The sequence below is a fragment of the Nothobranchius furzeri genome, chromosome 19 (assembly GCF_043380555.1).
Source record: "Nothobranchius furzeri strain GRZ-AD chromosome 19, NfurGRZ-RIMD1, whole genome shotgun sequence".
Taxonomy (NCBI): Eukaryota; Metazoa; Chordata; class Actinopteri; order Cyprinodontiformes; family Nothobranchiidae; genus Nothobranchius; species Nothobranchius furzeri.
The window spans coordinates 24,887,858-24,958,204 of NC_091759.1; the positions used below are offsets into that span (position 1 = coordinate 24,887,858).

Here is a 70,347-nt window from a genome sequence, read left to right on the forward strand (position 1 = left end):
TTGCTATCCACTTTAGTGTGGCTGCACATCGCTTCCTATCGCAGTGCCTCAAGCAGGCAAGTTGCCATCATCTATCTACGTCAGCGAACATCTCACGTACCTATTTGATGCAGCAATAAACGCATGGGGTCGCGAGCCCAACATGTCCTTGTTGCATAACTCAACGCACTTCAAAGTAAACAGCGTTAAACAGAATCTGTCAAAACCTTCCTGTCAGCAACTGCAAAAGGAGTGTGTGCCTGTGCCAACGGCTGGCCGCTTTAACGCAGCACTGGTTAGTTTGAGGTAAATCTAGCAGGCTATGGTCCAGCGACTCTCAGTTCCAGTCCTCATGCCGGGGCAAGAAACGTCTTTCGTGCGAGAATGGCAAATACTCCACAAACATGAAACACACTGTCAACCGATTGATAGTAAAAGGGTGCTATTAAATCAGGTACTTACTCTCCCTCTGCGTGGCGTCCTGAGTCCGGTAAGCGAGAGCCGTAGGCGGAAGATCGCCTGCGGAGCTAAACAGCTGGTTGGTGACATGGTGAGTGTTAATAACAAATCCTCAAAAACCCTGGAAAATCTACTTCTAACAGGAAAATAATAAATTGTTTAATGTGAGGGGCAATCGCGTGCTAGGACCAGTTGTGGACCTGTTTTAGGTGCTTTTGGTTTATCTTTATTCTGACTGCTAGAACGGGTGTTAGATATAAATTTCCCATTGTGCCCAAGTTATTTTGTTTACTGATCTAGTAAAGCAAGCTGGCAGAGCGTTGATAATGTCCAATTCAGCTGGCCGGCTCTCCGGAGGCAATCTCCCACCGAAAGGCTCTGCTGTGCCCGCATTCTCTACCAATATGTTAGGTAATTTAATTTATACTATTGTTCTTATATTACCTTAAAGGAAGTCAGAACACACACACACAGAGAGGGATTAGATTCTTAATTTTAACTTGTAACAAACCATAACATACGTTACAAAGCTTACTTTGTAACGGGTGAGGGGAGGCACAGAGACACACTGGAGTCAGAAGCCATTTTCCTCTCACAAAGGAGCCGAAGCTCGTGGAGCCAATTTATTGAATACATAAACCACACCCACAATTTATGAACCACCCTTCTTTGCCTTAGGAAGTATACAAAAAGCACAAGAGAAGTTTCTAGAGTTGAGTTAATTCCCTACCTGTCCATTTTGCTTTAACTAATGGGAAAACACCTTGGTCTTAGAATGCACAGGACAAAGGAATTCTTCAGATACTAGATCTACAAGTTTCTTGGTCTGGCAGAAACTCCCTGGTTTGGCTGGTTTGGACTTGTCCTAATGGATCAAAATGCCTAAAGCAGAAAACAGTTTCTGAGAACATACAGACGTAAACAAGTAACTATAGGTCAGGGTTTTTCCTAACACCATTTCACAAAGGAAAAGATTTCACAACAATAATGAACAATTAAAAATACCTAACACACTTATCTTGCGTGTGAGCTCGTCAAAGGGTTCAAGCAGTGAAATCAGATTTTCAATCAATTTCCACTGGCTGGGGATGAACATGCAAGGCAGGTCATAGTTGGCTGCATAACTGCAAAGGGCACGTTTCTGTTCCACTAAACCTTTTAGCATAGCAACAGTACTGTTCCACCGGGTGGGGACATCCTGTTGTAGCCGTTTGAGCTGCTGGGGTTGGCTTTCTTTCTGAATGTCGTATAGCCTGGAGTAAGCAAGCGGAGAATGCTTAAAATGACCAACCATGCGTCGCCCAGTTGCGATGACGTCAGTTACTCCACGCTGTGCCAAAACACCCTCATTCACAACAAGCTGGAGTGTGTGTGCCATACACGGCAGGCTTGGTAAACCAGCATCCTTCATAGCCTTCGCCATGTTACTCGCATTATCCCGTAGGATAACGTGTACTTTTTCCTTTGGGATCCCCCATGTTTGGAACATGTCTGTGAAAGCTTTAGCGATGGCAGCCGCCGTGTGTGATCCAGGAAACTCTTGTGAGTGAAGCACAACTCTCCTCAGCTCGAACTTTTCATCAATAAACTGTGCAGTTAGACTCAGCATCGACATGGTACTCACACTAGAACTCCAAATGTCACTCGTAAAGCCGACGGACACAATATTGTCATCCTGGATAAGGCTTTGGATTTGACTGTATACACTATGATATAGCTCCGGCAGGCATTCCTCTGTGAAATATTTACAACTAGGCAGTGTGTAGAGTGGATCCAAGCAGTTAACGAGGCGTTTAAATCCGATGTCTTCGACAACAGAAAGCGGCTGATGGTTAAGGCATATGAATTCCATTACCTTATGATTTAGTTCTTTCTTTTTGTTGCTGTCGCTGCTGTAAGGTTGCTGTCATTTGTGTCTCAGTTACACTCAGCTGAGTTAGCGGTGTCGCGTTGCTTTTCTCTCTCCGACTTAGGCCTAGTCCACACGTAGCCGGGGTTTTTTGAAAACGAATATCCGCCCCTCCAAAAACTTGCATCCACACCACCGCGTTTTAAAAACAAACTCTGTCCACACGTACCCAGATAAATACGTTGTTATGGACATGCCAGACCTGTAGGCGGCAGTACTTCCCCCGTTCTTAACCTCGTCCTTCGTCTGTGGTCTTCCACAAGCAGCAGTAATTCCGCTTGCAAAAACAAACAAGCAGAAAGCGCTTGGACGATTGATGGATCGGGTAGTGACAGAGCGCAGCTCTGAAAGCTTCCGTGATGCCGGCTAGTGTAAACACAGGTCGCACACGTGATGTCAGCATTTTTTTTGTCGCGGAAAGTGACGTTGTGGACCTTAAAACTCCGGTTTTGTCTGTCCACACGCAGACACCCAAAACGGAGAAAACGCAGATCTTCACTTTGGCCGGAGTTTTTAAAAAGATCCGTTTTCGTGTGAAAAAACTCCGTTTTCGTGTGAAAAAACTCCGTTTTCGTGTGGATGACAGGCCAAAACGTAGTAAAATATCTACGTTTTGGCAGATCCCCGGCTACGTGTGGACAGGGCCTTAGCAGCAGCCAAAGTTGAAAACTCGTTGTACTCCTTGGTGTGAGAAACTTTCAAATGTCTTATCAGGTTTGTTGTGTTGACATTCTTTTGTAGCATTCCTCCTCTGGGTATCTCCTTTGCGCACACATTGCAAACTGCTAATTTGTTGTCCTTTTCAGGCACATTGTAAAACTTCCATACCGGTGACGCCATTTTCATTGTAGATGCTTTGAAGAGACCCCGCCCAAATAGGAGACCTGGATCTGAGAAGCGGGAAAGCTTGCCCTGGCGGCGGTTTGTTGTAAACGTCACCTGATCGGTCTGCTTTGATCTATTTTGAAAACTCCGATCAAAACCGATAGGGGTGTTATCGGCCGATTGGGATCAAATGTCAATCCATCGGTGTAACCCTATGTAGCGTTAGGGAGTTTATAATGGTCTGCCCTTAACAGCTGCCCCTTCACACAGTAACATCGCCAAGGTCGGACGCTTGGTTCAGTATGTTTACATTCCAGAAGAGACAGAAGAACAGAAGAAGAACGCTTTTCATTAATTAATCAAAGTACTTTATGTGTGATAAGCTAATCAAAGCATTTGTTGATCATTAATAATCAGGTGAATGATCTGTGAAATAAAGATGTCATGAATTATGTGTTTAAATGAATAAACAGGACTACGCCAGACAGACTGATATACATTGCCATGGAAACGCATGACACATTGTTTTCAACCAATCAGAACTTTCGTCTGTCGTAGAGAGAATCTGGGATGTTTACTTAAGCCCTTTTCAGACAGACATTCTGGAACATTTGCGGACAATTCAATCCGGTTTTTAACCAGAACTGTGTTTTCAGACACACCACTTTTGTACCGGAACTTGTCCTTTCGGCTGCGTTCACACAGCAGGGAAAAGTTCCAGATGTCTGACGGCGGCGGGGGGGTGGTGGGGGGAGAGAGAATCGGACTCATGTTAAGAAGAAGAAGAAGAAGAAAATATCATCTCTATAGCGCCTCTCAAGATAAAAATCACGAGGCGCTTAAGCATAATTCTGCGCACACAAAGATGCATAAGAGACCTGGATGGTGAAGCTCAATGGTTAAAGGAATCACTGAAGCGGTGTGAAGCGCTCCGTCGCGCGTCTAGGCGGTACCGTAGGAGGCGAGCTGCCGTGGTTTGCCGCATGCTACAGCAGTGAGCTATCTAGGTGCGCACAGCGTCCCCCGGTCCCCTCCTCCTCCCCCTTCCTCTTGTCCGGAACTTTACCTCACCAGTCTGAAGCAGCCAGCCTGTCCGTAACAAGTCCGGACCTGTTACTAGGGGCTTCGTCCGGATAAATTCCGGAACACGTTATCCGGATGTTTGTATTCAGACAGAAAGGTCTTACGGACAGATTCCGGAACATTTCCGTTTTTCATGGCCTGTCTGAAGGGGGCTTTAATGTGTCCAATCCGGTTTACTAAGATTGGTAAACAATTAGGAGATATAAAAGAAGGCAACGCCATTTTATGTCAGTTCCACGTTAAGTTCCACGTTGACATCAGCTCTGTTCGATCCGAGCTCCAAGGAGTTACATCCTACTCTCAACATTGCTTTCAACCAGCTCTCAATCCATCACCGCAAAGAGGAATACAGGCTGGCCATCTGTATTTCCTGTTTTAAGCTGAGAACTGTTCAAGATGGAGATTTCCGTCATTTGTACCAACGAGACTACGTTCTTTCAAAATAAGAGTGAACTTGCTGACGCCTGCCGACTACTACCGGAGTCATCCTCAGACGGGCTTTGTAGTGCTGCGACCGCTGTTTCACCAGCTCCAGTATGTAAGGTTATGAAGTTCATTATTTTCAGCTCCACACAGCTGTCCCCTGTGCACAGTTACACCCGTGTATGAAAACGCCAAGGTCGGGTGTTCCTCAGACTGTTTACATTCCAGGAGAAGAGTCCGAAGGAGGAGAAGAAGCTTTACTTAATCAAAGTACTTAATTTGTGATTAAAATTATTAAGCAAAACAAATGTTGATCAACAATAATCAAGTGAATGATCTGTGAAATAAATATGTCATGATTTATGTTTAATGAAAACAGGACTATTACACAGACAGACTGATTCTCATCTCCATAGAAACGCATGACACATTGTTCCAACCAATCAGAGCTTTCGGCTGCCGCAAGATAATCTGGTGTTGACTTAAAGTGTCCTATCCCGTTTACTGAAACTTAAAACAATTCAGAGATATAAAATAAGGCAACGCCATTTTAAAGTCAGTTCCATTTTGACTTCAGTTCTAGTCACCGTCATCCTAAAGAGAAGCACAGCCTGGTCAGATGTGTTTTCGTCTTTAAACTAAGAACTGTGAAGTTGGAGATTTTCGTCGTTTAACAACCAGACGACATCCTTTCAAAATAAGAGCACCTGCTGACGCTGCCGAAAGGTACCGGGGTCGACCCTCCAGACGGGCTTTGAAACGTTGTGACCGCTGCACCGACAGCTCCAGCGTACATCCGAGGTTCTTGGACCTGGCATTTCCTGATCTACCTGGGAGGCCCCCCACTGGGTACGTACACGGCAAAATAGCGGCTCATGTCATCACTTTATAAGCCTCGTGATATCTAGTCATAACAAAGACTACCAGATTCAATGACGTCATCCTAAAGAGCCTGAAACAACCACACACACACACACGCACCAACACAACATCCAAATCCATTTTCATCCATCACAGAGTTAGTCCTGGTAGATTGTTTAGAATTTATAATTACGAAATTAAAGATTCTTAAAGAGCAAGTCACCCCCAAATCACATTTTTTTTGCTGATAAACTATATAAAGGAGTGTCTAATCGTGCTACAGACACGTGTAGTCAATAATTTGGCACTTCAGTGCATCTTGGTTAAAATTCAAATATTCTGCCTAAAACTGGCAGCGTTGCGCCGTCGTCAGGGAAAAATTCTGCACTGTATTTGAATTTAAATCTGCCACCGCTATTGGCTAAGAGGTATGCTATGATGTCATCTGGTACGTTATGATGTCACAATGCCATTGTGAGCCTGTGTTTGTGTGTATTTGTTAGCGTCTCCGCCCTCTCGGTCTGCCAAGCAACAGCATTTTTTGCATTTTTCAAACATGAAGTGGGAGTGAAGTAAGTTTCTTGTAGGGGGTGACTTGCTCTTTAAACGATCCCATCTCTCTCTCTTTTCTTGTCTCAAAGTCAATACAGAGTGTTTAATTAAACTCCCTGATGATAAAAACAGCCTATTCTTCTGTTTATAAAAAGTGATCTACTTACCGTGTATTAAAATACAACTCTAGATAGTTTCATCACTTCTATTCCGTTACAAGTACAACCGAGGGTCCCAGGACCCGGCATTTCCTGATCTACACGGGAGACTCCATATACGGTAACGTGATCACGGCAATATGGCGGCTCATGTCATCAGCTTCTGAAGCCTCGTGGTAGCCTAGTCATAACAAACCAGATTTGCTACGTCAGCCTAGAGATTCTGAAGAAAACACACACACACACACACACACCAACACAAAACATCTAAATCCATATGCATTCATCATTGAGATAGTCCTGGTAGATTGTAAGAATTTATCGTCGTCGTCGTCGTCTTCCTCCGCTTATCCGGGTCCGGGTCGCGGGGGCAGCATCCCAACTAGGGAGCTCCAGACCGTCCTCTCCCCGGCCACCTCCACCAGCTCCTCCGGCAGGACCCCAAGGCGTTCCCGGACCAGATTGGAGATGTAACCTCTCCAACGTGTCCTGGGTCGATCCGGGGGCCTTCTGCCGGCAGGACATGCCCGAAACACCTCCCCGGGGAGGCGTCCAGGAGGCATCCTGACCAGATGCCCAAACCACCTCAACTGGCTCCTTTCGATCCGGAGGAGCAGCGGTTCTACTCTGAGTCCCTCCCGAATGGCCGAGCTCCTCACCCTATCTCTAAGGCTGATCCCGGCCACCCTACGGAGGAAACTCATTTCGGCCGCTTGTATCCGCGATCTCGTTCTTTCGGTCATTACCCAAAGCTCATGACCATAGGTGAGGATTGGGACGTAGATCGACCGGTAAATCGAGAGCCTGGCTTTCTGGCTCAGCTCCCTCTTCACCACGACAGATCGGCTCAGCGTCCACATCACTGCAGACGCCGAACCAATCCGCCTGTCGATCTCCCGATCCCTCCTACCCTCACTCGTGAACAAGACCCCGAGATACTTAAACTCCTCCACTTGAGGTAGGACCTCTCCCCCGACCCGGAGGTGGCAAGCCACCCTTTTCCGGTCGAGAACCATGGTCTCAGATTTGGAGGTGCTGATCCTCATCCCAGCCGCTCACATTCGGCTGCGAACCTACCCAGCAAGAGCTGAAGGTCAGAGCTGGATGAAGCTAGGAGGACCACATCATCCGCAAAAAGCAGAGACGAGATTCTCCTGCCACCAAACTCGACACACTCCACACCACGGCTGCGTCTAGAAATTCTGTCCATAAAAGTGATGAACAGAACCGGTGACAAAGGGCAGCCCTGGCGGAGTCCAACCCTCACTGGGAACAGGTCCGACTTACTACCGGCTATGCGGACCAAACTCACGCTCCTCTGGTAAAGGGACTGAATGGCCCTTAACAGAAAGCCACCCACCCCATACTCCTGGAGCGTCCCCCACAGGGTGCCCCTGGGGACACGGTCATAAGCCTTCTCCAAATCCACAAAGCACATGTGGATTGGTTGGGCAAACTCCCATGCCCCCTCCATTACCCTTGCAAGGGTATAGAGCTGGTCCACAGTTCCACGGCCAGGACGAAAACCACATTGCTCCTCCTCTATCTGAGATTCAACTATCGATCGGACCCTCCTCTCCAGTACCTTGGAGTAGACCTTTCCAGGGAGGCTGAGGAGTGTGATCCCCCTATAGTTGGAACACACCCTCAGGTCACCCTTCTTAAAGATGGGGACCACCACCCCGGTCTGCCACTCCCTAGGAACTGCCCCCGATGACCACGCAATGTTGTAGAGACGTGTCAACCATGACAGCCCCACAACATCCATAGCCTTGAGATACCCAGGACGAACCTCATCCGCCCCCGGGGCTCCGCCGCTGTGTAGTTGTTTGACTACCTCAGCAACTTCTGCCCCCGAGATTGGACAGTCCATCCCCAGGCCTCCCAGCTCTGGTTCCTCCTCGGAATGCGCATTGGTGGGATTGAGGAGCTCCTCAAAGTAATCCTTCCACCGTCCGACTATAGCCTCAGTTGACGTCAGCAGCTCCCCATCCCCACTATAAACAGTGTGAGCGAGTTGCTGCCTTCCTCTCCTGAGGCGCCGGACAGTTTGCCAGAACCTCTTTGGAGCCGATCGATAGTCTTTCTCCATGGCCTCACCAAACTCCTCCCACGCCCGAGATTTTGCCTCGGCAACTGCCACTGCTGCACCCCGCTTGGCTATCCGGTACCTGTCTGCTGCCTCCGGAGACCCACAGACCAGCCACGCCCTGTAGGCCTCCTTCTTCAGCCTGATGGCTCCCCGAACCTCTGGTGTCCACCAGCGGGTACGGGGGTTGCCACCACGACTGGCACCGGCCACCTTACGACCACAGCTAGCAACAGCCGCCTCGACAATCGCAGAGTGGAACAAGGCCCACTCGGACTCAATGTCCCCCACTGCTCTCGGGACGTGGTCAAAGCTCTGCCGGAGGTGGGAGTTGAAGACCGTCTTGACAGGTTCTTCTGCCAGGCGTTCCCAGCAGACCCTCACTATGCGTTTGGGTCTGCCAGGTCTACGCGGCATGTTCCCTTGCCATCTGATCCAACTCACCACCAGGTGGTGATCAGTTGACAGCTCCGCCCCTCTCTTCACCCGGGTGTCCAAAACATACGGCCGCAGGTCAGATGATACGACTACAAAATCTATCATCGACCTGTGACCTAGGCTGCCCTGGTACCAAGTGAACCGGTGGGCATCCTTATGTTCGAACATGGTGTTCGTTATGGCCAAACTGCGGCTTGCACAGAAGTCCAATAACAAAACACCGCTCGAGTTCAGATTAGGTGGGCCGTTCCTGTGTAAGAATTTATAATTATAGAAATTAAAGATTCTTAAACGATCCCAACTCTCTCTCTTTTCTTGTCTCTCAGTCAATACAAAGTGTTTAAGTAAACTCCCTGATGATAAAAACGACCACTTCTGATGACCTAATTACAGTATATAAATATACAACTTCAAATCACTACACCTATTAATAGGAAGAAACCTCCAGAGGATCCTGGCTCAAAATAAGCAGCCATCACACACACACACACACACACACACACACACACACACACACACACACGCACACACGTTACATTGTGAGTTCTTAGTAAATATTTTATTAGGTGAGAGATAAACTTTATTGTATTTATCCTAGTGAATCTATAATTAAACGGGTAAACTAGTAGTAGCACATCCAGCATCAAAGAGTAAGATGTCATCAGGAGGGAGGATGTTTAAGTGGTTAGCAGCAGTGTTCAATATATGTAGCAACACCCAAAACAAACGTATTAATCATCAGTGATTTTATTTGTTGTTGACAGAAAATCCTCTAAACTCACCATAGAGTCCTCGCTCCTCTGTCCACGTCTCACAGCTTTGTGTTGAATACACTTCCTGTTAGAGGAGGAACAGGAGTCTTCATCTACTGTCTGGTTCCTGTTTTGATTTCCATCCAGCTGAATATTTATATTCTGTAACACTGATGTTTCTGATGATCTGTGTTTATTCCCTTGATTCAAATGTAAATTGCCATAAATGTGAGCTGATCAGAAACACAGATGTGGATGTGCTGCCCTCCTCTGGTCGCACACTGAAGTTTTACTTTCATGCTTCATGAGGAGAAAGTTTCATTTTAATGATCTCAGGTTCAAAACTTTATTAGAAACAACAAAAGTTTATTTAGTTTCAGCAAAATAAACCTTTTCTAAGTCAGAAAAAAATTACAGTTGAATGTTTTTAAATGTATAAACAAAGTTTAATGAGAGAATTTATGACTAAGATTTTTGTAATTTACTGGATTCTGCTTTTTAGCTAAAAAAAGAAAATGTGAGAAAATATAACATTTTTCTCTTCCACACATTTAAAATGAAGCTTCAGCTGTTTGTGAGATGAACTTTCTACAAACATCATCTCTGCTCCTCCTGGATCCTGCACTCAGGTTGTTCCAGAGACTGAACTGAACTTCAGCCACAAACAGATGAACTCGGTCCAGTTCCTGCTGGTTTCTCACAGATACTTTTACGAGCAAAGCGACAGACGTCATCATTCCAGGTGTTCAGATCTTCAGCTCCTCCTTTCAGAATCGTCACACAGTCCTCTCCAGATGCACTGGATGCTTTAAAGTTATCGGGCTGTCCTTTTAACCAAAACTTCATTCTGACAGATGAGTAAAAAGAACAAAATCCATTAAAACTGGAGACTCTGATCCAGAAAAGCCTTGTCAAGTTGATTTTCTGAAACTGAAATATTCACACAACCATCAGACCTGCTGTCCAGTGGAGATCCGTCCACCCAGGTCCAGATGCCTTCTACCTCTGAGTCCGTCAGTCCGATCCACAAACCTTCCCAATCACCCATCACAAAGTTTTTCACTTTCTCCACCAGGAACTCCTGAATCAAATCAGATGAAAATGACTCAGAGACGTTTCTGAGCTCAGATGAAGAAACATGATGATGAAATCTGTGAGAACATGAACCTGCAGCAGTGTTTCATACCTGCTCCTCTCTGCTGTCGATCTTCACCAGGTGTGCTCCCAGATCCTCACAGAAACCTCTGCTCTCATTCCAGGATAAGTAACGGTCACTGAAATAATAACACTTGTCTCCATGTTTCTCCCAGTTTCTGTCCGACTTCAGACAAACGTGATCTTAGAACAGATGAGAACAAAGACTAGATTCATCCAGGAGGAAGAAATCTCTGTAGATGTTTGTGTGATTAGGAGGCAGCAGGAGGCGTCTTCTGTCCTGCAGTTACCATCTAACTTCCTGTTTCTGTGGCTCCATCAATGTTTCTTTAACATCATTACAGGACAGAAAGGTCAGGAGGAGAAGACCTCTACTTACATGTCATCTACAGTGGGCTGTGCTACTCAGAATGTTTTAACTGAAAGATCATTAAAATGTGTATTTATGTTTTCTTACAGCATCAGTGGTGAATATATTAGTTAGTGGTTGGTCTAAACACTCAGGGAAAGAAAATAACACCTTGTTATTAGTTGTATATTGTAAGGAATTAGAGAAAAACATCATATCTGATCCAGAAAGTCTCAGATTAAATAATCCTGACGGGCCTGAATCAGACCTCCAGGCTGAACCTTCTGGACTCTTTCAAACCCGACATTCTCACCTGAGATGTGTTTTCTCAGAGCTTCAATGTCCTCACTTAGAACCTTATTGTCCTCCTGTAGAACCTTATTGTCCTCCTTCAGGGTTTGGAGAGTTTTGTTGGTTCTAATTTTATCAAAAGCTGATTAAAGAAAAGTCAGAAGTTAAAATCAGATGAAATCAGAATAACAGAGTTCTCCTCTTGTCCTCTAACACATGAAATAGTAAATAAATCAGTCAGAACTCACCGAGTCTGTAGATAATGATGAGAGCAGCAGCCAGCAGAGCCCAGAGAAGCAGATTTGACTTCCTGTTTGGTTTTTCATGCTGAGAGGCAGCAGCTTCACCTGAGGAGCATTTAGAGGAGAACCACATCAACATCTGGACCCACTCACAACATACAACCCACATCTGGACCCACTCGCAACATACAACCCACATCTGGACCCACTCGCAACATACAACCCACATCTGGACCCACTCGCAACATACAACCCACATCTGGACCCACTCACAACATACAACCCACATCTGGACCCACTCACAACATACAACCCACATCTGGACCCACTCACAACATACAACCCACATCTGGACCCACTCGCAACATACAACCCACATCTGGACCCACTCGCAACATACAACCCACATCTGGACCCACTCGCAACATACAACCCACATCTGGACCCACTCGCAACATACAACCCACATCTGGACCCACTCGCAACATACAACCCACATCTGGACCCACTCACAACATACAACCCACATCTGGACCCACTCACAACATACAACCCACATCTGGACCCACTCACAACATACAACCCACATCTGGACCCACTCGCAACATACAACCCACATCTGGACCCACTCACAACATACAACCCACATCTGGACCCACTCACACCATACAACCCACATCTGGACCCACTCACATCATACAACCCACATCTGGACCCACTCACAACATACAACCCACATCTGGACCCACTCACAACATACAACCCACATCTGGACCCACTCGCAACATACAACCCACATCTGGACCCACTCACAACATACACCCCACATCTGGAAAAGGAAGTGAAGGAAAGGAAGTGAAGTGTCTTGCTGAAAGGACACAATAGAACAGGAATGATCTGGGATTGAACCGACAACCTTCACATTACTGGACGACCCACTAATCCTCCCCACCATTGGTTCCAGCTTTAATTAGTTCTAAGAGGAAGTAAAGTTCTCACCTTCTGTGGAGCTCTGTGGGCGACTCATCATGGAGAGTCTAAAACACACCTGTTTAAAACTAGAAATCAGCAGCGTGTTACCTTAAGCAGGGACGGTTGTAGACACACACATGTTTATAAAATAATGTTAATTATAAGATCTTAAACTATAAAAATGATCATTAATGACTCAGTGAGTAAATTCTCTGAATTCTAACATAGAAACTGAGAATTTCTGACCTAATGAGAGTTTAATGAGATGTAAAAACAGTTTGTTTAGTTTTTAAATGAAGAAAAAAATCCTCTAAACTTACCATGAAAGTGTCGTTGCTCTTCTGTAGATTCACCAGAACAAACTTTATCTCAGCACGATTAATCTAAACCAGCTTCCTGCTGATCTCAACGGAAGAGAAGGAGGGTGAGTTACGTTTTGTCATGAAAGGTTTCATTGTAAAAAAAAAATAAAAAATACAAATATTCATAATCTTTGCTGTCAAGTCCTTTTTTTCACTCAACAAAACCACATATGTGTCAAAATATCCCTGTTGGGTAAACTGGTTCTTATGGGTTAAGCTGGTATGACCACCATCAGAAAACATCTTATCTCCATGGTAACGTTGTTTCCTGTTTCTAACCTCTTACATCGCAGACTCTTACAGATTAGCGTTGGGTCCAAAGTTATCTGTTCTGTTCAGTAACTATGTTTGTTGGGTTTCAAATATATTAAAATTTACAATGTTTGCTGATGACACAAATGTTTTTGTTCAGGCAAGATATTAAATAGGTTAATGGAAATACTATCTGCTACTATATGTTATATGCTATCTATCTATCTATCTATCTATCTATCTATCTATCTATCTATATCTATATCTATCTATCTATCTATCTATATCTATCTATCTATCTATATATATATATATCTATATCTATCTATATCTATCTATCTATATCTATCTATCTATATATATATATATATATATATCTATATCTATCTATCTATATCTATCTATCTATATATATATATATCTATATCTATCTATCTATCTATATATATATATATCTATATATATATATATATATATATATATATATATATATATATATATTGTCCAGTGGAATGCGGAGATCATTTGAAAGACAACGGTAGAACCCGCCCCAACCGAGAGCCGTCTATGGAGCGTTGCCAGACTAAATAATACATTCATTTAGTCTGGCTTGCCAGGCTAGTACATGCACACTCCTGATCAAAAACAACAGCTGAACCAGTCCCGTGGTGCTGTAATTTACAGGTTTAGACTGCTCTAAACAATTCTAGTGAATTAGAAAAACAATGTACTCTGATGTAAACACACTAGACAAGAAGCCTAAAAATGCTCCTACTATCATAAATGGAAAGCCCCTTTAAACCCTTTCCCCTTATATTAGATAAAATGATTCATTAGTATGATTAAAATGGCCCAAATTGCTTTGATGTGTAAAATACATTCCAGTGTTTCCCCTAGGATTTTTTCCAGCTGTGGCGGTGGGGCCGGGGGGGTGGGGTGGGGTGGGGGGGGGCTTGGGGAGACATTATGACATGTCTCTAAAGAAAGTAACATTTTCTAGTGCAGAGAGGAGCCAACCCATAGAAGCACTGATTTCATCTCATTTCAGAGAAAAATAGAACAGGTCAGATGCCCCTAATAAATAAAATTACTTAAATAAACTCAGGAATCTGTTTCTTTGCTTCATTGTTCTGATGCTGAGAATATCACTAAAGTGGATCAAAGGAGATACACAGATGAATGCACCTCTTATTTATTATTTGGAGACTACATTTGCTGGCAGAGGCAGAGATTGTTTCTATTGATACACGAATTTACAGAATCATTTTAAATGTTAATAGGGGAAGACTGCAGGAGGGAGCGGTAAAATACAGGGGGTCCCCAGCAAAAACAAGAAACTTTACGAGTCTGATGAAACCCGCTGGTTTTCCATCAGGCAGTCACGGGGCAGCTCCAACGACCCAGTGGCTGTGCTGGGTCAATGTTATCGAGCTCAGTCCGGCTCGGCAGAGGGTGAACGAGCCGAGGCGACGTCGTGCTCTGCTAAGAAGTGTTATTTTCCCGCTTCAGAAGAAGCGTCCAACGTGTTTTTACGCTTTCTCCGAGACATGTCACGTCGCTAAGTTGTTAGCGCTGCACGCTAACACGTCAATAGTGCAACGTAGCCTGCTGGAGGTTTTAAGGGTTCAGATGAAACACCCGACCTCTCAGGCTGCTCACACATCGATCTTAAGTTGTCGCTGTTGCGCTCACGCCGTAATACAGTATTAGATGCGGTTAAAGTCAGACATGAAAAAATTAATTTTACATGAATAAGTGATGCTTAGCCTGGTGGGGGGAGGAGAACCCTGTCAAGATCGTCAACACTCGTTTATCTTAATGCTGTTGAAACACGTAAACCCAAAAGCATTATATCCACTGCTACCGTTCTAATTTTAAACTCAGTAACTTCTGCTGTAACTTCACCCTGCCCTGCCTGCTCCTCCTTGCTGCCGCCGGCTGTGATCACAAGCGACAACATAGTAGTTCCCGCTGCTTCTTCGGGAAACAGCGCCCAAAAAAAAGAAAAAAACAACAACTTGGGATCTTGTAGGCGTGGCGGTGGGGTTTCAGCCGTGGCGGGCCGCCACGGCTACGCCTATGTAAGAGAAACCCTGAATTTAAAAAGTATAAATAAAATGACACAGCTCAGACCTCCTGCTCTCCTCATTCTCACCGAATCTCTGTCACTTCAATGTATTACCAGCATTTTTATAAACAGCCGCTTTTCTCCACGCCTTCATTGTGTTTTCTCTCCATCTAGATCGGGGTAATATCGGCACACACCGGTGCACCGAGCAACTAGGAGCGGGTTATATAACCATCCTCATGTCACTGAAGGAAATTCAGATGAGCCGCAGAGCTGCGTGTGTTAACAGGACAGTAGTTTCTACCATAGACATGTAGACAAACGCGTTAAAATAGATGTACCTTTCTTGTCAGACCAGCCGACAAAGGTTTATGATTGGTCAGTTCTGTGCACATGCACAGATTATCATTCTCTTTCCTTGTTCCTGGAATAACGGTTTGGAACACAAGTGGTTTCCTTGCTAATCTGGAGGAATATCTTCAAGAAAGTTCTACAGAAAGTAGCAAAGGGTTCTCAGAAATGTCACTAGGCGCCTTTTCTAGATAGAAGTCGCTGAGGGGGGTCAAAAAGTCGTTAGGAACAGCGACAAAATCACTGAGTTGGCAACACTGCCTCTTGCTTTGCCGCTAAGTTTCAGATAACAAACGCTACAAGCTGCATGAGCGTGAACGCGCATGACGTCATCACGCATTACGCTGCCTCTGGAAGGCACCTGGGAAGCAGGCTGTTCGACCCGAACATGCTCTTTTTCTGTGATTTTACAGGAATCCAGAGGCAATCACAGTAAAAATGCCAGGGATCGTCCTATTGGACCAGGAAGTTGCAGGAGCATGTTTGAGGAAGAAAATTTTACATTTTTATACATGTATTGGTTGTTGAACTTCCTTAAATACTTAAAAACTTCCTTTAAATAGTTATTTCTTTCTGTATTCATGTTATGTTGTTAGTTCGTTTGCCAAAAACATCACTTGTTTAGGAAGTACTTTGATTTAAAACATGTTAATATTACAAATATATCTAAAAGTAGTGTTGCTCTTCATATTTCATATTAACTTCCTCATTATCTGGATGCAATGACTGATGCAGGTTTCCATTACGAGGCAGGCCTGCAGCGCCATAGCCAGCAGGCTTACCTTTCTCTGCACAACACCTGCAGCTACTGTGGACAGCTCAGGTGCTGAAGGAATCTGTTAATCCTCGACATTCTGATGTTCCTCTCTGTCTCTGTTGCCTGGCTCTGTGCTCTAGAGTCGCTGCAGTGAACTGGGACATTAGGGGGAAACTGGGCTTAATGGAGGCTGGTGATCCGCTTTGACGACGCCTGAAGTTTCTGATGTTTTTTAGGATGAGTTTTATTAAACTGCAGAATGCATCACTACCTGGTGTCCTTGTATAAATTTTAAATATTTAAACCTCAAAAAGACAGAAGGGGATTTGAAAAATGTGTCAAAGTTAGGAAATAGGAACTCCCCTCCACAAATCAGCATGCTTCACTGCTCATATCAGAATACAGAACTAAATTATGAGGCAAGCCTAAAAGTTTAAGTAGGTTCTTCTTTTCTTTGCTTCCTGGAAGCTTCTAGAAGCAGTCAGTAGCTCCTCTCCGTCAGCAGGACTCACAGCAGTAGGATGACTGAAGCTGATGTGACCTACTCTGATGTGAGGTTTGCAAGGCCAGCGGCCAGAGGTGAGCTCGTCTGGTGGAGTTCTGGTGAAAACTTTCAATAATCTTACGGATCTCATCGGGTTTCCTGTACAGAAAATGTTTCTTCATCGGTCGAAGCCGCGTACACAGAGGTCAAGTTTTTAAAAAGAGAACTGCCAGGTGGAAACCAGACAGGTAAACAGGAAGGTGGTGTGTGTGTGTGCGTGTGTGTGTGTGTGTGTGTGTGTGTGTGTGTGTGTGTGTGTGTGTGTGTGTGTGTGTGTGTGTGTGTGTGTGTGTGTGTGTGTGTGTCCGTCCAACAAAAATCTCTTCTCTTAAATCCTACAAATGTTTCTGCAGACACAAAAAGATGATCAAAGACAATCATTTTTTAAATTTTTGTGCAAAAATAATCTCATAAAGTCAAAATTTCCCGATTCTCGTTGACCTGTAAGTTTTCCAAACTCAGGAGACACGTGTCGACTCGACACGGGGCGGGGCTACACAGAGATCTGGCTGCTGCCAGGTTAGATTCTCGTGATCTCACGTCTTTGACGTTTCCACCGAAGCTACAGAACCTCGACGTCAGACTGACATGCAGACAGATGGTTTTATCCAACAGTTTCGGCTTAAATTACAACCGAATCACAGACAGAAAACAAGATCTGTGGTGGAGAGGAAGTGACTGTTCTAAATAAAGTTCATCCTTTCGCAGCTTTTCTGTTCCTTTTTTTTCACTCCTTCACTTTTTAACTGAACTTTTATAATTAAAGGAATCAGCTGAAAAAGAAACCTGAGTCAATGTCGGCATTAAGGATGATTTATAAATGGTTTTGGGAAAATCAGATTAAATCATGTTTGCATCTGTTTGAATCGGGTCAAAATAAAAACTCATCGTCATGGTGACCCAGAACCACTGAGGATCTTTGATCAGCAGAAGAATAAGATCAGTGTTTGTTTACGTTTATGATGACATCACAATTATCTGCCTTTGTCTTTTTTTACATTTCAGTTTGTTCAAATGAGCCAAAAACTGTTGAACAAACAGCAAGAAGTGGGAGGTCAAAGGTCACCTCGGAGCGAGCGGCCCTGGTGGTTCTCAGCGTCCTGTTAGCAGCTGCTGTTGCTGCTCTCGGAGTCATCGGTGAGTTTTTTTTTAAAGCGACTCAAATCTAAAAGTCTGATTCAGTCGTTTTTCTTTGGGAGAATAAAACCAAACCGACTTGGATCATGAACACAGACGTCCAACTGAGATGTTTACATCTGCTGCCCTCTGAAACATCTGGAAGGTCAGTCATCACCATTCCACCGTATCTTGGCTCAGTCCTTCTCCACCAGTCGGGTCGACCCTCCCACTTTAACTGGTCAGTCTCCATTCCAGAGTCCAGTATGGACTGGGTCTGGTGTCTCCATGCTGGGTCCTTACTGGTATCGTCTCCGTCCTGTCCCTCAGTCCAGCCTTGTTGAGTCATTAGTGGGATTTCCAACAGTTACTTCCTCATTCTGCCGAAGATGCAAACCTTTTTTTTGTTCCATGATGGTCCGTCCTCTTCCTCGTCCAGTGACCATCTTCTGTTTGACCTCGTTTCTTTTTAAATCTCCATTTTTCTTAGCCACTAAAGCTCTGAGTGGACAGGAAACACGTATCCTTAAGGCTCAGTGGGTCTTCTGGCTGCAAACCCAAACCATCAGCCCCCCACCACCGTGCTGACAGCTGGCATCAGCTGATCGTGCTGATTGGGTTTACCCCAAACAGGCTGCTGTGCATCGTGGGTAAACATCAGAGGTGCTGAGCTCATTCAGCAGAAACATTACCAAGCTAAACTGAGTCGACGTGTTTTTAGAGCAGAACTTTTCCCCTGCTGCCTCCAGAGATCTGTAGAGTCTTACGACATTTTTGATTTTAACTTCCCGTTTTTCCTTTTATCAGTTTTTTATACGATTCAAACCAGCCAAACCCAGAAGGAGGAGAATGAAGCTCTGAGGAGAAACATCTCAGGTGAGACTGTCAGGTTTAAAAGAATCCACAAGGTTCTGTTTGAACGTCTCACTCTGGGTTTTCTGATCTGTGACTCCCTATAAACTAATATAAACTGTTAACAACCGTTTTTCTTTTCTAACAAACATTTCTTCTGTTGAGCTTCTGAAACCAGAAGTGAGGCGGCTGAAGGTTAAACTTTCATCACTTTCTGACAGAAACAAAACCCTGCAGCTCAAAGCCGTCGTCACCTCCACCTCCTACTCCAGACATCAGTGAGTTCCTGCTCTTCTCCTCCTGACCTTTCTGTCCTGTAATGATGTTAAAGAAACATTGATGGAGCCACAGAAACAGGAAGTTAGATGGTAACTGCAGGACAGAAGACGCCTCCTGCTGCCTCCTAATCACACAAACATCTACAGAGATTTCTTCCTCCTGGATGAATCCAGTCTTTGTTCTCATCTGTTCTAAGATCAACCTTCAGTGACGTGTGATGGTGACTGGGAGCTGTTCAGAGGACATTTCTACTATTTCACCACCAATTATTCCACCTGGGAAGGGAGCAGAGGTTTCTGTGAGGATCTGGGAGCAGACCTGGTGAAGATCGACAGCAGAGAGGAGCAGGTATGAAACACTGCTGCAGGTTCATGTTCTCACAGATTTCATCATCAAGTTTCTTCATCTGAGCTCAGAAACGTCTCTGTCATTTTCATCTGATTTGATTCAGGAGTTCCTGGTGGAGAAAGTGAAAGCTAAAATGGAAGTTCCTGAGGACAAGTTCTGGATCGGACTGACGGACTCGGAGAACGAAAGCAGCTGGATCTGGGTGGATGGATCTCCGCTGAACACAAAGTATAATGACTATGAAAAAATATATTTTGATAGATTTCAGAAAAAAAAAACACCAGATTTGATTCTACTTGTTCTTTCTGATCTTCATCTCATAGTTTGACTTTCTGGAGTAAAAGTGAGCCGGACAACTGGGAACAGAATAATCCACTAGGAGAAGATTGTGTGAGGATGGGGGAGAAAGGAGCTGAAGATCTGAAGTGTTGGTTTGATCAATCCTGTGATGCTCCTCAGAAAAGTATCTGTGAGAAATTACCGATAACTGATCAGAAACATAAGTGTGAAGTTCAGTTCCACAAAAGAGCCTGAGTCCAGGATCCAGGAGGAGCAGAGAGGATGTTTGTAGAAGGTTCATCTCTCTCACAGCTGAAGTTTTAGTTATAAAGGCTCTGTGGTCGGTGCATGAAGCAGAGGTTTCAGCAGCTTTACCTTCTAGAATGAGCCCTTTCAGATCTCTATCACTTTAAAGGTGCAATATTGGATGTTTTCCTGGATCATTTTGTTGCATGAAATGCTCTTAACATAAAATGCCAACCAATAAATTATGCTTTTATGACTTGTTTCATCAAAGGAATAATACTTTTTATTGCCTTTAAAATGTACAATCCTGGAAAATCCTCATCCAATCCTTGTGAATGTTCCGTTGTTAAAGATTGGATCCTGATCCATCTGTCAAACTGCCCTCTGACCGTCCCTCCCCCCTTTGCACATACTGATCTATAGACCCTTTAACTACCTACGTCATCAAAAGTTGCGCGCGCAGCCTGGCAACGAGAGTGAAGGCTTCCTCACTCACACTCGATACTAAAACAGCGTTTTAAACCCTTTGTTTTGAAGTTCTGAGCACATAAAAATGTCGGGTTGTTGCGTGTACGGATGCCAGAATCGCTTCTCTTCAAGCAGTGGACTGAAACTTTCCAGAATTCCGAAGGGAGCACATCCATTTCAACAAAATCGGAAGCGTCTGTGGCTGCAGGCCGTCAAAAGGGTTGATGAAAACTGGACTGAAAACACGATCCGACATGCTCGAGTTTGTAGCGCCCATTTTATATCAGGTAAGGTAATTATGTACTATATTACACCAGAAAGCTGGTTAACGTGTGTTCTATTAAATACAGTAAGTTGCATTTGCTGGTTTGCTTTTAAGCAGTCTATTTATTTACATTTATTTACACTGCATATTAGTATAAACTGTATTTCTCTCAAATTAACACGATTGTACTCTGAGCACGCTAAAAAAAGAAACCTATGCTATACTCACCCTGCCATGCAGGCACAGTTGGCTGTGAAGACGTAGTTCTCTGGTTTGTTTACTCTGACCCAAGCCTTGTACGTAGCAGTCTTGTGTCCTTGTCTTTGGCTAGGAAGGACTTCTGCCTTCAAGACGCAAAACTCAGAGTCTATGTGGTGATATTTTACTTTCTGTACGTGGCCACAGACAACATAGTTGTATGCATCTAACGATTTGTATGCCCGTAGCTTCTCACGTGTGTACTTACTGGGCCTCTCCGCTAAAAACGTATATATATCAGGCCACTAGATATCTGGCCACGCACCTACATCTTCCACCCATTCCGTAATGCCACAGGGATCCGGGAGTCTGTTGCCATTCGTTAAAGTGAGTTTAATAATATAACATTCAAGATTTGCCGGTGATAACCCTGCTGCGTAGCTTGATAAAGCCTGACAACGCCATTCTCTGTTGCCAAGCTGCGCGCATTCTCGCTGACGTCATATTGTTTACAAACAGTAAAAGGGTCTATAGGCGCTTACACATTAGCCGGTCAGGGTTTAGTGGGGCTGGATGGCGTGAGTTCGGTCTGGTACGGGCGGGGCAGTGTTCACATATAAATCCGGATCCTGTAACATTTAGTTGCTTGCTCCTACAGCTTTTTCAGGAACTCACATGCTAATTTTTCTTATTGTGACGCTACAATAAAGGGACTTTTTGAAATGGTTCATAGAAGCAGATGATTCCTGATGCCAAAAACTGCCAAAAACAGAATGTTTTTGGGTTTGGGTTGTTTCTAAACGCAATAGCAACCCGCATGGCAGCAGAAAGATGCAAAGGGTGAGTTTTGCGTAACATTTAGTCTAACTCATTTACTGCCACTGACGACAAGTCATTTTAAATACAACCGCTCGCTGCCATTGAGGACTAAAGTTGTCATTTGCTTTAGTTTTTTTTTACTGGTCAAGCGTCGGAACGAGCCCCCGCACCATGAGAACAAACATCCCAGCTCTAAAGCCGATCTTCATCCATGTCCGTCACATAATCAGGAAGCAGAACATCCATGTGTTAGGAGATCGTTTTGGGCCGGTGCTGTGAAAAAAAGTGAGGCGCGAACGAGAAAAGCTTCTGCCGATCACAATTCAACAACGGATTATGAAAAAAACGGATAACGCTCGAAATACACAGATTTTTCCTGATCCGCTTCTTCTCCGCTTTGTTTTGGTAGTTTTGGCGTCGACATCATCATAGAGAACAATGGTCTGCGACTCTTCAAAAACAGTAAAAACGCCCATAAAATGCTGGCAGCGAGAGGCTTTTCCGATCAGGAAACGGCCGGCAGTTAATAAGTTAATAAACCAACACATTGAACAACCAAAGGCAGCCAGCAGTGACATTTGTTTTTACACATTTTATTGCCTCTATTGATTGCACCGTTTTGATTTTATAGTTCTACCACGCTTTAGTTGGCCTTGTACTGATTTTAAAGCATTCTATAAATAAAGAATGGTATGGCATAGAAGGCTAAAAGATAAATTAAATAAAAACAACAAACCTCCACCAGGACCCAACCGATTGCAGAGCCTCTGTCCAGTACATAACTGCCCTGTTACCGATTTTAAAGCTGCAATGCTAAATTTGGAAAACATTTTTTTATGTCTCTTAACATTCTAACATTGTATAGTTATAAATATACTGTAGAGCTAAAAAAGGAAACGAAAATAGTTGATAAAGTGGTTCTCTCACATTTGTCTAAAAACCTCCATCAACAACACGTTTCAGACTAAAACCAACCATTGGACCATCTGGTTGTCGGTCTCACCGAACTGCCACACTTCCCTGGTCCTCGACTCATCACACACTCACGTATTCAGCACCAGAGCGCCATTGGTGTGAGAGGTTCTCCACTCAATAACACCAGAGAAGGAAGAAACAGCCGGCTGCTACCACTTCAGCTTTAGGACAAACTACCAGAGTCCCAAAACAACAAAAACCATTTGGATCTAGAAAACGCTGACTGGTGTTTAGCCACATCTCGTTTCCTCTGGCATTGCGGGTTTCTGGTTACAGCAGAAGCGTATCAGGGAAGTTAAGGAGCCTAAGTCTCCTCCCCTTCTGGTCGGCTCATGGGTCCCCAGAAGAACGAAAAAAATGAATGCAAGTCAACGGGGCTAAAAACGCATTTTTCTAATCCGCTTTGCCTGACGCCCTGGATTGCACATATGTTGTACTGCAATTTAAATTGAAACCAATGATGTGTGTTTCGACCACGCATGTCATGTACTTTGAGATTTATCTCCTACCCCGTAACGTAGCTGCTACTTACCACATGACCAGATTTATGGTGGTTCTTTCCTCTTGAAGGAAAGATTTCAAGTTTGCTGAACTTGCAGCCATTTTCCCTCGGTTTATAACAGCTTTAACTATAAAGTATTTCAAGAGAATTTTTACCCTTTTAGCAAAGCACCACCACACCTCCTGACCATGTAAAAAATTAAACATACTGTATCGCATTTTTTGACATTTCTAACCAAATTGGTGTCCAACAGCAGCAAGAAAACCAGATCATCTTTCCAAAAGGGCTAAATCATCACAGCCCAAACAAACAACTAAATTCTTGTTCTGCGCTCAGCAAAACACTCGCTGACACTAATAACACGGAAAAAAGGGAAGTAAGATATGAAACATTAAAAAAGCCCAGAATTTTAAAAATGAAGCTAATGTGGTGTTTGGTTGATGTCTTAATCTCACACGAGAAGGGCATATTCTACTACCAAAGAAAACGGAGGTACATGCTTTTATTGTGAAGACCAGTTGTCAAGGAGATATAGCAGTTAGGAGTTGAGTTGAGAATAACAATGCTGCCAACTCTCACGCACTGAGCGTGAGACACGCATTTGACCCTCTTCAGACGCTCTCACGCCACACCTCCAATCTCTCACGCTAAACCAGCGCCTGTGCACCCCAAACGCGCATCACGCAGCTTACAAAAAATAAAAACAGATAATGTTAATTATAGCATTAGCTACTGAACAACATGCACATAAACAACACTTACGTAATCCTTTAACTGGCATTTATTCCATGGGCGTCGCACCCGTGGGGGATGTGGGGGATTCAACGACCACACTTTTCTTATTGAGATCGTTCAACTCCCACACTTTTCCAGCCGTTTTGCTCACCTCCACACCAGTCTGGTTTCTCTACGTCGCACTCACTCTGTTTGCCTCATCTCCTTCTTCACCTCCCTCTTCTGACAGCCGATGTCGGGTTTCAAGGAGAAACAAGAGAGGGAGGGAGGGAAGAGCTCGACTGAATTCATAATTTTACATCTTGACATTAGCTGTACAAAGTCTGAGTCTGATAAAGTGAAGAACAACAATTTGCAGAGGTTTGTAACAGGCGCGGCGCCAGGTTTTCATTTTTGGGTGGGCCACGGTAATTTTGGACGGGCCTTAATAAGAAGCAGACAGGTTGCGCTAGAAAATTTCGTTTAAAAAGACATCATAAATGTGTTCCCCCGCCATTTTTATTTCTAAAATATGAAGTAAAAACTCCCAAATTAATTTTCATTCATTTTTCATTAATATTTAGTCTACACCCGTGCGTTCAGTGGACCAGCACCAGAATGCATTAGCTGCACTTCTAATATTTACCTCTCAACGTAGGACTCTTTCGTAAGGGTACATGCACACCAGTAGTTTTTACGGTTATTCATGGGGCAAAATCTCCGACATTTTTGGAAAAAAAAACATCTTCCAGTAAAAGCAAAGCATCCAGCCCACCTCTCCAAATGCGTAAAATGTGCAACGCAGCCGCTAGGCGCCCCACCCGCACCGTCAGCTACATCAGCCCAGACAAGAGCAGAGAAAATAGAATAGAGTATAATTCTGTCCGGATTTGAATGGAGATTACATTTTACAGCAGCCTGATCATCATTTAAATACGTAAACCATCACCTGTCTTCTAGTCCACGCTGTCAGCATTATTTTAATTGGTGTGTGTGTGTGTGTGTGTGTGTGTGTGTGTGTGTGTGTGTGTGTGTGTGTGTGTGTGTGTGTGTGTGTGTGTGTGTGTGTGTGTGTGTGTGTGTGTGTGTTTTCCACTTCAAACACTGGTCTAACCAACCAGACCAGCGTGTCCAGTAACATCTTAATGTTACAATTAAACAGTTTCACTTCATGTAGGCAAGGGCGTCAGTTTGTTTTCAGAATAGCTGGGGACAATAACCATACACTTGAGTGGGGTTTAAAAATTGCTGGGGACAATAAAGTAGGCTAGCACAGGGGTCGGCGGCTCTGGAGCCGCATGCGGCTCTTCCATCCATCTGATGCGGCTCTCTGTGCTTGTAAAATAATGAATGGATATTTAAATAAAAAGCTTAATATTTTACTGCATTAATTTTACACCTGTATGCCAATTCTAAATGTAAAGATTGTCTGCGTAAACCTGAACAGGTCCAACCCGGTCTTACTGTGAGACCGGGTTGACGCGTCACGCTTGTGCGTAATCATAAAGGCGCTTCCTGAGCTGGAGGATGTCAGATTCTGGGCTTCTCCTCAGACAGGCTCCTGGATGCGTCGCCACATTGGAGACAGGAACAAGCGCTATTCAGCCAAAGTTTCATAATCAGGTGTGGCAGTGTGAGTGTCCTGTCACAGTGTCCCGATAGATAATGCGCCCTGGCTACTTGGCCAAGGGGTTGTCCCTTTGGCTGACTGGTTAGAGCGTATGACTCTCACCCGGGAGTCTGGGGATCAAATCCCGCCCGGGCTCTCGTTTCTCCACCTTGCCACATATTGACGGATAAACTCAAGGATGTTGGTTGTTTTGAAAGAATTACCCCAACGCACACTGATGCGCATGGATGAGCTGACATTTTAATCGTTAAGCACATCGCAGAGGTAACTTGATTCCCATCAGAACATTAGAGCTCTATACTGGACACTGTGTTCAGCGTGGCTCGGAGCGCCCACAGTGGACAGTGAGCTGAAGATCTGAGGGGTTCGCAGCGCAGTGCAGAACCACGGTGCATGCGATGATTTCCTCCCACTGAGGCGGTCTGGAAACCCGGTCTCTCTGAGGGATGTGCCACTTGGAAAAATTTTCTTTTTATGAAATTATGAAACTTTGGCTGAACAGCGCTTGTTCCCGTCTCTAATATGGAGACGCATTACGCATCCAGTCTGAGGCAGAATAGCTCTTCAGCTCAGAAAGCACCTGTAGAGACATTTGATCACGCACAAAGTTTATGTGGAGCAGAAGCGGTCGGGCCACGGCAGCTGAAATGTTCCTAGCCTACATGAAGTGTAACATTAATATGTTACTGGACACGCTGGTCTGGTTGGTTAGACCAGTGTTTGAAATGGAAAACACACACACACACACACACACACACACACACACAGCTGTAGTTCTTTGTATTGCTTTTTAAACATTTTTTTTTGACCAATCGCGCACCGTTTCTATTCAAGATTTTTTTAAACGATGGTAGAAAAATGTAGAAAAATGTAGAACGCATTTTGGAGTCATGATTTGAGGCTGCCAAGATGACAGGTGAGTTTTTACTCAAGATGCAAATCTTTTTTTTTTTTTTTTTTTTTTTTTGGTTTAACAACATCTTATCTTTTCTTTATTTTTCAGACACTATTGTTATTTCGGACAGCGAATGGGAAGAAATTCCTATTGAGGAATTAACGTGTAAAATGCCGCCTCCACCTCCGCCGTCTCCTCAAGATTGTATGACCATCATCAACCGAGCTGTGAATAATCTCAGTAAGTGCATTTTTTTATACGCAACGTTCTTTTTTTTCAGCTGTGAAATATTTCATTTCACAGAAAGGGAGAACGCTAGAACGGGACTTCAACCCTACCCCGGAAGTGACAACTTTTACGCAAACACACCTCCAAACATCAATCTGCGTGACACAACCGTCAGGCCACAAGCGATCACAGAAGCTGAGAGAGCTGGTCGTTACAAGACCATCACACCACAAGCGATCGTAGAAGCTGGTAAACGGATCAAAAATAGTGTTTAATAAGTTCAAAGATGATGTGTCGTTCATATTTTCGTTTTTCTCCTTCCAGAGCATACGCCGAAAACCTACGCCGCATCAAACCCTCCCCCCGCACCACGCGGCCCCGCTACCTCACAGACGACTGGTAAACGGATCAAAAATAGTGTTAAAAAAGTTCTAAGATGACTCGTTCATACTTTCATTTTTATTCTTCCAGAACAACCGACCACCGACGCAGAAAGCACAAACCGTGCGGCTGCGCAACCAGCGGGTAAGCTGTTGCACAAAACCGCTCCGCAGCGTATATTAAATTACATTTTTGAAGTAAAAAGATGATGCTTTTTCTCCTTTCAGAACAACCGACCACCAACGAAGAGAGCGCTCCACCTCCTCACCCTGCACCCGTACAGAGTAAGCTATATATATATATAATTTATTAAAAGCTGATGATTAGTTCATATTTTTTATCATCAGAAAAACGAAAGAAGAGGAACAGACGCATTACGCCGATTCAAAGATTAAACTGGATGAAAATGGCCTACCTGCTCCTTCAAATCAACTCCGGTTTGGTTGAAATTGTCCAAGAAGTGCTTTCTTTGTAAGGAGGAGGATGCAGATTTTTTTCTTCATTTATAGTAGGTGTTACTGTCTTTGTATCATGAGTGAAAATTGGTTTGATGAACTTTCAGATCTGTGCGAGGTAGATGGTGAGGTAAACGGAAATGATGATATGTTAGATAGAATTTTAGATAATGAAAGCCCCCCTCTTCATCCATCCGGCGAAAATCTATTAAATTCTGATCATTTAGTGTTACCGGATTGGTTTGATTTAAGCGGACTTAGTGAAGTAGATGATGATGAATCGTTTTCAAACGATGATATTTTGGATGAGATTTTAACATGCCAAACCATTTCAAACTAGGTCGATGAAATTCTAGCAAATTCAGATCCGCCTTCACCCGACACTTTAGATGAAATGTTGAGACAAATAGAACACTCACATTATCACCAGCAGGGCGGAGGGGGCATAAACGAGGCTTTTAACCAGCGTTAAATTAGAGAGAGTGTGTCTTTCGAAGCAATCAACGACCCAGCCGAGTTTTATATTAATCTGATGCAAATATTAAACAGGTTTGCTGAAAGAGGAAGTCAGATCGCTCGTGCCAATGATAGGATTCAGTTTGAAGTTGATACTTTGCATAGGACTCACCACGTTAATTTTAATTATGACAGGTCAAATATGTTAAATCAGCTTCAACATTTACTGGATCGATTAGTCCAATCAAATGAAGCATTAGCGGCCGACAACGAATTTAATTTCAGACTGCAGGTGATAAATAATCCTTTTGGTGGGGGAAACGAAAAATCGAAAGCATTCTAGTCCATGAATTAGTGAATAAAAAACGTAGTCATCTCATCTGCCCTCCGGAGATCAATCAGCCATTGTGTTTCGCGCTCAGCATAGCTGGCCTGTTAAATCCCTCAGCGAGACATACAGAATTATTGAATGTGGCAAAAAATATTCATCAGTCAGGTCTTCAGGAACAAACACCCGTTTCATTCAGCGACGTGATTCGATTTGAAAATATTGTTCAAAGGAAAATAATCATTTTTTACAGATCCGACAAAGTCATTTCTAAATTTGAAACAGATTTCAACGATCGTTCAAATCCGCTGTTCATTTTGCTACCGAATCAGCATTATTACGGAATAAAAAATATTAAAGGCTTCTTAGGAGCAAAATATTTTTGTTCTTGGTGTTTTACCCCGTATCAAAATATGAACGGACATCATTGTAAATGGTTCTGTCGTGTGTGTAATTCCGATTTATGCAAACTTACAGAAACGTCGCTCATCACATGTTCGGATTGTAATCGTATATGCCAAAATGTAATGCGTTTTCAAACTCACAAAACACCTGTTTTCAGACCTCAAGCAGACAGGGCAGTTTCTCCTTGTGAAATGTTTGAAAAATGCACAAGTTTTAAGCAGGTTTATTACATTGCTACAGGTGGAAATGGCTCACAGCACGTTTGCTCCGCCAACAAATGCGTCGTTTGCAAACAGTCGGCGGTCACCGATGATCATCGGTGTTTTATTCAGCTTGAAAAACAAGATGCCGGTTTAACGGAAAAGGTTATTTATTATGACACTGAAACGTTCACGGATCAGAACGGTGTGCATACACCTTTTTTAATCTGTGCAAAATCCGATTCAGGCGAGGTTTGGGAAAAATATGGTGTCGAATGCGTTAAAGATTTTATTATGCAGATGAGGCGGCCTAAAGTCAACAATTATACATTTGTTGCACACAATGCGCGCAGATTTGATGCTTATATAATTTTGAGAGCTATGAGTCAATTAAAAATTGTTCCGAAAAATATTCTCATGCAAGGTTGTAAAATCTTGAGTTTTAACAATCCCGATTTTGGGTTGAGATTTATAGATTCGTTAAGTTTTCTCATGATGAAACTAGCCAACCTCCCCGCTGCTTTGGGTTTTACAGATAAAACTAAAGGTTATTTTCCTCACAGCTTTTCATCGCTTGAACATCTGAATTATATAGGCGCTTACCCCGCAATTACCGATTTCGGGTTTGACCAAATGTCTCCGGAGCATAAAAATATTTTTTTAGAATGGTACAACGATGTGACTAAACATCAGCTGTTTGATTTCAAGAAGGAAGCGATGTTTTATTGCAGGAACGATGTGGAAATTCTGCGTAAAGCATGTGGCATTTTCAGAGAGGAATTTTTTAATGAAACCGGGATTGATCCGCTGAAATCAGTCACAATCGCTTCAGCTTGCATGCGCGTGTTTAGATCAAATTTCCTAAAACCAGACACTTTGGCCATCCCTTGTCCGCTCGGTTATCGACCGCAACAAAAAACCTTTTCAAGTTCAAGTATCGTGTGGTTAGAATGGGTTTCACGCCGTCAAAATGTAGACATTCAACACGCTTTAAAGCCTTCGGGTGAGCACAAAGTGGGACAGTTCTTTCTGGATGGATTTGCTGTGATTTCAGGCGTTGAACACGAGTTTGAGTTTCTGGGGTGTTTTTTCCACGGCTGTCCAAAATGTTTCCTGCCGTCCGCCATCTATCCTCTGAGAAAAATCACTTTTGGTGAAATTTATGACAAAACCGTCGAAAAGCTGCAGACGCTGGAAACTGTGCATCGATTAAAAGTGAATGTGATTTGGGAACATGATTGGCAGGAGATGGTGAAAACAAATCCGGACGTGAAACAGTTTGTCTCAAAATTTGACCCCCCGCCAGCTCCTCTTTCACCTTGTGACGCGCTGTACGGAGGTAGAACATGCCCAGTTCAGCTGAGGCGTACTGCTCAGAGCGATGAAAAAATTCACTACGTGGATTTTACGAGTCTGTACCCTTACGTAAACGCCACGCAAAATTATCCCATTGGTCATCCCAAAATCCATGTGAAAATTTTCAAAGATCCAAGTAACTATTTTGGTTTGATTAAAGTGGTTGTCTCGCCACCCAGAAAACTGTTTTTCCCTGTTCTGCCTTTTAAAACATCCATAGGTAAATTAGTTTTTATCCTATGTCGTACATGTGCTGAGATGAATAATCAATTTGATTCTTGCACACACAGCACGTCTCAGCGAGCTTTGACAGGTGTATGGGTAAGTGTAGAGCTCAATTATGCGCTGCAGTCAGGCTACAGTCTGGTGAAAATGATTGAAGTCTGTGATTTTGAGAAAAGCAGCAAAGACGTGTTTGCAGGTTACATTAAGACGTTTCTGAAACAAAAACAGCAAGCCTCGGGTTTTCCTGAAGGTCTGACTGATGATGATTCAAAAAGAAAATACGTCCAGGACTACGAGCTTTATCAGGGGATACAATTAGATGAGGCAAAGATTCAACACAATCCTGCTAAACGTGCCATTTCAAAATTATGTCTCAATTCACTCTGGGGCAAGTTTGGCCAAAGAGATGATTTCGTACAGACCACATTTGTTCAAAACCCTGATGAATTTTTTGACCTTCTGTTTTCAGGAAAATACGAAGTTAAATTCTTTAGCTTTGTCACTTCAGGAGCTGTTCTGGTGCAGCACACCTTGACAGATAAATGCCTTGTGACTCCTGGCAGAAGCAACAACATTTTCATCGCGGCTTTTACAACAGCTCATGCCAGATTGAAATTATTAAATGCGTTGAACAAACTGGAAAATCGCATCATTTATTACGATACAGATTCTGTGATTTATTCTGTCAAAGAGGGTGAGTGTGCTTTGCAGACAGGATCGCTTCTGGGGGATCTAACCGATGAACTGGGAGGTGACAGCATCCAGGAGTTTGTATCTGCAGGTCCTAAAACGTATGCTTACAAAACCCGGGACCGCCAGCAGGTGGTGATAAAGGCTAAGGGCATCACACAGTCTTTCATCTCATCTAATCAGATCAATTTTGACAGCATGGCCCAGCTGGTGGAAGGCTACATCGCTGGAGAAAGGGGGAGGTTTTTGCAAACTCAGCAGGATGTCATCAAGAGAGATAAAAAAAGGCCTCATTCTCTCAAATGTTTCATTTGTGAAAAGGTTTCGTGTGATTTTTGATAAACGGAGGTTATTTGCTGACGGGAGGACAGAACCATTCGGATATTAAGATGGAAACTGATTTTGATCCTAGACTGAAAAATCCATTCAGTGTACAAATTGCAGGCCCCTCTGGATGTGGCAAGACTTTCTTTGTAAAAAATATTTTTGAAAATTGTATGCAATGTTTAACTGAAATGCCAAAAAACATCATATGGTTTTTTACATCTTATCAACCGATGTACGATGATCTTTGTAATAAAAGTATTAGATTCAAAGTATTAGATTCATTCAAGGTCTCCCGCCTTCATTCGACGATGACGATCTGTTCCCATCCGATCAAAACCACTTGGTGATCTTAGATGACCTGATGTCTCAAACGTCCAATCATCCTGGAGTGTTAAAATTATTTACACAGCTGAGACATCACAGAAATATGAGCGTCATTTTAATCACTCAAAATGTTTTTCATCAAGGAAAGCATAGTCGTTCCATCAGCTTAAACACTAATTATTTGATTTTGTTTAAAAACCCTCGAGATAAATTGCAAATCAATGTTTTAGCAAATCAAATCTATTCTACCCAGAAAAGATATTTCATGGAGAGTTTTCAAGATGCTACGTTGGAACCTTACGGATATCTATTGGTGGATTTAAAAGCGGATACGCCAGAACCCTTTCGACTCCGTACGGGTTTACTTCCGGGTCAGCTAACTGTGGTGTATTTACCCAATACAGACCCATGTCAGCCAGGATAAAACGCAACGCCAAGATTCTACGTGCTTTGTCATGCATGAAGCCGCGCCAACGTCAGGAGTTTTTAAAAGGGTGCTCCGAGGACGTTCTCAAGGCTTTGTGCGAGATTGCTTTAAACGTACTCAAAGTAAATATCCGTCTGTCACCGCGTCAATTTCAAAAGTTGTCCAACAGCAAAACGGTGCTCAGGCAGTTGACTCATAACAAAACTAGCCTTTTTAAAAAAAAGAAGCTTTTAGTCGGTCAGAAAGGTGGATTTCTACCTATTCTCTTAGCAGCAGCAGCGCCTTTGTTAGGTGAACTGATAGGCGGATTAATAAGGAAATAAATGATGGCTTCTCAAAAAATGTTCATGGTTACGCCGCAGCAGCTACGTCAGCTCGTTAAACCTATGATCCGAGACGTGGCTGAAGAGAATCTTGACTCGGAAATGAAATTAATTATGCAGGAGACGGGATTAACGCCGTATGAGAAAATTAAAAAATACAACACGCTGCTACAGCGTTATTTAAAGCTGTTGAGAAGCGGATTACACAAAAGTGCACCTCCCACTGAATCAACCGCTGGAACAGCTGATCTCACATCAGCTGCAGAAACAACCGCTGACACACTCATTAATGAGACGCTACAGAATCTTCCTGTACGCGGAAGGAGAAACGCCGAGTACTTGCTAAAGATGACACAATTAAACTGGACTCCAACGGGGGAATTTAAATATAAAGGTGATGTGCAGAAAGGATCTCATATCCTTGATTGATTAAAAACATCAGCAACCCGTTAAAAAACATCCACAAACAGAACCGACGGGTTGGATTCATTTCCTAAAAACTCTGGTAGAAAAAAATGTACCCTTATCTGTCGTGATCAATCCGCTAGCGAGACGTCAGATTACGCAACTCAGGAACGAAGGGGGTGTGCTTCCGGCTGCTGAAGCCGGTATTTTGAAGAAGAAGAAAAAACCAAAGAGGGATATCATTTTATCACCAAGTTGGACCGATCTCCCCATTTTGAAGAAATGGATCGATCAGCTTTTCCCCTTAACTCTCTTGTTTGTTCAATAAAACTTTATTCAAAACAAATTTCACAGTCCGTGACATTCTTTAAACATTTCAAGAGTACAATTCATCTGTGTAAAGTATAAATCATGACGTTTTATACAATTTGAAAATTTTTTAACAAAATGATAAACCATAGCATCATTCTTATCTACATTTTTATGATATTTAGACAGAATTTGTTTCAGAGAAAGTCCACAAGCCTTATGACACAGGAAAAAAACACTATGGTGGCCGCAGTGGTCGGATGCAAAACTCTGTAGCTGATGATCTTGATATTGTATTCTCGAACAACGTTGTGTTAGAAAATTCAGGATGGTTTCAGGGTAATATTTAAATTTTGGCGATAGACTGTAAGAGTCAAAAAATGTCCCGAGGCCATTTTGTTCCACAGCTAGCGCCAACCAGTGTTCACCGGGTAAATGGCTAGGATGAGTGTTCACCACAAAGTAGGCCGGTAGTTGAATGTTTTTTGGGAAGGTAGACAGCTGATCAGATGCGTACACGCCGCAAAAATAATCTCCCAGCAGGTTCGATAATATTCCGTCCAATTCGTGATTATCCATTAATAATAATCCACCAATACCTCTCTCTTTGAGTTTATCTCGAGAATGGAGTCGTAACACGCATACACAATGAGTGTAGTCGTGGCTCTCAGAGGTTCTCCAAAGCGCATCTCCATCCTCAGGTTGCCGGTGGAAACGGTTGAAAGCGCCTCCGAGTCATCCGCTGTGTTCAGATTAAAGGCAAAGAGTGTATACCCCTGTTGATATTCCAACCTATTAATCGATAGAGGCAAATCTTTCAATTGTCTGGAGGTGGTTGTAAACAGATTATAAAATTCTCTGACGGATGTTCCCTGATAAAAAGTAGGCTGAAAGGCCTTTGAAGGAATCTGTTTTCCGTCTCTGGACAATGCCAGGTATTCCACATTCATGAGGCGAAAATTTAATGGAGAAAGGTCCCTGCGTCCTGTGTAAGCCTCGTGGTCCACCAATCCCAAGACAATATATTTAGGAATGGCGCCGAGAAAGAGGTTCTCCAAATTACATATCCTCGAATTTTGTTGAATGGAATAAGTTTTGACGTGAAAATATATGTATCTACCTTATAAGCTTCTTTTATATTTACCTTATAAGCTCATTTGTATTACTCTATGCTATGGACACTTGCTCAGATACTCAAGGCCTCTACACAAAGATTTACAGCAGTATGTTCTTTTCTGCAACCTTGAAGGGAGTGAGCACATTCCAGCTCCTCTCAATTTCCTCTCGGTACCGGTGAAATGTATCTTCATGTATCAGGATGTTCCTAGTAATCTCAAGGATGCATGTTCTCGTGATGAATTAACTGTCCACTAACAAGGCTGTTATTTTTTACCTGTCATGACGTATGTACATGGCAAACTGCGTATGTAACATTCCTGTAATCTTCAATAAAAATCTGCCAATTTCAGCAGAACGGCGAGAGTCTGTCCAAAGCAACTGTCAGGAGCAGATCGCGGGACCTGCTGGAAGTTGCAAGGCTCTCCCCCTCTCGAGCGGTGAAACAGTGACTGGACTTCTGATCATTTGACTCCACATTCTGCCAACTCAAAAGGTGTTTAACTCCATCTTCTCCGTACCCGTGCTTGGTCTAACAGAAGAAAGACCAACAGACGGTAATGCGTGAAAGCGGATACAAGGCGTTTGCTTTTAGTAAAGCAGACTCGTGACCCAAACGTACGGCGGGTGAAATATTAACTTTTTTCACAAAAAGCGATGCACCCAGCAGTTTCAGCTTGTATGTGGAATCACGCGCCCCCATCAGGCAAAAAGCATCACTGGCCCTTGTCAGTTTAATTCTGAGATCGGCAGAATTTAAAAGAAGTCTTTCACAAAAAAATATATCAGAATGCAGGGGTCCTATCAGATCCACTTCTCTGGAGTTTTCTGTAAAAAACGCTCGTTGATTAAGGCCTGAATTGGGGCCGTTAATTACAACAGTTGAATCGTGCGCACCTGCGGTGTCTTTGAAGAACAATCCCGCACTGAATTGAGATTTCAAACTCGCTTCAGAAAAGTTCAGCAGGGTTTCGATAATCGCCCTGTAGGGATGCGTGGCGCTGGACTGTGAAATCAGACGGTTGCCGAGAACCACGTCACATTGTGAGAAAATCGTGTTTCTTGTGTAATTAATCAGAGCCGTGGCAGCACCATCAGCCAGTGGGCTGCCGTCATCGTTTGTAATTTTCACCCGCAAAAGTAGAAGAGTGTCGTTTAAATCTAAATATTTCTCTCCATCTCCAGAGACAAAAAATTCTACAGGTCTGCCGTCCGTCAGGGCCGCTATGGGCAAAATTTCGCTGTAGATCTTATCTTCGATAGACAACTGCGTCATGGGGACGGTGAAGAGGTCCAATTCACTCAGCGTACATTCTGACGATTTACTGTGGAGCAGTGACATGATTAAAAAATATCAGAGCCCGGCTGACGAGACTTCTTCCTCTTTTGCTTGCGTTTAATAACTGGAGCTTTGATGCGCCGGTCGCTTCGTGATGTAGATGTCTTTAAACGCCTGCCGGGGGGTCTTTTCCGAACTCGCCTCGACAGAACCATGAGGCCTGACCCCTCTTGGCCATTAGGGTCAGTGATTTTACCGACGGCTCTCGTCAACACATCTGACATGATTCCGGTAGCGGCCTTTTTGAGATGCGGTTTAGCCAGAGCAAATCCTTTTTTAACAAAAGGTGACATTAATCGAAACAGTCTTGAAAATATCAATCCAAAGCCACGTCCGTACATATAAGGAACACTGCTAAAACCTGGTAAACCATGACCGGCCTGAGTGACGTAATAATTGATAAAACGGTTGGGATCGTTTCTCTGTAGGTGATAAATCATGTTTGCAAGACGTACGAGCGTAACTGACTCTCTCACCCTGTTTCACGCACGTTATATTATTGTATTTCTCTGATGTGCGGGCCTGAAATGAAGCCTCACCGTTGTTTTTCCGTATAAGAAGTGAATCGGCTCATTCTGATCAGATTTTATTTCGATATGAATGCTTTCTATATAATTCGTAGAAACGCTGATGTAATCCACAGGGTTAAACACATGAGTGACCGTGTGACGGAAGGTCCCTTCAACTTTCACAGTGCGTATTAAAGGTGCGAAGACGTCGCCGACCAACTGCTCGGTCACGACATCCGTGTAGCAGAAACATTGATATAGACCGCCTGCTAAATCGGGGGGTGAGGCGCCGATTTGATCTGTTCATTGAAGCCGGAAGTACCTTTAGGCGTCAACCACTCACCCGCGTTAAAACCTAACAGATAGGCCAGAGGAGCTAAAAATCTAAATTCTATTTCATCGCCGATCTGATATTTGAGAACGGGGTCGGGGAATCTGTGAATGAGATAGAAATCAGGATCAATCTTTCTCATAACAGTCTCACATTCCATTCTAAGTGTTTGGATAGCTTTATAATATCCGGGAGTAATCGGAGCTCTGTTGATTTTCTCAGGTTCTTTCACTCGTCGCCATTCAACAAACGCACGATCGTTCGGTAAATTAAACCACGAGTGAACGTAAGTGATTTCAGACAGTCCCACTTGCCACCTGCCATTGAGATTGATGTGACGGGCTAGATCGGTTCTGTAACTGGCAATCGTGTTATTTTTAAACACTTCGTTACTGGCATTAGAGGGTAATGTGATATAAAAACCCTCCTCTTGTCTCAAATCCATTTTTTATTGTATCTGTTTTTTTAAACGTTGTGCAAGTCTGAGGCTTTAATCCAACTGGAAAATTTTTGAGGCCAGCCAAGCCATTTAACAAAAACTTGCTTCTGGCCTCTGTAAGTTCTGCGCTTTAAAACTTTTTCAACGCGGAAGGATCGTTCGGTCGATAAGTTTACTTTCTGCAATTCGGGTTCATAAAATGACCCTTCAATTTTTTTCCCCATCAAAATCTTTGAGTTGATAAACCGGTGGCGATAGATGAAGACACTCGTCCACGGTGAACAGCTCGTGCGTGAAACTCTGCTCATATTTTTTATTAAAAACACCTCCTCTGAGTTTGGAAATTCTCACATCACCCCTGTTAAACTTCATTTTCTTTGCAGGGTTCAGTGTGGTGGTCCCTTAAAGGTTGCGAAACACTTTTCATTGATTTTCCGTGTTAACTTCAAAGGGGGCCATTTTGATAGAAGAGTGGTAGCTATGATTATAACCTTTCAGCAAATCTTGAATCACATCTATGTAGCGACGGGTGTTTTTGGCTGTGAAATCTCTCCACAACGCTGGCCTTTACGCTGCTGGCTGTAGCAAAGGGCACAATTCTGTGTTTCTTCATGAGGGCTTCAAATTTCTTATGAAAAAATTCTTTACCGGAATCCGTTTGCAATTTTTTAGGGACACCGCTGTCTTTCAAAACTGAAGCAAAAGCTTCTGTAACATCTTTCCCCGATTTGTTTTTCAGGGCTCGTACATAGGCTTTCTTTGAAAATACATCTATGACGGTTAATAGGTAATTAAAACCGTCGTTTGATTTTGACAAGGCTTGCATATTGCATAAGTCAGCTTGAAACTGTTTTAGCGGCACTGAGACAAAAACCTTATTTCTCGGAAAATGAACTCTTGCAGGTTTGTGGAGTGTATAAGCGTCTTGTTCTGAGAGAAAATCACGAGCCTTATCCGATGAAACTTTCTCCCCAATCTCTCGTTGTAAACCGGTTCTAAACCTTTCCACACCACCTAACTGCCCTGATGTTTTGGTGAAAAATAAACCTTTTTCATTACCTCCTCCATCTCTGATGAATGGTTGGCAAAAATGATGCATATTCGTTTTCATTAGTTCTTTTTATTTCATAAATTGTACACACTATAAAAAACAACCGTCAAATATAATGAGTAAAATCTAAACACACACAGCCTAGTCAGAAATAAAATCTAATCATACTGTAAAAAACAGCCGTCAAATATAATGAGTAAAATCTAAACACACACAGCCTAGTCAGAAATAAACTCTAATCATACTGTAAAAAACAGTCGTCAAATATAATCTAAACACACACTGTCTAGTCAGAAATAAAATCTAATGACGCCATTGAATATAATGATTATAATAAAGTTGTAGAAGAGACCCTCCGCAGCTCACTCCACCACCACCCCGGACAGTGCGTCCAAGTCAGCTTTGGATAGGCGATCGTACATCGGAAAAATGTCTTTGTGAATGGGCATCACAGCCCTGAATCCGTGCAGCTGCGTCACAGCCATGGTGAACAGAATCTCAGCGTCCAGAGGCTAGAAGCCGTACAGACTGAGAAAACTTTGAAGCCGGAATTAGTTTAGGTGTTAAAACCCTGCGAATAATGTCCATAAAGTAAAAATCGTAAAATAATTCATTTTCAGCTACGTAAAGACATTCGTGTTGCCGTTGACTGGGGTGATCGATCTTGCATCCGTGGCAGATGGTAGGTAAGTGAGCTTTGATCGCCATGTTGACCAAGTGAAGAAAACCCATTTTCACACGGTCTACTTTGTCTTCTGAAAACACCCAGTCAGGCAGATGACGAGGCTCCTCATCGGTGCTCTGGATATTGAGGGGTTGCACACCCTCCTCATGACCAGGTGGAGGCTCAGGGTTTGATGTCACCGAAGGTGGATCAGTACTCGCAGAAGTCTCGTCGACCCAGGGCCTGAATGGTACGTTCTCCGGAACCTCCAGGATGGTGGGAAGTCGTGGTAGGTTATCCTCTGGAAAGCATGGTGGCGCCGATGTGGGCCTCGGACTGCCGTTGTATCTCGGTGGTGGTGATGCCTCCGGAAAGCATGATGGCGCCGATGTGGGCCTCGGACTGCCGTTGTATCTCGGTGGTGGTGATGCCTCCGGAAAGCATGATGGCGCCGATGTGGGCCTCGGACTGGTGTTGTTGTATCTCGGCGGTAATGAGGCCGTTAGTACCCAGCTCGGTGGCGGGCTCCATAGGTCATCAAGGCTTGTCTGATTGTAGAACCCCATCATGCTGATGCCTTAGATCATCTGGATGAAATGGTTTCTAACTGTAAGCTCTTTATAACTAGTGCTGGGTGGGGGCGTGGTTTGATGATGCGACTCCTCCTCTTCCTCCTCCTGAGGCAGGTCTTAGAACTCCAGCTTTTTTCGCACTGTCAGAATGTCGTTCCAGCAGCGGCTGGTACGAAAAAGTGAAGTAATACGATCCTCCATTTATTTTTTCACACCAGGCATCGAAAGGTACAACCTGTAGAAGGCGGTAAATTCCGCATACAGAATGCATATTTTCCAGCATAAAAAAGAGCTCAAATCCTCTCTCATGGACCGAGGCCTTGAACATCCACTCCCCATCCACATCCTCTTCCCCCTCCCATGAAGCGCTGAATGCTGTCACAGCGTTCTGGATTTTATCCAGCATTGGAAGAGCTTGCGGCCCGTTGCGATTTACAGGCGGACGAGGTCTCTCACGATCATCTCTGTACACCTTGCGTGGAACAGCGAGCCTGAGTACTGCCCAGTCGTTGTAGGAGTGTTACACCCCTCCAGGCCTAGGATTACCAGGAGGGGCAACACAAGTGTGGTGGGGGCAAACACGAGGACAACTAAAAGTCAAAAGGAGTTTATTAAACTGAAAATGTCTCTGGCAAGTGAAAAACTGGTCCTTGGAAATAATAAAGCCAGAGGTCTGGTTAAACTAGTCTCTTAAAATATAACTGAAAATAAGGGCAAAGCCCCACGCTCGAATAATACCCTCCTTTTGGGTATGAGTTCTCCTTCTGGTCCTGTGCTGCTCCTCACGTGGCCGGCGTGTCGCTCTCCCGTTCTCTCTCTCTCTGTCTCTGGAAGCGGATGGTTCTCCTCCAGAATAGATCCCTGTGTTGTCTGTCTGTTCTAGGTGGGCGTAATCCACGGACGGTGTATGTACCTCGTCTCCACAATTTCCAGATGTGACCCTCTTCCGGAGCACCGCTTCTTTATTCGGCTCGGCGCTCTCGTTCGTCTGCTGCTCCTCTCGTGTGCTCGATCTTGGTTGTGTCTCTGCCGGCTCTTCTTCCTTTCCGTCTTTCTCGGTCGGCTCGATCTCCGTCCTTTTCCACACAAGCGCGCTGTCGGTCACCTCTCATCGAACTCTCTTCGAACTCTCTCTGGAAACTCCTCAACTCCATTCACCTTCTCAACCGCCCCCTCTTCTCTTTAGCCGCTCTCTTCTCTTTCCTCTTTTCTCTAGCCGCTCTCCCCTTTTTCCTCTTTAGCCGTGCGCCCCTTCTTTAGCCGCTCTTCCCTTTTTCCTCTTTAGCCGTGCGCCCCCGTCCTTTTTCGCCGCCCTCCTCTCTTTCCGCCTCGTCTTCCTTTATAAGAAGCCCTGATGAGCGCGGATTGTTTCCAGCTGGTGGCAGCGGGCCGGCAGGAAGGGTGCGTCTCGGCGTGCCTCTCTCCATGGTGCTGATCCTGTCACCATGATCCTGTCTCAGCGGGGCCGGAGCAAGGAGCTGTCCTTGGTGCGGTGGTTAAAATGGAGCCCAGGAACACAGAGGTCATAACAAGGAGAGAACCGCTGGTGAGTGTGATAAATAGGACTTAAGAGGTTCACCCTCAGCCACATCTTGGATTAGACACAGTTCCTTGGTGTCATAGCTGAACCGGTACCCAAAACTACCGGTATAGCCGTAAGGTTCCAACTGCCATATTTGCTCCAAGATCTCTTTACCGCCGAAAGGAGGAACCTGGACTCTGCAGATGTAGAATGTAGATTTGCGGGGAGCACCAATCCCTGCAGGCAGCTGATGGATCGCGATGGATTTTTCACAAAGCAAGATTTTTGACAGCGGCGTATCCACACTCTCTTCTTTCACCTTTTGGGTTGAAGTTGAAGCGTTGGATGTAGACACTTCTTCGTCCCGGCTTGGTGCTTCATGCATCTCCTCTTGCTTCATCATTTTCTTAGAGGTTTGGCTTTTCACCATTCGGACACGATCTGAGCTTTTAAAGAGGAGATCGGTGTATGGAAGGGAGGGAGCTAACACAAAAGGATTACACTCAGCTTAAGGGAGGGAGGGGATGTGGGAACTACGGGGCTAACACAAAAAGAAACTTCATGCGCCATTACACACATTAGGCTAAGGCGGGGGGGCCAAGGCCATCTGGTGATTGAACAATACACCATTGATGCTAAGGCGCAGGGGGCCAAGGTCAGGGGGTCATTGAACAATACACCTTTGATGCTAGGGAAGGGGGGGCAAGGTCAGGGGGTCAAAAGAACAATAGGCCTGAAAGGTCAAGAGGTCAAAGAACAATAGACCTGTCAAAATGTTTGACGAGAGGTGGGTTATTATACTACTCTAGTTTGTAGCACTTAGGGAAGCACTTAGCCAAAGTCCCTTCATTAGTGCTCTTTAAATCGACATTAAATATTCTTAAAACTTTGTGATTATTGTTTATGTTTTTGCTGAAGAAGGTGCACAAAGAGCAAGAGCCACAAAGATGTCCGAGATCTGTAACCGTTATAGGAGACAAACGGCCTCCAGTTGCATCAGGAAGAGCTTCTCTTTGTAAGTTACTGTCTCAGTCGGCGTATTCTAGCTCTGGCGGGGTGTTAGAAAACCTCAGTTGGATTATGGTTTTATGCAGATGGATCAGTGAGAGGTGCAGGAGCTGCTACTGTGGCTGCTGGTCCTTCCAGAGGTGAGACAGGTTGCCTTTAGTCCATCAGTAACTTTATTTTTAGTTAGGAAAATAATTCACATGATTACATTGTTTCATCAGCTGTCCAGAAGGTGCCCACAGCTTCGACTGCTCCTAAAGGTGCAGCCAAACCGCCCGCTGCCACTAAAGCAGGTGAGGAATACAACTTTCTTTCTTTTAAAACCACCTAAGAGCTGTCGAGCCGAAGCTGCGAAATATAATTTGGCTGGAAAATAATTTTATGCTATAATTTCGTGCAATGACGAATCAGGACGTAGGAAAGTTGGACAGAACCTAGAAATAAACGGGACTTCTTGTGTCCAGGTGGGACCGGGGCTCCGAGGAGACAAGCATGGGACCTGAAGGGCAAGGTCAGCAACATGGAGGGCAAGATCCGCAACTGCCAGACCAAGGTCCGGTCTGTGAACGAGAATGAGATCCTGAAAGGCTCCGTGGCCCAGAGCCACAACCGACTGTCTAACCTGGAGAGAGAGGTGGAGAGTCAGAAGAGCAAAATCTGGTCAGAGATGTTTTCTTTAGGATTTGAAGCTAAATCGTTAAATAATTTCACTTCAATACAATCAATGTTTGTTTTGTTGTCATGTAGTGGGTATGAAGTGGAGCTGCAGGCTTTGTGTGGAGTCCGTGAGGATCTAAAACACATGACCATTGAGAAGAACTGCCTTCAGAGGGAACTTTCTGATCTGGAGGCAAAATACAAAGTCATGGAGACTCTGAGGGACAGCCAGGAGGCCGAGCTGCAGACTCTGAAGGTAAATTATCGTCCTCTCCAGCTGGAACTGGATGGTTTATATGATCAAATCTGTGGAATGATTCAAAGAAGGCGAGATCTCTCTGAAATGTTTAAACACAAGAGAGGTGGTAGCACCTTCAGTGGGTCTGTGGGCGTCGGCAGCAGTGGCTCAGACGGCTGGGTGAATGTTTTGCTGTCGGTTCAGGAGTCGACCGTGACCCGGCTCCAGACCAGCCTCACACAGGGTTCCCACGCGTCCTGGAAAACCTGGAAAATGATAGTCCAATTTTCCAGTCATGGAAAACACATGGAAAATGGGGGGAATTGCAAAATGTCCTGGAAATTTTTGAGTTGTCCTGGAAAATAATTTTCCCTCCTTGTGGATAAACAAAGGGTCTGCTGGGAACGCCTGGCCGAAGAACCTGTCAAAACGGTCTTCAACTCCCACCTCCGGCAGAGCTTTGACCGCGTCCCAAGAGCAGTGGGGGACATCGACTCCGAGCGGGCCTTGATGGTGTGGAGTGTGTCGAGTTTGATGGCAGGAGAATCTTGTCTCTGCTTTTTGCGGATGATGTGGTCCTCCTAGCTTCATCCAGCTCTGACCTTCAGCTCTTGCTGGGTAGGTTCGCGGCCGAGTGTGAAGCGGCTGGGATGAGGATCAGCACCTCCAAATCTGAGACCATGGTTCTCGACCGGAAAAAGGTGGCTTGCCAACTCCGGGTCAGGGGAGAGGTCCTACCTCAAGTGGAGGAGTTTAAGTATCTCAGGGTCTTGTTCACGAGTGAGGGTAGGAGGGATCGGGACATCGACAGGCGGATTGGTTAGGCGTCTGCAGTGCTGCGGACGCTGAGCCGATCTGTCGTGGTGAAGAGGGAGCTGAGCCAGAAAGCCAGGCTCTCGATTTACCGGTCGATCTACGTCCCAATCCTCACCTACGGTCATGAGCTTTGGGTAATGACCGAAAGAACGAGATCGCGGATACAAGCAGCCGAAATGAGTTTCCTCCGTGGAGTGGCCGGGCTCAGCCTTAGAGATAAGGTGAGGAGCTCGGACATTCGGGAGGGACTCTGAGTAGAACCGCTGCTCCTCCGGATCAAAAGGAGTCAGTTGAGGTGGTTTGGGCATCTGGTCAGGATGCCTCCTGGACGCCTCCCTGGGGAGGTGTTTCGGGCATGGCCTGCCGGCAGGAGGCCCCCGGGTCGACCCAGGACACGTTGGAGAGGCTGCATCTCCAATCTGGTCCGGGAACGCCTTGGGGTCCTGGTGGAGGTGGCCAGGGAGAAGACGGTCTGGGGCTCCCTAGTTGCTGCCCCCGACCCAGACCCGGATAAGCGGAGGAGGACGACGACGATTTCAATCAGCACAGTGAATTAACCTGGTTCAGTTGCTGAGCAGAACAAAAACATGGAGATGACTTGATGATGCCACAATGTCACACCTCTGGTATGAACTAAAGTAGAGAATAACTTCTGTTTTAGTTGTGTTGCATTGTAAGTAGAGGAAAGTAGGTGGGATTGTGAAAGACAAAAATCTTTCCACAACTATATTGTCAAAATAACGGTGTAGGTAGGTACGTACAATATCATATCTGTTTCTAAATATATCGGGATATCGGTAAACCGTAGTTATGATAACTTGACGTACACTGAAAAAGTCTTGAAATTGTCCTGGAAAAGTCCTGGAAAATAATTTCAAGAAAAGAGTGGGAACCCTGTCACAAACACACAGGAGGAGGTTCGCTCCCTGAAGGAAACCGTGGTGGAGCAGAAGGATGAGCTTCATGCTGGAGAGATGGAACGCCGACGGCTCCATAACATGATTCAGGAACTCAAGGTGATCTTGTGGCAGACTGCATCCTAAAATATGACTATGTCCTATTTTTTGGTGATTTTAACATCCATATCTGCTGTCCTGACAATGTGCTTGCTAAAGGCTTTTTGAATTTGCTAGATTCATTCAATTTAACTCAATGGGTATCATCCCCAACTCATGCCAGGGGTCACACCCTGGACCTGGTTCTCTCTTTTGGTCAGAAACATCTCTGGTAACCTTTAGCTACTTTCTGGATAACTGTCGTCGACATTTCCTGCAGGTTAGCTAAACACTCCGCCTGCGCTGCGGACCGTTCTTCAGGACTTTAGGAAAGGGAATGATGCAGTGATGTGTCAGTCGCTACAGAAACGGCTCTCAGAGCCGGCTCCCTGTTGGATTAACCAGAGTGAGTGACACATATTGTACCTGCGGGCTCCTGAGCCGCTAAAAATGGCTAAATGTGCACGTGCGGCGCGCTAAACACGTGCAGCTTGCCCCGATTGCTGTGAGACCGGGGTTGGGGGTGGGGGGTGCAGCTGTGGTTGGGACAATTATTACATTAACTGATGGAATTGTAAATAGTGTATAAATAAGGTAGAAATAAGTTCCTCAGGCTGATAACTAATCTCTCTGAGGACACGGTGCTAGTGCACTCTCCTACAGCACGTTGACACGACTTAAGCCCCATTCCCACCTGTACCGGGTCGGCCCGGGCCGGGTAGCATAGGTTGTTTACATATCTGGGTGGCCTGGAATTTTCCCGGGCCAACCAAGGCTCATTCTCGGCCCTCTTCCCGAGGGGTACTGCTTCAGGCCGACCAGGGCCAACACGCCCACTGCTGACAGCAAATTCACACCTTCCATTAGAGCAAGCCTCTGATTGGTGGGTAGAATCAGCCCATTCACACCTTCCATTAGAGCAAGCCTCTGATTGGTGGGTAGAATCAGCCCACATGGGCTTAAGGCAAGGATGTGTGGAATCAACCGGGCCAGGCTGGGGCCGACTGGGGCTACCCGGCCCGGGCCGACCCGGTACAGGTGGGAATGGGGCTTAAATAAATGTCATGCAAAATTTTGTGAACATCAATTTGCATGTATTTGTTATAAATGCCACTGTATAATTCTTGTTGTCAGTATTTGCAAGATATTGGTATTTGGGTCTGTACTGGTTAGACTTAAATGAGTTAAACCAAGGTCTTTAGCCCTTGGGTCATAAACTATGAGCTGTAAGTATATTGGTCTTTTTATACTGGGAATCAGGAGTTATTTTAGTGATCATCTTGTCTCTTGTTTGTTTTTGCCCTGAGCAGTTTTATGACTGAATAAAAAAACAAAAAAAAATCTACATAAATTGAAAAATAATCGAGATCTCAATTTCAGTCACAATAATCGTGATTATTGTTTTTGCCATAATCGAGCAGCCCTACTTTAGCATATCGGGTCACATAATGATGACGTCATATTCAGTGGTCGTTCTGCATCATTTCAGGCCTCGTGGTCAACTGTCTGAACCGCTGGAAAGAAGTGCCTGGCTTATTTTCTAATTAAAATAAATATGTGCAATATGTTGTCAACATCAGTGAGTCTCTAAGTCTATTCTTTTTGTATGTTATATATGTTAAAATATGTGTAAATAGGTCGCTGATTAACACTTGCAATTTAGTGTTGTGATGGTTTTAAAGAAAATTCTGAAGGTAGCAAAAAAAAAAGTATTAAAAAGTAGAAAATTTTACTTAAGGATTGCTGTATATACCCTGGTTCAGCGCCTTGAGCTTCCTGACACGGTTGCGGAAGGCGCTTTATAAATGAAGCTTTGATTTGATTTTGATTTCTATTATTTTAATACATCCTGAATTTTTTGTAGCTTGTTTGCTAACAGGCTAACGTGAGTCTAGTGATTGAGCTAAAATTGTATATTTTTATAAGGGAATATTTTGTTTCATCACCTTCATTTGTTGCTGTATTAATTAGAAATGCTGATTTATTTATCTTCGCAGGTGAACGACTGCGTCATCGGAACGGCCAGCTCCAACAGAAAATAGAAATTTAGCCTCCAATTATTATTATTTTTTTACTTATGAACACACCATCATATAAATAGTGACTCCATGGTTCAGTTTGAAGCCTGGTCTACACTCTCGTGTCTCAATTGTAAAAACCAAAAACATTTGTTTTTTTCTCAGGTACCCTGAGTTCTTACAGGTTTTAGCCTCATTTTATAAATTCTCTTTGTGTGTTTTTAGCAGTTTTTAAGCTTTAATTAAAATTGTATGAATTTTACTAATGAAAACAATCATATTCTGTTTTTACCATCTTTTCTTGTTGTGTCTTAATAAATATTTTACCTGATGAGCTGCTCCTGTTTTCTTCCTTATTTTGTTTTAAATTACTTATATTCTTACTTCTCCAAGAAAAGTAAACACTTGGCCAATATAGTAGACCACTTTTTAACATTTCAAGAAATTTTTATTTCAGAAAGATTTATAAGTGTCAGATCTATTATTCATGTTTTGATTATCATGTTTTATGCTTTTATTACAATTAAAGATTGTTTCATTTATGCTTTTATTACAATTAAAGATTGTTTCATTTATGCTTGTATTACAATTAAAGATTGTTTTATTTACCATGTTTTATGCTCAATGATTTTATCTTTTATGTACCTAAACAGTTGCTGTATTGTAAAATTCCCTCGTGAGTTTTTAAGAGTGTTAAAACCTGATTTAATGTGGCCCAAGGACGACCTGAGAAGATCCGCTGTTAAAAAGTAGTAAATTTTACTTAAGGATTGCTGTATATACCCTGGTTCAGCGCCTTGAGCTTCCTGACACGGTTGCGGAAGGCGCTTTATAAATGAAGCTTTGATTTGATTTTGATTTCTATTTAATACATCCTGAATTTTTTGTAGCTTGTTTGCTAACAGGCTAACGTGAGTCTAGTGATTGAGCTAAAATTGTATATTTTTATAAGGGAATATTTTGTTTCATCACCTTCATTTGTTGCTGTATTAATTAGAAATGCTGATTTATTTATCTTCGCAGGTGAACGACTGCGTCATCGGGATGGCCAGCTCCAACAGAAAGTAGAAATTTAGCCTCCAATTATTATTATTTTTTAACCTATTATGTACACCATCATATAAATAGTGACTCCATGGTTCAGTTTGAAGCCTGGTCTACACTCTCGTGTCTCAATTGTAAAAACCAAAAACATTAGTTTTTTTCTCAGGTACCCTGAGTTCTTACAGGTTCTAGCCTCCTTTTATAAATTCTCTGTGTGTGTTTTTAGCAGTTTTTAAGCTTTAATTAAAATTGTATGAATTTTACTAATGAAAACAATCATATTCTGTTTTTACCATCTTTTCTTGTTGTGTCTTAATAAATATTTTACCTGATGAGCTGCTCCTGTTTTCTTCCTTATTGTTTTAAATTACTTATATTCTTACTTCTCCAAGAAAAGAAAACACTTGGCCAATATAGTAGACCACTTTTTAACATTTCAAGAAATTTTTATTTCAGAAAGATTTATAAGTGTCAGAACTATTATTCATGTTTTTGATTATCATGTTTTATGCTTTTAATACAATTAAAGATTGTTTCATTTATGCTTGTATTACAATTAAAGATTGTTTTATTTACCATGTTTTATGCTCAATGATTTTATCTTTTATGTACCTAAACAGTTGCTGTATTGTAAAATTCCCTCATGAGTTTTTAAGAGTGTTAAAACCTGGCTTAATGTGGCCCAAGGACGACCTGAGAAGATCCGATGTTCTATCAATTGCTGACTCATCGTGTGATAAGACACTGAAAGTTCTTTGTGTAATTATGAATGCTCTTGGTTTTAAACTTGCAGGACTGAGAGCTGTGTTTTTCCCCCTCCCTTCAGAATCAGCTCTCAGGCATGTAACTAGGGAACTCCCGATTGTAATAAATATGGGTGCTCGGATTTCAGAGGTCAGAATGGTTTCAGGAAGCATCAGCTCAGTGGAGACTGGGTTGGTGTGACTTTATTCCATTCTCCTCAAGCTTAAACAGAATTCTGACTTTTGTGTCTCTTTCCTGTGTTGTGTTGTGTTGTTATATGGTGTCTTAGGTGAATAAACCTGACAATAAGAGTTAGGGAAAGCAACATCAGAATAACTTGATATGGTATCACTGTGGGGTTGTATACTGTAGATCTAAAGAGGAATTACCCTGTGGAAACAGCAATTTTCCATTTTAGAGCATTTTGAAATCACTGATATTGCATTTTGAAATCACTGAAAAGGGCAGGAAGGCCAAATCAAAAATCAGGAAATCAAAAAACACAAGAGGAACGAGCAGACTGAGAATGAATCACGCTGACAACAACAATGGACCAACAAGAACAATGAGACAAGGAGGGCTTATATAGACAGGGAGGAGCAATTAGGGAAACAGGAAGCAGGTGTGTGGAGTGAAGCTGGAGGGAAGGCAGGTGACAGCAATTATCTGGATGGGGAAGAGAACCAGTGGAGGGCAGATAAACCTAACACTATATAAAACACAAAACTAAACCTAAAGACTAAGGGAAGAACTCACACAAACACATACACACACATACACGTCAACAGTACCAACAGTGGACTATCAGGCTACACTGCCAAGAGTGGACTTCTGTTTCTAGTCCTTTAGAGAGAAAAAAATTAAAACAGGAAATTTACTTTTAATATGTTTTCCCATGATATTACTGAAAATGTGACTTTTGATCATTTTTGACAAAATTACCAAGAGGGGACTTGGATCTCTGATCGATGTATACCTATCAAAGAGTGGACCTCCACAGTGGAACTGCCATTCCTTCAACTAATGAGAGTTTTTAATACAATTACTTTATTAATTTCTTTCTAAAAGGGTTATTCCACGTTGTTGTTATGAATTAAATAAGTATCTGCAATAAAAATTTTAGAAAATAATTATGACAAAATTTGACAATTTTTGTTTTGTATTCCAAGGATTGTTTCTAAGACCAACAGATTATTTTTCATAGTACACACACAAAAAATGACAATAAGTTTATAGGTGCTACTTTATAAGAAACATTAGCAAGAACTTTTGATGAAAAACTGCTCATTAGAATAAATTGTTTTCTTCTTTATACATTTATTTTGCTAAGTGTGTGTCGCTTCATTCTGTCTCAATGGGAACTTGTGTGTGGGTTTGGCATTACATGATCCTATAGATTAAACTACATATATTATGAGATGGCAAAATGAACATTGGATTACAAATTCTGAATCAGACTCAGCTATTATTGAAAAATCTCTATCTTACACCAAAATTGAGTATCTCTCTCAGAACTTAGATAAAAAAAATTCACTTTCCAAATATTTTCTAGAACATCTCAGCCTCTGAAAGTACCACAACTTTGTGTATCACATCAAATTGCAACATAGATGTAGTCCTTTTCCAGAGGTACTGTTTATTTTCAGAATGCACACAAAACAAAAAAGGAGAACAACATTATATGTGCTACTTTATAAGAAATATTAGTATGAACTTTAGATGAATATCTGCTCATTAGAATAAATTGTTTTGCTAATTTCTTCTTTATACACTTATGTTGCCAAGTGTGTGTCGCTCCATTCTGTCTCAGTGGGAACTTGTGTCATTATGTACCAGCCAATGGTGGACAGTTGTCATTACATACACACCAAGTGTGGACCTATTGTACGCAATGTAAACCACCATATTTGTGGGAAGTGAAAATACCCAGAAATAAGTTGGCTAAATTATGGGCACCCTGAGACAAGGGAGGTTTGGCATTACTTGATCCTATAGACTAAACTACATGAGATGGCAAAATGAACATTGGATTACAAATTCTGAATCAGACTCCGCTATTATTGAAAAATCTATATCTTACACCCAAATTGAGTATCTCTCTCAGAACTTAGATAAAAAATTCACTTTCCAAAAAAACTAAATACAAACAATTAAGAAGAAAAAACAATTTTTGATAAAGTGTCTCTCAAGATAAAAATCACAAGACTCCTTCGGCGACTGTACTATGGCTACACTCTTAAAACAGCTGTGTCAAAAACAACACACGATGTGTTAGATTTTAACACATTTGTTGAATCAGCTCAGGGACAACACATGTTGCGTCATTAATGACACAACTAATGTGTTTGCCCATTTAACACAGCTATTGTGTCACTCACGTAAACACAAATATATGTTAAAATGTGTTATGTTGACCCAAAAATACGTAAATTGTGATTTATAGATTAGGTCGAATAAAAAGTCCACATTTCCGTTTGAGAAACTTGGAAATGCTTTTATAAAATGTAATATGTTACAATAATATAATTTATAGCAGCTGCCAAAATATAACTACAAATATTCATATCAATCAATCAATTAATTTTATTTATAAAGCACCTTCCACAACGTTATCAGAAGCCCAAGGTGCTGAACACCATCATAAAAACATTCCCAGTACCTGGGCGTAAGAGCAAGATAAAAACATGCGTAAACCTGAACAGGTCCAACCCAGTCTTACTGTGAGACCGGGTAGACGCGTCACGCTTGTGCGTAATCATATGCGTGTTCTAAGCTGACGAGGATGTGAGATTCTGGGATTCTCTTCAGACGGCTCCTGGATGTGTCGCCACATTGGAGACAGGAACAAGCGCTATTCAGCCAAAGTTTCATAATCAGGGAGCATTTTCTAAGTGACAAGTCTCGCTTCAGTCGGAGGAATCTTCCTGCATGCGCCCTGGTTCTGCGACGTGCTCCAAGCCCCTCTCCACATCTTCAGCTCACTGTGCGCCGTACGTACGTGCTGACAGCGAGCTGCGCTGAGCTCCTTGTCCAGCTCAGATGCTCAGATGGGAATCTTTTCTTAAGTGATTTAGCTACATCTGCGATGTGCGAAACGAATAAAATGTCAGTTCGTCTGCATGCGTCGGGGTAGTTCTTTCTATTCTTTCTCCGTCAAAATAAATAGTCAAAAACGGGAACTATCCGGTCAACACAACACAAGCCCTGCTTTTAACTGTTCTGTTTTCTTGTGAAAATTGTTACAAATTTAACTTGATTAACACCAGAGGCAGGCGCACTGCGCCGTTATCTCCGTCGCTGTAAATGAGGGAAAAACAAAATGATCGGATCCTTTTCTGACCTTCCCCACCTACAAAGTTTATTTACAACAATCAGACGTGACAGAGCCTGGATTTGTATTCTGAACAGTCTAAACATGTTTTAAAAAGAAACGTATGACAAAAGTGGCACCTGCTCAGTAAAACCACCAACAGGGTGAAAAATATCAAAATATTGTAGCAGAGACGGGCTACAACTTCTGGATCCACTTTAGATAAATCGTTTTATTGATTATCTTCTTATGAAAGATAACTTTGACGTACACGAGCGACCGGTACTGGCTGCTGTCACCTGTTGTGAGCAGCGCTCTGCTGTCTGAGGGTAGGCCCCGCCCACAACGCTGCGGCTGCTGCGGTGTTTTCTTTACTGTGGGAAACGGGTAATAATGGCTCTTTGATGGGAACAGGTTGCCGACCCCTGGTCTATGTCTATGCGAGGACAATAAAATTTTGAGGTATTACTTCTGGGGGCAGAGTTGCAATGACATGCGCACTGCGTTGTCCTAGAAGCAATTTAAAACAGAAAAGGCAGACAGGGATACAGGGCCAACATTACCAGTAATCAAAGATGTACCCGTTACATTTAAATCGGATCGGGGCGACGGTGGCACAGGAGTTAAGTGCTCGCCCCTTAATCGGAAGGTTGTTGGTTTGAGGCCCGCTCAGTCTGTCGCTGTCGTTGTGTCCTTGGGCAAGACACTTAACCCACGTTGCCTGCTGGTGGTGGTCGGAGGGACTGGTGGCGCCAGTGCTCGGCAGCCTCGCCTCTGTCAGTGCGCCCCAGGGCAGCTGTGGCTACGTTGTAGCTCATCCCCACCAGTATGTGAATGTGTGTGTGAATGGGTGAATGACTGATTGTGTTGTAAAGCGCCTTGGGGGGTTCTAGGACTCTAGAAGGCGCTACATCAAATAAAGGCCATTTACCATGTCTGGGCTAATTTCAGTTTAGGGATCCTGGATGTGAAAGAATCACTTAACACTGTATTTGTTTACTATTTTTAAGTTCAGTAATATTCTATCTTAAAGCTGCTCTACCGAAAACATTATTTCTTATATTATTTAAGTAATTATCGGCAGCACACTTTAAAAATTATTGCTCACTATAGTGAATAGATGAATGTTCTGTTTTTCAGGGATTTCGAAATCAAAAAGAAATTGAAAACTATTCTACTGCTTTTATTAAGTAATGAAAATTTTTGTGTGAAGAATCGTGATGCATTTCAGACTCAAATCGAATCGTTAGGCAGATAATCGGAATCGGATCGAATCGTGAGGCAGGTAGAGATGCACACCACTAGTGCGCGCACACACATACACACACAAGCTCAGCTTGAAGGAGGGATTTCTATCCAATCAGTGAGAACAGGACGTGCACATTGATTGGACGAGGTTTTTCTAGGATGGTAAGTTTCAATTGTGGTTAAAATTATTCTTTATTTTGAGAAAAAAATATTTTTTTAAGATCCAATCCAATCCAATCCAATTTTATTTATAAAGCGCATTCACAAGGCATTACAACCAAACAAGGCGCTGTACACTAAAAATGTTAATTAAACCGGCGTTATACAAACATGTCGAACACAGATAGAAGATAAAAAGGAAATACAACAAAATTCCCAAAACTAACAGCTAAAAATCAATAAGGCACAGGGAGAATAAAAAAATAGAAAAACATTTTAAAAAAGAACCTCAATAGTACGGAAGTTGATATTGTGAAGTCCATTTTTAAACAATGCAGATGTAAGTGATGGTCATAATTATGTTATATAAGCTAGGTTGAAGTAGTGAGTTTTCAAGTGTGATTTAAAAATGCTAGCTGTTGGTGCTAGCCTCACTAGCAGTGGTAATGCGTTCCACAGCTTCGGTGCACAGACAGAGAAAGCCCTTTCTCCACGGCTTTTTAAACGTGCATTGGGAACAGCTAGGAGGAGCTTATCTTCAGACCTGAGAGCACGCGGCGGGTTGTAGTAATGGACAAGTTCACACAGATATGGAGGAGCTTGATGGTTCAAGGATTTGTAAGTCAGAAGCATAATTTTGAAATTTATCCTGAACTGCACGGTCAACCAGTGGAGAGATTTCAGAATTGGTGAAATGTGTTGTCTTCTGTCAGCTCCAGTCAGCAACCTAGCTGCTGAATTCTGGACCAGCTGAAGTCTAGAAAGAGCTGCTTTACTGATGCCATATAAGCAGGAGTTAGAGTAATCCAGCCTTGAAGTGATGAAAGTGTGGACCACAGATTTCAGAAGACGGACACTCAGTATGTGCTTTAGTTTCGAGATGCGTCTTAGTTGGTAAAAACATGATTTAACTGTGTTATTGACCTGGGCATCCATCTTCATAGCCTGGTCCATTTTTACTCCAAGGTTGGAGATTACAGAGGATACATTAGGTGAGAGATAGTTGAGGGCAGGTTGATGGGTAGTCGTGGTACTGTAAGGACTGAAAACGATTAAGTCAGTTTTGGAGTCATTAAGATGGAGGAAGTCATCAGCTAGCCATTGCTTGACCTCAAGGATACAATCAGACAGAACTTTCGTTGATTGAGTTGGCTTAAATGAAAAATAGATTTGACAGTCGTCAGCGTAAAGATGGTATGAGACAGCGTGCTTTCTGAAAATGGCTCCTAATGGCAGTATATAGAAGTTGAACAGTAACGGGCCGAGAATTGAATATTGTGGGACACCCCAACGTAGAGGCTGTGACTCGGATGAACAGCCATCCAACATGACCCTAGCAGACCTGTTACAAAAGTATGACCTAAACCAATCTAGGGCTGTGCCTGAAATGCCAGCCAAAGTGTGAAGTTTTGTGATCAAAATGTCATGATCGATCGTGTCGAATGCTGCAGATAGATCCAAAAGTACCAGAACCACATGGAAACCTGAATCTAAAGCCAGAAAAATGTCATTAAACACCCAAACGTGAGCAGTTTCAGTGCTGTGCTGTTGTCTAAAACCAGACTGACAGGTGTCCATTACCTGATATTCATTTAGATGTTTCACCAACTGTGCATAGACTATTTTCTCAAGGACCTTAGATAAAAACGGTAATTTGGAAATTGGTCAGAGATTAGAGTAATCGGTGGGATCAAGGCCAGGTTTTTTCACGATTGGTTGTAGAACAGCGTGTTTAAAGGCACGAGGAACTTCAGCCAATGTCAAGCTACTATTTATAATGCCTAGCACGCTATTGCTAATTAAAGGAAACACCTCTTTCAGGAGCCGAGGTGGGATAACATCATCTGGGGAGCCAGAGGGTTTCATGGCTGCAACAGTTTTTTTCTAGATAGGGCAAAGAGATGGGCTGAAAGCTTTGAAGTTGCACATGAGAGGGGCATTTATGGTTTTATATAACACACCTTGATTATTTGAATTAGCCGTGACAATGCTGGCAAAAAATCGATTTCTCGCGCCTCTGACTGCCCTTTGGTACTGAGACCAAGCCTCTCTCATGGCCTCAAAGGATACAGTAAGCCTGTCTTTTATCCATTTACGTTCCAGTCTCCTGCAATTTTGTCTCAAGGAACGAGTTTGTTCGTTCAGCCATGGGTCTGGCTTGGATTTCTTTCGACTTGATTTTAATGGAGCGACAATATCCATTTAACAACATGGCCAACAGGATGAAGCTACAGAGTCAGGCAGGTCCTGTGTGTTTGCCGAAAAAAAGAAATATCTTATATATTTTGCCATGTTTTTTTGGTCTCTTCTTGTCTTGTTACCTTTTTTTGAGCTTAATGTATCCACGGAACATGGTTAATTTAACTCTCTACCCAGCCAAGAGGAGCCAACATCTTTTGTATTCAGGAATCCTGGATTGTGGACATGCTAGGCCGCCCCCAGGTCAATGTGCTAAAACGGTATCCAGATCATACATGGGGGTTGTGAATCTCCTGTTGATAATACTTCTGGCTGGCGATGTTGAGCGTAACCCCGGACCTGTCTCAAGTCCTGTGCTACAGTTGCAGCAGCTGCCTGGGTTAACCCAATCACTGCTATCTGAGCTACAGCAGCTCCCTGGGCTAACACCATCACTGCTATCTGGGTTACAACAGCTCCCTGGGCTAACACCATCACTGCTATCTGGGCTGCAGCAGCTTCCTGGGATAACACCATCGCTACTACCTGGATTGCAGCAGAGTCCTGGGCTGACGCCGTCACTGCTAACTGGGTTGCAGCAGCTCCCTGGGCTAATACCATCACTGCTACCTGGGCTACAGCAGCTTCATGAGCTAGCACCATTCCTGCTACCTGGGCTACAGCAGCTCCCTGGGCTAGCACCAACACTGCTACCATGGCTAACACCATTACTACTACCTGGGTTACAGCAGCTTCCAGCTCCAATACTATCATTGTTAACTGGGCTGCAACAGCATCCTGGTTTTACATCGTTAATGCCGCTTGGGCTACAGCAGCTTCCAGGACTAACATCGTCGCAGCCACCTGGGCTACAGCAGCCTCCCGGATTAACATCATCGTTACCAATAGGGCTACAGCAGCTCCCTGGGCTACCATCACTGCTACCGGGGCTATGGCAGTCTACTGGACCAACACCATCGCTGCCACCTGGGCTACAGCCACCTCTTGGACCGATACCACCATTGCCAATTGGGCTACAACAGCCTTCTGGACTAACACCACCACTAGTACCTGGGTTACAGCAGTCTCCTGGACTAACACCATCCCTGCTTCCAGGTCTACAGCAGCCTCCTAGTCTAATACCAACTCTGCGGAGCCCGATTAAAACTAAACTTAGTAAGTCAACACAACCTATCTTACCTATGGTTATACAGAGGAACCCTGTGTTTAAAAAGCATCGATTGTTTAAGTTATTTCGGACTCTTAATCAAGCTAGGACTATTTAGGATCCACAGTATAAGGTCAAAGGGCTGCTAGGTGGCCGTCTGAACATACGCAGCATGGCCCCTAAGAGGGAACAACTGGAACATCTTCTCGTTAATTCAAATGTTGATTTTATGGGACTTTCGGAAACTTGGCTCACACCCTCTTCTCCACAAGCACTGATAACTATACAAGGTTATCATGTCTTTAGAAAAGATAGGCATCAAGGAAAGGGGGGTGGGGTGTTGTTGTATATGAAGGACTCTCTAAAATGTACACAAATAATCTGGCCTAATGAAATCTCTATTGAATGTGTTGGAGTTAAAGTGTCACTCTCAGCAGAAATGTAATTTACTGTTTTATGTCTTTATCGCCCACCTTCAGCGAAAGTGGATTTTTATGACCAATTCAAGGCACTTCTAAATTCTTGTGACTTCAGTAATGAACTTATCCTAATGGGAGACTTAAATGTAAATTGGGATGACATAAGCGACAGAAAGAAATTAAAAGAAATCACAGATAATTTTGGTTTACAACAAATGATCAATGATTCCACTAGAATAACAAATCGCTCTAGAACTCTAATAGACCTGGTGTTCTCTAACAAACCGGATAGAATGATAAAAACATATAACTTTTCGACTGGCTTGTTGGACCACAATGCCATATTCTTCTCTAGAAAGCTAACTAAAAAACGACTGAGATGTTTCAGTAAAAGGACGAATATAAAACAAACATTCATTCCCAAAAATCAAGAGCCACATTTAACAGCTGCTCTAAATAATTTGGACTGGAATAGCATACTAACATATGATGACACTAATAAATGTTGTGATCTAGTATACTCTGCTATTAAAGGGGTCTTGTCACAGTTTCAGAAAGAGTGCCTTTTAAAGAAACGAGTTTATTCATTGCCTTGGATTAATACTGAGTGTAAACAGCTTATGAGACTTAGAGATCGGTTACTCAAAAAATCGTTACAATCTGGATTACATACTGATCGATTACATTTTATATCTGCAAGGAATAAAGTCACACAAACCTTGAGAATGGCAAAAGCAAATTTTTTCATGACTGTAATTAATAATGCCAAAGGAAACTGTAAGCTAATTTGGGAAAATATTAACAAACTTCTTGGTAACAGTAAGCATAATGCCGATAAGGACCTTGAACTTAAATTTGCCAATGAACTAGTGTCAGAACCACTTAGCCTAGCTACTAAATTAAATAATTTCTTCCAAAGTACCATTAATGAAATTGCACAATTGTTTTCTAATTCTGATGACCATCGACAAAATATTGGGAATATCGGCACCGAAGAGGAAGATTCTTTATCAGACTCAAAGTTCAATATTCAGAAAATTACGGAAAGTGAAGCAGAAAATATAATATCTAAATTAAGAAGTTCTAAAGCAAAGGATGACTTTGGATTTGACACAAATTTCTTAAAGCATTATAAATCTAGTCTTTTGGTGCCTGTGACCCATCTTATTAATTTATCAATCTCGCAGGCAGTCGTTCCTTTGAGTTGGAAGGTGGCAAAAGTAACACCAATTTATAAATCGGGTGATAAAACAGACCCTATTAATTATTGACCTATTAGTATACTGCCCATCTTTTCAAAGGTAGCAGAAAAGTGGGTTGGTAAATCTATCATTGAACATCTTAATGATTCCGATCCGGGTTTGCATCCTATGCAATTTGGATTTCGCACTCTTCATTCAACTGAAACGGCTGTCTGTGTTTTTGTTGAGAGAGTGAAATCTTATTTAGACAAGAGTCGCTGTGTTGCGGCAGTTTTTCTCGATTTCAAACGTGCATTTGACACTGTCAATCATCATACACTCTGGTCTAGACTGTCGACATTTAACTTTAGTAATCATACTGTTAAATGGATACAGTCTTATTTATCAGATAGAAAACAATGTGTGCAAATAAAGAATAGCAAGTCACCCTATCTTAACTGCATGCAAGGTGTTCCCCAGGGTTCAATTTTGGGTCCCCTGTTATTTTCACTTTATGTAAATGACTTGCCTAATGTATGTACAAATGTGGACACAATTATGTATGCTGATGATACGGTAATTTTTACGCAAGCCAAAACTCCGGATGATGCAGCCCATCAGCTTTCACTGGCATTACGTGATTTACGAAAATGGCTGAATGACTCATGCCTGTGCCTTAATTTTAACAAGACCGTATCAATGTTTTTCAGTAAACCTAAAACAACCGTGGCTGCAGGAAAAGTTTGCTTGGGTGCACATGAATTAATTAATGTTGAGGAATTTAAGTATTTGGGAGTGCGATTAGACTCTAAATTAACTTTTAAAAAACATATTAGTAAAGTAGTGAAAACTGTTAATGTTAATATACGGAACTTTAGATATATCTGTACGTCATTAACAGACACAGCAGCGATTACATTCCTGCATTCTATGATACTGGCTCATATTGAATATTGTATTACCAGTTGGTCATATACGAGCTCGGCTGCTATTAGGCCAATTGAAGTATGCTACAAAAGAGCATTGAAAATATTAGATAAAAAACCTCTCTCATATCACCACTGTCAAATTTTAGATAAATACAAGTTTTAAAATTTTACTAATTTTAAATTATTTAAATCAGCCTGTTTAATATATAAAGTTATACATGGTCTGGCGCCACCACCAATGAGTGATTTTATTAAACAAAAGTCTAGCAGTGTTGTCGGGTCTCGACTGACTCGAGCCACTGCTAGAGGTGACTGTGAACTGACATTCAGGCGGACTACCTTTTCACAGACTGCTCTGTCATACCAGGGAGTGACCTTCTGGAATAGTCTTCCACTATCTGTGAGGGAAAGTACCAGTCTAAACATCTTTGAGTCGCTTAAAACAGCGGCTGAGGGACACACAAACATGTGATCATGTCTAATACTTATATTTTTTATTTGTCCGGGAAAAGAGTTGGTACTTTATTAAAAGGGAAACAAGTGTTAGTGTAATGGGTGAATGTAATCTCACGACAGTCAGGGCATATGCAGTATCGGGGTTTGTGCAATACAATTGATGTGTTTCCGTTATTGCTGTCTATGTTGTTCTCTGTGTCCACTTTCTTTGACATTTGTTTGTGATAGTATAATGGGATGACTGTTTTTGTCTCGGTCACATGACTTGTAAATACTATCTCTGTATGTTTACACTACTTTGTGTCTAACATCAACCTGCCGGAGGGTCTGCAGATGGAAATTAGCCCAAGGCTATAATCTGGCATATTTACATTTATTGAAATGTTCATTAATATGTATTGCCCCTCTGCCTAAATAAATAAATAAATAAATAGCAGCCAGGCAGGATGAATCAAGCACACGAAGTGATCCCTCAACTACAGAAGATGCATCAGTAGGATCATATGGAGCTTAATTCAGAGTAAGAACAGCGGCAAAATCTGCGGCAGTATTGGGTGTGATTATACGAGAGAAGCTGGGACGGAAATATTCAATACGAGGGGCATAGTCCAATTTCAAATTAAACAAAACTGGTGAGTGATCTGAAAAAGTCGCAGGTAAAATGCCAAGATCACTAATTTCCAGCTCATGACAGAAAACCAGGTCAAGTGTGTGTTTATGTCCATGTGTGGGCCCACTAACACGTCGGGACAAGCTAAAAGAGTCGATGAGATCTAGGAAATCCCTTACCAAAGGTTTGTCAGGACAGCAGATGTTAATATTAAAATCACCAAGCAAGATCATTTTTCCGTATCTACAGGAGACTTCAGCCAGAAAAGCTGCAAATTCATTTAGAAAATCCTTTTTGTATTGTGGTGGACGGTAGATGAGAGCACATAATAATGTAGGAGAACGACGCAATTCAAATACGCTTAATTCAAAGGACAATGGAGTTGATTGATGGGTAATCGGTGTGCAGATAAGATCTGATTTAAATATAGTCAATAGACCTCCGCCCCTGCGGTGTGCTCATGGAATGTTAATGAAGGAGCAACCAGGAGGTAACAGTTCAGCTATTGAGGCCGAATCCCCATGGGTGATCCAAGATTCAGTGGCGCATAAAAATAAGATGCCATCAGTGTGTGAGGTATCTCAATGTTTTCATGACAAAACTCTAACATGAGACTGTGCTCTAACCTGTCACATAATATAACAAGCCTAAAGGTTGGTTTATGCTTGACGCGTCCGCGAGGTCCGCACGGCTCCGCGCGGAAAAGTTGCGTCATTTTGCGTCATTTTAACAACCACGCCCCTCCACCGCGTCTCCGCACGGCCCAAGATTTCCGCAACGCGCACCTCGGAAAATTTCTAACCACGCGGACGGTCGGACGCGGAAAAACATGGCGGACCGGCACGGCAGAGGTTCGTAAATACAGACATTTGTATGATTCAGCTCTCAAAGATCACCGTGATCAACATGTTGTTAATAATTCTTGGAGAGAAATAGCTCGCACTGTCGGAAAAGACGAGAACGCTGTTAAAAATGCTGAAATGCCATGTTGTAAACAGTGATTTCTACTTCTACTATGGTGTAGTGTTGGATGCATGCTGTAGAGCTCCATGCTGCCCCGTTCAGTTTGGGAGAATATTGTCTCACCGCAGAGACGAGCCGCACAAACCATAAACACTGCGAGTTGTGAAGCGCGTTCCAGCCGCGAGCCGCATCACCGCGCGGAAAGTGAATGCGTCAAGCATAAACCAAGCTTAATGCAGTCAAACATTTCAGATGGACCGTATGACAGCTGTTAACGTTGGCCCTGCCCTACTTTACCTCTACATTACAGTTCCTTTATTCGTGTCCATCCTAGAGCTCCTCTCTGACCTTCATGCTTATTTAGAGCAGCTGATTTTTAAAGCTAGCAGAGTTCATCCTTGGTGGTGGGTTCACTCACTCATTTAACCCTTCACCACTGAAATCAGTGTGTTCATTCCAATCCTCCTAAATAATCCTCCAATCGTCCAACTGGAATCCTTAAGGGTCCCGTAACATCCATCCTGTCAGATCAGGCCTTGGGAGCCCAGGTGTTACTAGAACTAATGGTGTCTCCTCACCAGCGTGAGCCTCCAAACTGTGAAGGTTGGTCTCCAAACGTGAACTTTAAATTTATGCATTTATCTCCTCTTGTAAAACTTTAACATGTTTTAAAAGGCTAGTATCATAAGTCACACCTCCCAGACCAAAGATAAGATAAAACATTATCATAAACACTGCAGAGACGTCATTATTTATGAAATATGTTATTTTCCTGAGCCATTACTTCAGCCAAGATATAGGACTGCATGGATTTGATGAAACCATGCTGTCTCATGCAGTCCTATATGTGTAACACACACACACACACTGCAGCATGTTAGAATAATTTGAATGACTAATTTAACTACATTGAACTGCTTTAGTAATAATTTAATCTCTTATTCTGGAGTAAAATAAAGAAACAAGCTAAATCATCACATATCTGTGGCATCAAGAAGCATCTTCTGAGTTCAAACACAGGGATGGAGCACAATGTTTACACCTGAACAGTATCAAGATGTTTTAACTCACCGAGGCCTGCAGGTCTTCTGTTTTATGAGCAGAGCACTGATAATCCACTTGTTATGAGCGCTAAACGTTATTTTGCCGCTGCCATGCGGAGCGGTAGAGAAACACGTTTCAAACACGGAACCGAGTCCGGCTACCGAACCAAGCAGATTTCTGATGATGTCACACCGGTGCGCGAAGGTGCGGGATCCAACACACAGGAGAGGAGGGAGAGAGGAGGTAAACAGCGAGTTGAGGAACTGAACCGATGTCTTTGACAAAGTGTACACCCCCACACTCCACCACGGTTTAGATGCGGCGCTCATGCAGGTGTCTCTTTCCGTTCCAACACTGCTACATGTAATATTTTTAATTTATCAAGCCTTTAATTTATTTTTACTCAGTAACGGATATGATTAAAAATGTAGCGAATTACAATTCTTTTTTAAAAACTTACTCAAGTAAAAGTAAAAGTACAGCTTTTAAAAACGACTTAAAAAGTATAAATTTACAAAAAAGCTACTCAATTACAGTAACGTGAGTAAATGTAATTTGTTACTTTCCACCTCTGATAAAGACACAAGTTCCCACTGAGACAGAATGGAGCGACACACACTTGGCAACATAAGTGTATAAAGAAGAAATTAGCAAAACAATTTATTCTAATGAGCAGATATTCATCTAAAGTTCATACTAATATTTCTTATAAAGTAGCACATATAATGTTGTTCTCCTTTTTTGTTTTGTGTGCATTCTGAAAATAAACAGTACCTCTGGAAAAGGACTACATCTATGTTGCAATTTGATGTGATACACAAAGTTGTGGTACTTTCAGAGGCTGAGATGTTCTAGAAAATATTTGGAAAGTGAATTTTTTTTATCTAAGTTCTGAGAGAGATACTCAATTTTGGTGTAAGATAGAGATTTTTCAATAATAGCTGAGTCTGATTCAGAATTTGTAATCCAATGTTCATTTTGCCATCTCATAAGATATGTAGTTTAATCTATAGGATCATGTAATGCCAAACCCACACACAAGTTCCCATTGAGACAGAATGAAGCGACACACACTTAGCAAAATAAATGTATGAAGAAGAAAACAATTTATTCTAATGAGCAGTTTTTCGTCAAAAGTTCTTGCTAATGTTTCTTATAAAGTAGCACCTATAAACTTATTGTCATTTTTTGAGTGTGTACTATGAAAAATAATCTGTTGGTCTTAGAAACAATCCTTGGAATACAAAACAAATATTGTCAAATTTTGTCATAATTATTTTCTAAAATTTTTATTGCAGATACTTATTTAATTTATAACAACAACGTGGAATAACCCTTTTAGAAAGAAATTAATAAAGTAATTGTATTAAAAACTCTCATTAGTTGAAGGAATGGCAGTTCCACTGTGGAGGTCCACTCTTTGATAGGTATACATCGATCAGAGATCCAAGTCCCCTCTTGGTAATTTTGTCAAAAATGATCAAAAGTCACATTTTCAGTAATATCATGGGAAAACATATTAAAAGTAAATTTCCTGTTTTAATTTTTTTTCTCTCTAAAGGACTAGAAACAGAAGTCCACTCTTGGCAGTGTAGCCTGATAGTCCACTGTTGGTACTGTTGACGTGTATGTGTGTGTATGTGTGAGTTCTTCCCTTAGTCTTTAGGTTTAGTTTTGTGTTTTATATAGTGTTAGGTTTATCTGCCCTCCACTGGTTCTCTTCCCCATCCAGATAATTGCTGTCACCTGCCTTCCCTCCAGCTTCACTCCACACACCTGCTTCCTGTTTCCCTAATTGCTCCTCCCTGTCTATATAAGCCCTCCTTGTCTCATTGTTGTTGTCAGCGTGATTTATTCTCAGTCTGCTCGTTCCTCTTGTGTTTTTTGATTTCTTGATTTTTGACTTTGCCTTCCTGCCCTTTTCAGTGATTTCAAAATGCAATAACAGTGATTTCCAAATGCTCTAAAATGGAAAATTGCTGTTTCCACAGGGTAATTCCTCTTTAGATCTACAGTATACAACCCCACAGTGATACCATATCAAGTTATTCTGATGTTGCTTTCCCTAACTCTTATTGTCAGGTTTATTCACCTAAGACACCATATAAAAACACAACACAACACAGGAAAGAGACACAAAAGTCAGAATTCTGTTTAAGCTTGAGGAGAATGGAATAAAGTCACACCATCCCAGTCTCCACTGAGCTGATGCTTCCTGAAACCATTCTGACCTCTGAAATCCGAGCACCCATATTTATTACAATCGGGAGTTCCCTAGTTACATGCCTGAGAGCTGATTCTGAAGGGAGGGGGAAAAACACAGCTCTCAGTCCTGCAAGTTTAAAACAAAGAGCATTCATAATTACACAAAGAACTTTCAGTGTCTTATCACACGATGAGTCAGCAATTGATAGAACATCGGATCTTCTCAGGTCGTCCTTGGGCCACATTAAGCCAGGTTTTAACACTCTTAAAAACTCATGAGGGAATTTTACAATACAGCAACTGTTTAGGTACATAAAAGATAAAATCATTGAGCATAAAACATGGTAAATAAAACAATCTTTAATTGTAATAAAAGCATAAATAAAACAATCTTTAATTGTAATAAAAGCATAAAACATGATAATCAAAAACATGAATAATAGTTCTGACACTTATAAATCTTTCTGAAATAAAAATTTCTTGAAATGTTAAAAAGTGGTCTACTATATTGGCCAAGTGTTTTCTTTTCTTGGAGAAGTAAGAATATAAGTAATTTAAAACAATAAGGAAGAAAACAGGAGCAGCTCATCAGGTAAAATATTTATTAAGACACAACAAGAAAAGATGGTAAAAACAGAATATGATTGTTTTCATTAGTAAAATTCATACAATTTTAATTAAAGCTTAAAAACTGCTAAAAACACACACAGAGAATTTATAAAATGAGGCTAAAACCTGTAAGAACTCAGGGTACCTGAGAAAAAAACTAATGTTTTTGGTTTTTACAATTGAGACACGAGAGTGTAGACCAGGCTTCAAACTGAACCATGGAGTCACTATTTATATGATGGTGTGTACATAATAAGTTAAAAAATAATAATAATTGGAGGCTAAATTTCTACTTTCTGTTGGAGCTGGCCATCCCGATGACGCAGTCGTTCACCTGCGAAGATAAATAAATCAGCATTTCTAATTAATACAGCAACAAATGAAGGTGATGAAACAAAATATTCCCTTATAAAAATATACAATTTTAGCTCAATCACTAGACTCACGTTAGCCTGTTAGCAAACAAGCTACAAAAAATTCAGGATGTATTAAAATAATAGAAATCAAAATCAAATCAAAGCTTCATTTATAAAGCGCCTTCCGCAACCGTGTCAGGAAGCTCAAGGCGCTGAACCAGGGTATATACAGCAATCCTTAAGTAAAATTTTCTACTTTTTAATACTTTTTTTTTTGCTACCTTCAGAATTTTCTTTAAAACCATCACAACACTAAATTGCAAGTGTTAATCAGCGACCTATTTACACATATTTTAACATATATAACATACAAAAAGAATAGACTTAGAGACTCACTGATGTTGACAACATATTGCACATATTTATTTTAATTAGAAAATAAGCCAGGCACTTCTTTCCAGCGGTTCAGACAGTTGACCACGAGGCCTGAAATGATGCAGAACGACCACTGAATATGACGTCATCATTATGTGACCCGATATGCTAAAGTAGGGCTGCTCGATTATGGCAAAAACAATAATCACGATTATTGTGACTGAAATTGAGATCTCGACTATTTTTCAATTTATGTAGATTTTTTTTGTTGTTTTTATTCAGTCATAAAACTGCTCAGGGCAAAAATAAACAAGAGACAAGATGATCACTAAAATAACTCCTGATTCCCAGTATAAAAAGACCAATATACTTACAGCTCATAGTTTATGACCCAAGGGCTATAGACCTTGGTTTAACTCATTTAAGTCTAACCAGTACAGACCCAAATACCAATATCTTGCAAATACTGACAGCAAGAATTATACAGTGGCATTTATAACAAATAAATTGATGTTCACAAAATTTTGCATAACATTTATTTAGTCGTGTCAAGGTGCTGTAGGAGAGTGCACTAGCACCGTGTCCTCAGAGAGATTAGTTATCAGCCTGAGGAACTTATTTCTACCTTATTTATAAACTATTTACAATTCCATCAGTTAATGTAATAATTGTCCCAACCACAGCTGCACCCCCCACCCCCAACCCTATTCTCTGCTGTGGGAGACTCTTAAATGCTATTTGAGAGGTCAAATTATTTCTTATTCTGTACGTACTAATAAAAAGATTAATGCCAGGCTTAAAGAACTTACGGTGGCAATTAGTAACTTTGATCAAAGTTATGCACTGAATCCTTCTCCAGAATGACTCAAGCAGCGCCTTGATTTGCAAGCCGAATTTGATCTTATGTCAACCAAAGAGGCTGAGCACTTATTACTACGCAGTCGTGGCTCATATTATGAATACGGTGACAAGGCTAATCGCTTGTTGGCGCATCAGTTACGACGTCAGGCCTCTTCACGTGTGATACCTGGTATTAAAAACTCTTACGACAATATTACTACAGATCCGTTGGAAATTAATTCTACCTTTAAAGCATTTTACTCTTTGTTGTACAAGTCAGAATTTCCCACGGATAAAGCTAAAATGAATGAATTTCTTCAGTCTCTTTCAAACCCGGTTATCGGTACTCATAAGGCCGGGCAACTGGACTCCCCACTATCTGCTGATGAAGTATTAAAAGCTATTACAGCTATACAGTCTAATAAAGCCCCAGGCCCGGATGGGTTTCCTATAGAATTTTATAAAACATTTATTGGTAAACTGGCACCTTTGCTTTTGTCTGTGTTTAACGAGTCCTTGGAATCAGGTTCATTACCTCCTACTTTCACGCAGGCCACCATAGCGCTCCTTCTCAAAAATGACAAGGACCCAACTTCCTGTGATTCTTACAGGCCATTATCTCTGCTTAATGCCGATGCAAAGGTATTGGCTAAAGTAATTGCGTCTCGCCTTGAGGATGTGCTTCCTCAAATTATCTCCGAAGAGCAGAATGGCTTTATAAAGGGACGGCAATTATTTTTTAATACCCGTACACTCTTTAACGTTATTTACTCAAAGCATCTATCTCAACTTCCTGAACTTGTGATTTCTTTAGATGCTGAAAAGGCTTTCGATAGGGTGGAGTGGGAATATTTGTTTGCAGTTTTGAAGAAATTTGGTTTTGGTGATAAATTTACTTCTTGGATTCAGCTTCTTTATTCATCCCCTAAAGCCAGTGTTCATACTAATGATGTTTATTCTGATTATTTTGCGCTGGGTCGTGGTTGTCGTCAAGGTTGCCCTTTGTCACCTTTACTCTTTGCCATTGCCATCGAGCCGCTGTCCATTACATTAAGATGTTCTTCTGTATTCAAGGGAACCCCCCGTAATGGAATTACACATAAAGTATCATTGTATGCGGATGACTTGTTATTACATATGACTGACTCTGCTCGCTCCATTCCTGCTGTTTTAAGTATTCTGGAGAACTTCAGCTCGTTTTCAGGTTATAAATTAAATTTAGGGTAAAGTGAGTGTTTTCCTGTTAATACGGCAGCACGTCAACTCCAACAGTCCGATCTACCCTTTCGTCTTAGTCCCTCTGGGTTTAAGTACTTAGGGGTTAACGTGACTCGCTCTCTATCTGGCCTTAAATCAGCAAATTTGTCTCCTCTTTTATCTAGGATCACATCTGATATTCAAAGATGGGGTAATCTCTTTCTTTCTTTAATCGGTAAGATTAATGTCGTTAAAATGAATATCCTACCAAAATTTTTATTTTTATTTCACTCAATTCCCTTATTTTTGCCGAAACATTTCTTTGTTTCACTGGACAAGATTATTGGTTCTTTTATTTGGGGAGGGAAGCCGCCTAGGGTTTCTAAAACGTTGCTGCAGCAATGCAGATTTAGTGGAGGACTTGCATTACCTAATTTTCTAGCTTATTACTGGGCCGCTCACATTCAAAAACTCTGCTACTGGCTAAAATCTTCTGGTTCCTCGTGGTGTAAATTGGAGCAAATATCATGTAAGGGCTCCTCTTTACCAGCTTTGCTCTATTTCTCTTTACCCGTAAAACCCTCGTTGTATACTGATAATCCGGTGGTTCTTAACACACTCAAAATCTGGTTTCAGTTTAGACGACACAATAATTTTGTAATGCCATCCTCTTCGGGTCCTCTAACCAACAATCATTTGTTTCCCCCTTCACTTTTGGACACGACATTCTCAGTGTGGTGTGACAAGGGTATAGGACAGTTTAAACATTTATATGTGGATGGTGTGTTCGATAGTTTTCCCAATTTGTCTTCTCGTTATAATCTCTTGGGAACAGGCTATAGCAAGGGTACGATCTTCCACCTCCTGCGCTCGTCTTGGACTTATCCAATTCAAGGTCATTCATAGGGTGCATTTCTCTAAGTCTAGACTTTCTGAACTGTATCCGGAAGTGGAAAATAAATGTGATAAATGCCAGGGTTCTCCTTGTCACCTTAGCCACATGTTTTTTTGTGTCCTGAGCTACAACGTTTCTGGACAGGGTATTTTGCTATTATGTCAACTGTTCTTGGGGCAACTCTTCATCCTTGTCCTCTGATTGCGGTATTCGGGATTCCTGACCGCTCACTTATACTGGACTCTACACAAAAGGATATCATTGCCTTCACATCCCTATTAGCGAGACGTTTAATATTGTTACATTGGAAGTCTGCTAAGTGTCCTACTGTTTCCCAGTGGCTTAAAGATGTCATGTTTTTTTTAAAACTTGAAAAAATTAAATATACGCTGAGAGGTTGCACGGCCAATTTTTTTCATAAGTGGCAACCCTTTATCTCTTATTTTACTAGTCTAGAGGTATTACCTGTTTAATTGTACTTCTGTTAGTTATATTCCGGTAATATGTTTGACGGTTGTGTTGATCTGTGTGGGACGTGGGACGGGGGACGTGGGACGGGGGGGGGGGGGGGGGGGGGGGGGCTTTGTTTTTTGGTATGGTTTTTTTGTCTAATTGTCTTGTCCCCCTTTTTTTTGTTGTTGTTGTTGTTGTTCTGTCTGATTGTTGTTATTTACCTAGAAAAAATGAAGAAAGGTTAATTGTATTTTGGTAACTGCAAGTACTGTTGTTTTCTTTCAATAAAAATATAATTAAAAAAAATCACCAAAAAATAGGACACAGTCATATTTTAGGATGCAGTCTGCCACAAGATCACAAAAATCATTAAGGAAGTTAGAGTCAGTCTTTGGAGGGCGATAAATCAGCACAACGAGCAGGCGGGGGGAGATGCACAGCTCAAATAAGCACAGTTCAAAGGAAGAAAATGACATGTTGGGTGTAAGCTGTTTACAAGGAAAGCTGGATTTAAAAACAACAACCAGCCCTCCACCTCTGCCCCGTGATCTGGGGGTATTAAAACAGGAGCAGCCAGGTGGTACCAGCTCTAGCAGGGCGCTTGAGTCACCAAACGGGATCCAGGGCTCACAGATGCAGAGAAAACTCAAGTCATGCTGAATAAAAAAGTTTTGTTCAGCACAGACCTGGCATTGACTAGACCAAACCGGGTCTGCGGCGGGGCTGCAGCACCGAGATCGCGCACGGGCACAGTCTCCTTTAACTCTGTGCCCGTAACCGAGCGCAGATTCTCCCAGCAAACCCCAGTCTGGCGAGGTCTTCGAGACGATTGGCCGTGGCGCGGAGCCGGCCAAGTTCCCTAGGCAGGGCACAGAGTAATCCATGAGACATCTTGGAACCACCGGGTCAGAAGCTGGGCCAAATCGGACCAGCCGCTTCTTCAGGGATCCAGCCCGACGTCTCACGCTCCGGCTACCTCTCTTTCCCCGTCTTCTCCGATGCTTCCTTCTCGAGCTGGGGTGGAAAGAGGGCCGACACATCACGGCTTGGGGGGAGAGAGCACACGGGCAGTCCAACCAGCAGCGCCATCCGTGAGGTTCCCAGCGCGCGCAACCCGCTACATCAACGGGAGGACGAAGCCTCAGCAGCGCAGCTCGATCGTATGTCACCAGAGAATCCACACCATTCAAAAAAGTCATCAGAGACAACAAAAATGCATAAAAGCCAATAAAACGCCAATAAAAGCCAGTAAAAAGCAAGGTACCACTGCATAAAGAGGACGAGCAGCTCGCAGCGTGCACCCGCGTGAGCGCCATCTCACCATGTCGAGAAATCATTGCGCTGTTTCTAAGTTTATAAGCCAGGATTATTAGTGATGATGTCACCAACCTTA

At 42.5% G+C, this 70,347-nt stretch overlaps 5 protein-coding genes across 12 annotated transcripts in view; 3 read left to right on the top strand and 2 right to left on the bottom strand.

Moving 5' to 3' along the window:
* Nucleotides 1–10,049: 10,049 nt before the first annotated feature.
* LOC129164626 (hepatic lectin) lies at nt 10,050–21,091 on the bottom strand. Of its 4 annotated transcripts, none has more exons than XM_054745509.2 (8): nt 20,953–21,091; nt 12,858–12,936; nt 12,565–12,623; nt 11,572–11,670; nt 11,346–11,465; nt 10,715–10,866; nt 10,485–10,609; nt 10,050–10,375 (listed from the first exon to the last, which is right to left on the bottom strand). In XM_054745509.2, exons 3-8 carry the CDS (start codon nt 12,593–12,595, stop codon nt 10,183–10,185), a joined length of 720 nt encoding a protein of 239 aa, XP_054601484.1. In that variant the 5' UTR covers nt 12,596–12,623; nt 12,858–12,936; nt 20,953–21,091; the 3' UTR covers nt 10,050–10,182. The 4 variants fall into 4 exon arrangements, with proteins under 4 accessions (XP_054601484.1, XP_070403386.1, XP_070403387.1 ...); XM_070547285.1 differs by having other exon boundaries at nt 12,858–12,933; nt 20,953–21,087; XM_070547286.1 differs by lacking the exons at nt 12,858–12,936; nt 20,953–21,091 and having other exon boundaries at nt 12,565–12,724.
* Nucleotides 16,761–20,256, top strand: LOC107372551 (CD209 antigen-like protein E). 2 transcript variants are annotated; one of them, XM_015940771.3, is made up of 8 exons: nt 16,761–16,906; nt 16,979–17,059; nt 17,877–18,008; nt 18,795–18,863; nt 19,061–19,117; nt 19,315–19,466; nt 19,570–19,694; nt 19,790–20,256. In XM_015940771.3, the coding sequence occupies exons 1-8, from the start codon at nt 16,849–16,851 to the stop codon at nt 19,998–20,000; spliced, it is 885 nt and encodes a 294-aa protein (XP_015796257.1). In that variant the 5' UTR covers nt 16,761–16,848; the 3' UTR covers nt 20,001–20,256. The 2 variants fall into 2 exon arrangements, with proteins under 2 accessions (XP_015796257.1, XP_015796258.1); XM_015940772.3 differs by lacking the exon at nt 16,979–17,059 and having other exon boundaries at nt 16,763–16,906.
* On the top strand, nt 20,412–41,854 carry LOC129164629 (uncharacterized). 2 transcript variants are annotated; one of them, XM_054745514.2, is made up of 10 exons: nt 20,412–20,746; nt 26,566–26,697; nt 26,761–26,934; nt 27,010–27,084; nt 27,157–27,210; nt 27,294–27,350; nt 27,414–27,537; nt 38,702–38,767; nt 38,851–38,995; nt 41,758–41,854. In XM_054745514.2, the coding sequence occupies exons 1-9, from the start codon at nt 20,545–20,547 to the stop codon at nt 38,891–38,893; spliced, it is 927 nt and encodes a 308-aa protein (XP_054601489.1). In that variant the 5' UTR covers nt 20,412–20,544; the 3' UTR covers nt 38,894–38,995; nt 41,758–41,854. The 2 variants fall into 2 exon arrangements, with proteins under 2 accessions (XP_054601489.1, XP_054601488.1); XM_054745513.2 differs by having other exon boundaries at nt 26,566–26,934.
* LOC129164631 (kinesin-like protein KIFC1) lies at nt 41,610–47,773 on the top strand. Of its 3 annotated transcripts, none has more exons than XM_054745525.2 (6): nt 41,610–41,854; nt 41,934–41,987; nt 42,069–42,140; nt 42,312–42,507; nt 42,595–42,760; nt 47,595–47,773. In XM_054745525.2, exons 1-6 carry the CDS (start codon nt 41,743–41,745, stop codon nt 47,637–47,639), a joined length of 645 nt encoding a protein of 214 aa, XP_054601500.1. In that variant the 5' UTR covers nt 41,610–41,742; the 3' UTR covers nt 47,640–47,773. The 3 variants fall into 3 exon arrangements, with proteins under 3 accessions (XP_054601500.1, XP_054601499.1, XP_054601497.1); XM_054745524.2 differs by lacking the exon at nt 47,595–47,773 and adding an exon at nt 46,551–46,771; XM_054745522.2 differs by lacking the exon at nt 47,595–47,773 and adding an exon at nt 44,470–44,731.
* Nucleotides 47,774–64,816: 17,043 nt separating this feature from the next.
* LOC107374624 (carboxy-terminal kinesin 2) overlaps nt 64,817–70,347 on the bottom strand; it is a 17,787-nt gene continuing 12,256 nt past the window's right edge. The window contains 2 exon segments of the mRNA XM_054745502.2: nt 64,817–65,172; nt 70,344–70,347. The exon segment at nt 70,344–70,347 is cut by the window's right edge and continues 72 nt beyond it. Of these exon segments, the coding sequence (XP_054601477.1) occupies nt 65,128–65,172; nt 70,344–70,347 (49 nt within the window). The 3' untranslated portion in view covers nt 64,817–65,127.

Coding starts and splice junctions, on each gene's coding strand:
- LOC129164626 (XM_054745508.2), bottom strand. CDS start 12,244: ATGTGGGTTGTATGGTGTGAGTGGGTCCAGATGTGGGTTGTATGTTGT. Junction 11,466..11,571: donor CATCATTATCTACAGACTCG/GTGAGTTCTGAC, acceptor TTCTTTAATCAG/CTTTTGATAAAATTAGAACC. Junction 10,867..11,345: donor TCTGAGAAAACACATCTCAG/GTGAGAATGTCG, acceptor ATCTGTTCTAAG/ATCACGTTTGTCTGAAGTCG.
- LOC107372551 (XM_015940771.3), top strand. CDS start 16,849: ATGACTGAAGCTGATGTGACCTACTCTGATGTGAGGTTTGCAAGGCCA. Junction 17,060..17,876: donor GCCAGGTGGAAACCAGACAG/GTAAACAGGAAG, acceptor TTTACATTTCAG/TTTGTTCAAATGAGCCAAAA. Junction 19,118..19,314: donor ACCTCCTACTCCAGACATCA/GTGAGTTCCTGC, acceptor ATCTGTTCTAAG/ATCAACCTTCAGTGACGTGT.
- LOC129164629 (XM_054745513.2), top strand. CDS start 20,545: ATGTCGGGTTGTTGCGTGTACGGATGCCAGAATCGCTTCTCTTCAAGC. Junction 20,747..26,565: donor TAGCGCCCATTTTATATCAG/GTAAGGTAATTA, acceptor TTTATTTTTCAG/ACACTATTGTTATTTCGGAC. Junction 38,768..38,850: donor GCATCCGTGGCAGATGGTAG/GTAAGTGAGCTT, acceptor GAAAACACCCAG/TCAGGCAGATGACGAGGCTC.
- LOC129164631 (XM_054745522.2), top strand. CDS start 41,743: ATGTTTTTGCTGAAGAAGGTGCACAAAGAGCAAGAGCCACAAAGATGT. Junction 42,141..42,311: donor GCCCGCTGCCACTAAAGCAG/GTGAGGAATACA, acceptor TCTTGTGTCCAG/GTGGGACCGGGGCTCCGAGG. Junction 42,508..42,594: donor AGTCAGAAGAGCAAAATCTG/GTCAGAGATGTT, acceptor GTTGTCATGTAG/TGGGTATGAAGTGGAGCTGC.